Here is a 72,089-nt window from a genome sequence, read left to right as displayed (position 1 = left end):
TTTGAGCATAACATAACCATATTGTAATATAATTAGAGAGGACAGATGTGTTACATGTAAGAGCCTCATCATGGCTGAAGGATACCAAATAATAGCAGAGAATATTGGATCCATGTAATACTGTAAAAACTGACAGTTACTGCGTCCAAATAATCGTAAACACCTATGGCTCTCATACTATTCTGTATGTTGTGTAATTGTTCACAGATAGGCTACACATGCTGTATTTACAACGGTCAATATTCAAGCTAAGTATAACCCATTCATGTACGTATTGAGCCTATGGGGTAGATCTGAATTACACCTACACTACTTAAATTCACAGCCTATGGGGCAAACCTGATATTACCCCCTTTGTGGTTCCACACATGCACAAGGCAGCCAGATAGGCCTACAGTCATCCAAGCATACAGTTAGATAGCATCTCAAGAGTTAAATATCTAATGGGTTCCATTTGGTCCCCACCTGTCCATAATAGACCTATGTTACAGAAAAATCAGTTAGACAGTAAACCACCCCCCCCATAGAAAGCCATATAGACAGCCATACTATACTATATACTATACAGTCAGGTCCACATACAGTGGGGCATTTGGTTACCATACCACCAATAACATTGAACATTGAAAGCCTGAATTAGTCTAAAAAGTCTAAAGAATAGTCAATGCAGCTATAGACTTGCTACATTTACTAGCAAAACATAACTCATGACCCCTATACTGGCTACCCCTACATGCCTACTCATTACGCCTATAATCATAAAGCCTTAATTAAGAGCCCCTTTGTTTGCCTGCTCTCCATGATTTAGCGGACTGTGAACCACCTAACCCCTACTCTAGACCCAAAAATGAAATGAACTGAGATCCATGAAACCCCGTGCATGGGGGTGTAGTGGTGTTAACCGGTATTACACCGATGAAATGCACAGATCCTCTGTAGCAAAACCCTTGTAGGACCCATGAATGATTAACAATATATATATATATATATCAAAAATAAATAGATACTACTAGGAGGCTGAAACCTTATGCATGTATGTAGTGGTGATCAGCTGAATTACACCTACATTACTTAGATCCAAAGTCTATGTATGTAATCCACCACACTCACCAGAGATATACAGATATACATAGTCACCCAGGGTCCCACAGATGGATAGACAGTAAAAACATCCTGATAGCTACACATACGCACATATACATACGCACAATTAGCTCGAAATATAGACAGACAGACAGACAGACATGATACCATAGACATATAGTCCTATCCACCACATTACCCAATACACTGCCATTACAAAATACAAAGTCAATAGGAGCTTGAACACCCCCTACAGGACTATAGTGGTGCTAGATGGAATTGCATTATAAATAGGGAGTGGTGATCAGTGGAATTACAGCCTGTGTGGTAAAAAACTGGTATTACACCTATACAAAGCCAATAGGAACTTGAACACCCCCTACAGGATTGTAGTGGTGCTAGATGAAATTGCATTATAAATAGGTAGTGGTGATCAGTGGAATTACAGCCTGTGTGGTAAAAAAACTGGTATTACACCTTTGTAGGGTCACACACATACAAGAGACAACTATGAGGGCTGAAATCACATCAGGTCATAAGTGGTATTGCAGTGTAATCATCTCTATAGATATTGACCATTATGGGGTATCATTAACTTTCACTATAATTGAAAACATATACTTATATTTCCCACCCAAAGAGTCGAACTCGGGCCTCATGGTTGAAATCCATGAATCCTAAACCGCTAGACCATATGGGATATACTGTACTAACTATAACTATATACACCTTGGTCATATGCTGCATGAAAGTAATAATCACTACTTGAACTGGTCCCAATGATCATAACCATATTGTACAAATGTACAATCCGCAAATCTTGGACAAATACACAACTTCAAGGGTACATGTTAAGAGCATCAACACGTTTGGAGGGTAACAATAATAGCAGAAAATATTGGTCCCCTAATGTCACAGGTTCTGTATACATACACAGGTTAACTCAGAGCCTACACAACTCAATAGAATCTATACACCTAATATCTAGCCAACCATTGTACAAACCTTTTCCTATTTCTTTATTTTTTCATTATAAGTTTTGCTTAAATTCATTTTCTTTTTTAAATTTGCATAATTTATTCATACTTTTATTTTTCCATACCTGTACTCAATAGTGTACACCTACTGTACACCCAATACTCCAACGTATATATGCACCTGGAAATTGCAATGTTAGGGCTAAACCAACACACAAGCTGTGTGTTTTCCTGTCAGCTGTCAGCTGCTGTCATCTGTCACCTGTCACCTGTCACCTGGTACCTGTCACCTGTCAACTGTCACTTTCAAAGAGAAGGGGACCCCCACCCCCCTCTAATGAGGGGGGAGGGGGTTTACAACTGCACCTGGCACATCAAAAAGATAAGGGACCCCCCCACCCCCGGTTTTAACTACATCTAATTAACACATTACCACAACATCAATGTTTTGAGGGGGGGAGGGGGTTTACAACTGTCACCTGGCACTTCAAAGAGAATGGCCCCCACCCCCCGGTTACAACTGCCACCTGGCACTTCTAAAAGATAAGGGATCCCCCACCCCCACTCCCCCAGAGGTTCATCTAAACTTTCTATTGTTCTATTCACAGAGCCGGCATGTCTGTCTGCCTGAGGGACACCCCCCTTCCTGAAAACACGCAGGCAGGGGACAGAGAGAGAGAGAGGGAGGGGGAGATGGAGCAGACTTAAACATTTAATGATATAAAACACTTAAGCTCTTAATCCAGAGCGATTTATAATAAGCAATAACAAAAGCATGGCAATACATCACAACATAAACATTAAGGTATGCATGGAATTTAGGGAATGCGTGGAATTTTATAATTATTATTATGCTAATTATATTTTATGATTTTATGAGTTATGGGTTTATGAGTTATGGTTTTATGCTAATTATATTTATGAATAAATTAATATAAATTAACATAAATTACTCACTAGCGCCCCCAGTGGCCAAAATGTGTAAGGTACAGCCCTATATATAGACTACTCCCAGTGACGCTCTTGTGAAACGATTTTATCCTGGCCTAACAGTGTCCAGTGTATTTTTAAAAACACTCCGTATTTTCACTGGCAACCATTAACGTCGGCCCCCCAAAAAAATAAGGATCCGCTCGAGGGAGTTTCTTAAAATTAAAGAAGCATGCATGACGTGGTGAATCGCATTTAGAGGCTAAAATAAATACAATAACTGAATGCTAAATATACCTGCAACGCCCTGACGATGAGACCGTTAATGAGCCATTACGGCAGATTCTACAAATGCCTTCTAAATCGGTGTTCTCAAGCGTTTTTGACTCCCAAAATGTATACGTTTTTGGCTACGGAACCCCCTCGCACTGCCCCACCCCACCCGCCCACAACCAGATTTATGTTAAATTCAAAATAATTCACTTTCAAGATTTTTTTGTAATTCTTTAAAAAAATAGCAGGTGTACAAGCTGGAACGAAGTGACACGGTGTGAGCTTGTATACCTGCTACAAGCAGAGTCTACAGTCCAGGGGTCAGGGGTCAGGGGTCATCAACATGTCCTGCTACAAGCAGAGTCTACAGTCCAGGGGTCAACATGTTGTATACCTGCTACAAGCAGAGTCTACAGTCCAGGGGTCAGGGGTCAACATGTCCTGCTACAAGCAGAGTCTACAGTCCAGGGGTCAGGGGTCAACATGTCCTGCTACAAGCAGAGTCTACAGTCCAGGGGTCAGGGGTCAACATGTCCTGCTACAAGCAGTGTCTACAGTCCAGGGGCCAACATGTCCTGCTACAAGCAGTGTCTACAGTCCAGGGGTCATCAACATGTCCTGCTACAAGCAGTGTCTACAGTCCAGGGGTCAACATGTCCTGCTACAAGCAGTGTCTACAGTCCAGGGGTCAGGGGTCATCAACATGTCCTGCTACAAGCAGTGTCTACAGTCCAGGGGTCAACATGTCCTGCTACAAGCAGTGTCTACAGTCCAGGGGTCAGGGGTCATCAACATGTCCTGCTACAAGCAGTGTCTACAGTCCAGGGGTCAACATGTCCTGCTACAAGCAGTGTCTACAGTCCAGGGGTCATCAACATGTCCTGCTACAAGCAGTGTCTACAGTCCAGGGGTCAGGGGTCATCAACATGTCCTGCTACAAGCAGTGTCTACAGTCCAGGGGTCAACATGTCCTGCTACAAGCAGTGTCTACAGTCCAGGGGTCAGGGGTCATCAACATGTCCTGCTACAAGCAGAGTCTACAGTCCAGGGGTCAACATGTCCTGCTACAAGCAGTGTCTACAGTCCAGGGGTCATCAACATGTCCGTACACGGACAAATGTGTCTGTGGCAACGACTTGGTCTTTTTACACACCATACAGAATGTTCTGATTTTGATCAGTCTCCAGGTCTCCAGGTTTTCTTCAGAATATGTATGACACTTATTTACTACGACACTATGGCATATTAGGAGATCCAGCTAGTACTAGTGTTTCTCAAATATTGTATTTGCAAGGATTCCTTAACTCTGCGAGTGTACAAATCGAACCCGTAAAGGCCTATTCATAGTCTGGATTTTCGGTGGTGAGGTGACCACCGCTCCGGTGGTGAGCTGACCACCGGAGCTGAAATAACGTTGAGCGGTGGTGAGTAAAAACAGAGAGAAGGGCTGGAGCGGTGGCGGTGGTTTGCTCTTCACCGCGGCTCGTGACGTCATGTTGTAGTTCGGTGGTCACCTAACCACCGAAAATCTAGACTATGTATGAGCCTTTAGGGTCCATTTGTATACTATCAGAGTTACAGACCTGTTATGGTCATTCAGGGCTATCTTTTTATGTGCTTCTGGTAATATTATTGTCTGCTCATTTTGTATGTCCGTGGCAAACATGGCATTTTTACAAAAATGTCCACCCCAAGCCAGCATGGCAATGACCCCTACAGTCTACTCTAGACTCTAGACTAGAGTAGACTTCATGAGTCCTAGTCTACTCTAGACTCTAGACTAGAGTAGACTTCATGAGTCCTAGTCTACTCTAGACTCTAGACTAGAGTAGACTTCATGAGTCCTAGTCTACTCTAGACTCTAGACTAGAGTAGACTTCATGAGTCCTAGTCTACTCTAGACTAGAGTAGACTTCATGAGTCCTAGTCTACTCTAGACTCTAGACTAGAGTAGACTTCATGAGTCCTAGTCTACTCTATACTCTATACTAGAGTAGACTTCATGAGTCCTAGTCTACTCTAGACTAGAGTAGACTTCATGAGTCCTAGTCTACTCTAGACTCTAGACTAGAGTAGACTTCATGAGTCCTAGTCTACTCTAGACTCTAGACTAGAGTAGACTTCATGAGTCCTAGTCTACTCTAGACTAGAGTAGACTTCATGAGTCCTAGTCTACTCTAGACTCTAGACTAGAGTAGACTTCATGAGTCCTAGTCTACTCTAGACTAGAGTAGACTTCATGAGTCCTAGTCTACTCTAGACTCTAGACTAGAGTAGACTTCATGAGTCCTAGTCTACTCTAGACTCTAGACTAGAGTAGACTTCATGAGTCCTAGTCTACTCTAGACTCTAGACTAGAGTAGACTTCATGAGTCCTAGTCTACTCTAGACTCCAGACTAGAGTAGACTTCATGAGTCCTAGTCTACTCTAGACTCTAGACTAGAGTAGACTTCATGAGTCCTAGTCTACTCTAGACTCTAGACTAGAGTAGACTTCATGCGTCCTAGTCTACTCTAGACTCTAGACTAGAGTAGACTTCATGAGTCCTAGTCTACTCTAGACTCTAGACTAGAGTAGACTTCATGAGTCCTAGTCTAGACTAGAGTCTAGACTCGAGAGGACTCAGAATAATAACGTTGTCTTTCCCCCCTCCCCTTCTTCTCCTGATTCATACAACAGAAACCGATACAAGGAAAGCAGTCGTGGTTTTCCTGATGGGGGAAAAAGCGAGCCATCGGCCACGGCCAGCGTGTTATACCATCAGAAAATAAAACACACTGCTGCTGATTGCTGCCCGCAAGAACCTTCACATTGTTTTAAAGAAGCAAAACGTGTTATATTTAATTCTGAAAGTTCCCCCCCCTGGTCATTCAGAACGATATGCTGTGCACAGCAGTGGCTTTGCTTGACCATCGATCAATACTTTTATACTTCTACTCCACTACATCTCAGAGTACTTTTACTTAGTACATTATTTGAAGTTACCTACTTAGATACATTTAGATTATTACTTCAAATCAAACATTAACTAATAAATACCTATTTTATGTTTTGTTAAGCTTGACACATTTTCTTTTTTCTTCTTTCTTTTCTTTCTTTTTTTTTTTTTTTTTTTTTTACAAATTTCATTACTTTTACTTTGGTACTGTAAGTATATTTTGATGCTTTTGTACCATACTTGCTCGAGTAAAATTATAAATACAGAAAATGTACTTGTAAGGGATTAGTTATATACATTGTCTTAACCACTTAAATCCCAGCGCCCGTATTGTGGGGAAAGAAATAGCAGATCGACAAGCTCACAACGTATGGCGCTGCAACGCGTTGTGAGCTTGTGCATCTGCTGTTATTTTTAGTTTAAAGCTTTACCCACAATAATAGCAAAACAGAAAATACAGTGGCATAGAGCCCTGAGGGACTCCGTTCAACCATATGGGGTTCAACCCATTAAAACTGGGAAAGCGCCTGTGTCATTTTAGAGTTTTGCGTTGCCTATTTAAAAAAACAAAACAAAACAAAAAGCACATCACTTCGCACCATGGGGGACCGGGCCTTTTGCTCGGCAGCACCACGATATGGAACAGCCTCCCCATGGACTTGAGAGTGCCACAGACTGTGGAATGTTTTAAAACAGGCCTGAAAACCTTCCTGTTTCGGAAGGCTTTTTCGTGTTGAACTGTTATCGCTTTTTTTTTTATAACCCTGTTTTTAACTTTCTATGATTGATTATATGTTTTAACCATGTAGCACTCTGGGATTCCTTGTGAATGAAAAGTGCAATACAAATAAAATTCATTATTATTATTATTATTATTCGTGCTTGTATATCTGCTATTTTTTAACATATTTTTGAGCGCTGCCTAACTGCTCCAATGAACAGCAATGTGTGTCCCTATGTAGGTATGTCTCCATGTATACTGTATATCTCCATGTATGTCTGTATGAGTACAGAGACAGCTGCAATACTGCTGGGTGACCGTGTGTCTCTATACAGTATGTCCATATGTATGTATGTATGTATGTACAGTATGTCTGTTTAGCCACACACACACACACACACACACACACACACACACACACACACACACACACACACACACACACACACACACACACACACACACACACACACACACACACACACACACACACACACACACACACACACACACACACACACACACACACACACACACACACACACACACACACACAGCACCGAGAACCATGCAGTGATCTAGAAGGCATCGATCTAGAAGTGTGAGAACCATGCAGTGATCTAGAAGGCATTTGCAGAATGGTTCTGGAGTACTTCTTCCACCATGGTGGTTAGGAGACAGCCCTATAGAATGAATCACTCAGAACTGGCTGTCTGGAAGACTGATCCTGTAAGTGCTCCAAGACAGTGGCCCACATGTGTCTGAGAGAGAGAGAGAGAGCTTTGGCCTCCTGCCCACAACGCTATTCTGTCTGGAGGACAAAGATTCAGGAGGAAAAGGCTGTTAAGTGAGTGACGCACCATCCCGATACATGTTGTGTGTCGCGTGACGATCTACGAGCTCGCATTGCGGACGAGAGGTGTTGAGAGCTTGTAGATCGAGGCATGAGTGTGTGTGTGTGTGCGCGCGTGCGTGCGTGCGTGCGTGCGTGTGTGCACACGGGAGAGTTTCAAATGCACAACTGCAGACCTATGTTCCATCTCACATTTGTAACTGTGGTCGTTTTATTAATACCTTGGTGGAGGAAACCTACACGAAAGAGAAACGCATAGGTTTCAGTCATTATTAAAAGTAAACACAGGGAACAACCGCAAATTACTTCCAAAATAGCAAAAGTATGTTTTTCCACTGGGTAGCATACAGTACATACAGTATGGAAAGAGGAAAGATCTCCACCCTCCTAGTGGGAGAAGATTTGCATTTTATGAGTGTTTATATTATTATTGGTGCTATGAATTTAACATAGGGTCTGAGTCTGACTGAGGGTCAAAAAGGCAGATGCTAAATCTTTATGATGAACTCATTGGATGTCATTTCCTTGACTGTTTATTTAGCAGTTTAGTTAAGGTTAGTTTAGTCTAGATTAGGCAGTGGTGGAAAAAGTACTCACATTTGTAACTTAAGTAAAAGTTGATACTGCCATGCAGAAACACTTAAAAGTCCGGTAATCAAAATTTACTTGAGTAAAGTAAGTATTGGCATAAAAATATCCTTAAAGTAAAAAGTACTCATTATGCAGAATGTCCTGTTTCACAAGTTATCATATGTCTAAAATGTATAAAAAACCTTTTGAAGATAGCAGATCTACAAGCTCACAACGCGTCATGATGTGATGCGTTGAGCTTGTAGATCGGCTATTTTCAAAAAGCCAAAGTTTAAATACGGCTGAAGTGGTTAACTTAGGCCTATGATTTGTAAAAAGTGAATAATCAAAATCTGTAAAGTTAGTAAAGTTTTCAAATAATTGTAGTGGAGTAAAAGTACTATATTTTCCTCTGAGATGTAGTAGAGTAGTATTGAAAAACTGGAGAGAACTTAAGTACAGGACTTAAGTAAATTACACCACTGAGTTTACTTATACAAGGTAAATTGTTGTCTGCTGTTCCGGCAGTGCACATATAATTATGCAAAAAATAAATAGGCCTACTAATACAACAATAAGAGAAATACAATAGATTGCTCAATGTGATAATTAAGGTTGTCAGGTTGAAGATGTAATTGCATCCATTGTATGTAACTGTTCAGGGGCTTCAGTGTGGGTGAAGGGTGTGTGTGCATTCCGTTCATGAACACACGTTTAATTATAGCGCCCGTTGTAGACGAGTACAGTGACAGCTTCTCTATTGATTCACACACACATGCTAATGGTTTTGTTGTGGTGACGTACAGTACAGTATACAGTGTGAGAATGGAAAGCAGGAAGACGTCTGTTGATCAAAGGTGTGCCGAGGAACACCGATATAAAAACCTAGATACCTCTGCCTCATTCGCCGCTGCAATTCATTGGAGCAACCTGGGCGCACGTGAGGGCGGAAGTGCGCCGGACATGAGCGTCATGGCACATCCCCGGCGTCCAGTCACGTGACCCCCTTCCTTTCGTTACTTTACTCTATGGCACCAACGCGGATGCTTGCCCTCACTTGAGATACAGACGCCCCAGAGCCGAAGGAGGCTCTGTCTATGGAGGAACATGTCTATGTTCTGTCTATGGAGGAACATGTCTATGTTCTGTCTATGGAGGAACATGTCTATGTTCTGTCTATGGAGGAACAGAACATGTCTATGTTCTGTCTATGGAGGAACATGTCTGTTCTGTCTATGGAGGAACATGTCTGTTCTGTCTATGGAGGAACATGTCTGTTCTGTCTATGGAGGAACATGTCTGTTCTGTCTATGGAGGAACATGTATGTTATGTCTATGGAGGAACATGTCTGTGTTCTGTCTATGGAGGAACATGTCTGTTCTGTCTATGGAGGAACATGTCTGTTCTGTCTATGGAGGAACATGTCTATGTTCTGTCTATGGAGGAACATGTCTGTTCTGTCTATGGAGGAACATGTCTATGTTCTGTCTATGGAGGAACATGTCTATGTTCTGTCTATGGAGGAACATGTCTATGGAGGAACATGTCTATGTTCTGTCTATGGAGGAACATGTCTATGTTCTGTCTATGGAGGAACATGTCTGTTCTGTCTATGGAGGAACATGTCTGTGTTCTGTCTATGGAGGAACATGTCTGTGTTCTGTCTATGGAGGAACATGTCTATGTTCTGTCTATGGAGGAACATGTCTGTTCTGTCTATGGAGGAACATGTCTATGTTCTGTCTATGGAGGAACATGTCTGTTCTGTCTATGGAGGAACATGTCTGTTCTGTCTATGGAGGAACATGTCTATGTTCTGTCTATGGAGGAACATGTCTGTTCTGTCTATGGAGGAACATGTCTATGTTCTGTCTATGGAGGAACATGTCTGTTCTGTCTATGGAGGAACATGTCTGTTCTGTCTATGGAGGAACATGTCTATGTTCTGTCTATGGAGGAACATGTCTATGTTCAGTCTATGGAGGAACATGTCTATGTTCTGTCTATGGAGGAACATGTCTATGTTCTGTCTATGGAGGAACATGTCTATGTTCTGTCTATGGAGGAACATGTCTGTGTTCTGTCTATGGAGGAACATGTCTGTTCTGTCTATGGAGGAACATGTCTGTTCTGTCTATGGAGGAACATGTCTATGTTCTGTCTATGGAGGAACATGTCTATGTTCTGTCTATGGAGGAACATGTCTATGTTCTGTCTATGGAGGAACATGTCTATGTTCTGTCTATGGAGGAACATGTCTATGTTCTGTCTATGGAGGAACATGTCTGTTCTGTCTATGGAGGAACATGTCTATGTTCTGTCTATGGAGGAACATGTCTATATGTCTATGGAGGAACATGTCTATGTTCTGTCTATGGAGGAACATGTCTATATGTCTATGGAGGCACATGTATATGTTCTGTCTATGGAGGAACATGTCTATGTTCTGTCTATGGAGGAACATGTCTGTTCTGTCTATGGAGGAACATGTCTGTTCTGTCTATGGAGGAACATGTCTGTTCTGTCTATGGAGGAACATGTCTATGTTCTGTCTATGGAGGAACATGTCTATGTTCTGTCTATGGAGGAACATGTCTATGTTCTGTCTATGGAGGAACATGTCTATGTTCTGTCTATGGAGGAACATGTCTATGTTCTGTCTATGGAGGAACATGTCTATGTTCTGTCTATGGAGGAACATGTCTATGTTCTGTCTATGGAGGAACATGTCTATGTTCTGTCTATGGAGGAACATGTCTGTGTTCTGTCTATGGAGGAACATGTCTATGTTCTGTCTATGGAGGAACATGTCTGTGTTCTGTCTATGGAGGAACATGTCTATGTTCTGTCTATGGAGGAACATGTCTATGTTCTGTCTATGGAGGAACATGTCTATGTTCTGTCTATGGAGGAACATGTCTGTGTTCTGTCTATGGAGGAACATGTCTATGTTCTGTCTATGGAGGAACATGTCTATGTTCTGTCTATGGAGGAACATGTCTGTTCTGTCTATGGAGGAACATGTCTGTTCTGTATATGGAGGAACATGTCTATGTTCTGTCTATGGAGGAACATGTCTGTTCTGTCTATGGAGGAACATGTCTGTTCTGTCTATGGAGGAACATGTCTATGTTCTGTCTATGGAGGAACATGTCTATGTTCTGTCTATGGAGGAACATGTCTATGTTCTGTCTATGGAGGAACATGTCTATGTTCTGTCTATGGAGGAACATGTCTATGTTCTGTCTATGGAGGAACATGTCTGTTCTGTCTATGGAGGAACATGTCTGTTCTGTCTATGGAGGAACATGTCTATGTTCTGTCTATGGAGGAACATGTCTATGTTCTGTCTATGGAGGAACATGTCTATGTTCTGTCTATGGAGGAACATGTCTATGTTCTGTCTATGGAGGAACATGCAGTGTTTTCTTTTCCATAGCCACTGTTTACTTGATCCCCTCCTTTTTTCCCTCTACACTAAATCACTACACTGAAATAGTCAATCTGCTATTTTTTCTTCTTCTGAATGTTATTTTTGCGTAATGTTTGCCCAGAATATTGACGCTAGGGTGAGCGCTGACACCGCAGCAGGACATCATGTTGTAGTTTTTGGTGGTCACCTTATCGGTGCAGTGGTGACACACACAACCCATACTAAAATACACTGAGAATGGCAAATATTTGACTTACTATGCCCTGTGTTTGCTTTCCCACTATCAGTATGCAGCCAGTGTGAAATACTATATATATAATATATATATATAGTGTGTGTGTGTGTGTGTGTGTGTGTGTGTGTGTGTGTGTGTGTGTGTGTGAATCCAGATGTGAAGAGCCCCCAGTGTCTAACACTCTCAGATAATTGCCCTGTAGCAGTACTAGGGTTGCGGTGTAAAGTTGCGTGTAAATATTGGCAGTTGCTTATTGGGTTTGCTGTCTAATGTATATAATGCCGTTCTCAAATATTCAATTGTCAATATGTCAATTGAGTTCATAATTTAAATGTAAGCAGCACTATGTAACATTTTCTTAAAGGGACACTTCACCTTTAGAACACTTTCCTGGGGGTCTTTATGTGTGTAATATGTGGTTTTAGATATTGTGGCTAAATCAACTTTCCGAGGGCGACTGAACGATTGCGTTCCAGATGTCCTTCTGATGGATTTTTCTTGGTTATCAATATTTCTATCATCCAACAAATCGCTCTGAAAGTGATCCAAAGGATCGTACGCTATTACAACTCTATGGGGAAGACCATTTTCTTTAGCCCAGGCTAAAACCGGATGTGACGTTTGTGGGCATTCCTGTCTACCTTCGTGTCCATGTATAGGGGAGGGCTGTCTTACTGAGACAACATGTAGTCCAGGAAGTAAGTGAGCCCAGTGTCTATGACATCAGAGACACTGGGCTCACTGACTCATTAACATATATTTTTTTGCAAAAAGGGTGAAGTGTCCCTCTAATGAATAAAATGTAATTTTGTCCAATTTGTACGTAGAGTATGTAAATACAATATAACGTATTGTATTTTGTCTCTCTGCTCTTCTATACCATGTGTCATAGTTTAGCTTCTATAGGCCTTGTTTAAGTAGACCTGCGGCTGCTTGTTTCTCCCACAGAATCTGGCAACACTTGTCTCTAGCCTCCAAACCACACAGTGGTAAACTGTCAGGGAGTTGTACTACAGCAATGTGGAAAAGGAAATGTAGGACATAATATGGACTGGGTGTAATTATTGTTTAAAAGATGTAATAGCCTACTGTCTGTGTGCTGTTAACCACACAAGTTTAACTAACTTGGTTTAAGGTTTTTATTTGTATTTATTTCTTTTATACTTCTGTCTCACCTTGGTTTAAGTGTTAAACCAAGTCAGCTACCTGGGGTCCCCCAGGGCTTTATTGACGCCTTCTTTTTTCTAACCTACTGCACCTAAATCTCTGAGGCACAAAACAGCTCACAACGCATGGCGCTGCGACACGCGGCCGTGAGCTTGTAGATCGGCTATTTTCAGCGAATATATACAGTATACAGTAAGAGCAAAAACAGAAGATTCACTAGTATGGAGCCTTGAGGGACTCCGGGGGTTCAGGTGGTACAATTAAGGGATGTGCTCAAAAGTACTCAATTGTTTTACTTAAGTAAAAGTACTGCAATGTAGAACACTCTGTTAGAAGTAAAAGTCTGGAGTAAAAGTACAAAAGTATTGGCATCAAAATGTATTTAAAGTACCAAAAGTAGAAAGTACTCACCATCTATATAGGGCTGAAGTGTTTAATGTATGTTTTGAAATAAAGTAACTAGTAACTTTAAATTAATGGCAGATCTACAAGCTCATAGCGCGCCACCGAGTGGCGCGCTACGAGCTTGTAGGTCTGCCATTAATTTTCAAATAAATGTAGTGGAGTAAAAGTACAATATTTGCCTCTGAGATGTAGTGGAGTACGTAGAAGTTAAAGTATTGGAAATTGGAAGTACTCAAGTGCTAATACCTCAAAATTGTACTTAAGTAGGCTACAGTACTTACTGTAAGTACATGTCCTTAGTTACTTTCCATCACTGGTGATTGAACAGATATAGTGGTAGTTTGGAGAAAAGAAGAAAAGGTTTTATGACATACGACAACCTTTTAAATAAATACACAAACAGACTCATTCACTCTTACTGTTCATATTTAGAACTTGCTGTTTCATGTGGTTGTTTCAAGAGCTTTTTCAAAAGGGAAAAATAAAAATAGTTTTTAAGCTTTTGGACCTTATCCATGTGAGCACAACCGATATTTTAAGATTCTCCATGTTGGGCCTGCAAACTGTAAATTGTTTATTTTCAAAACACCGAAATGTTGAGTTTATGGCCCGCGCTATTAATATTCTCTAAAAACAACAAATTAGAGCGTAAACATTAGTTTGGAAATTATTCGCTTCAAGTGGTTTGCCTAAAGTCGTAGATTAATGGTTCAGTCCTGGCGCTGACATTTTAATTATGCAAAGGGGAAAACGCAACTTGTGTTGGCACCGAATGTGGAGAAATCCGTAAGTGACGCTCAGCAGGAAAATAAGATTCCCACAGTGTTCATTACTACATGATGATACCAGCGTAGAACACAGGAATTTATACTGAAAACCCACCTTGATACCAGCGTAGAACACAGGAATTTATACTGAAAACCCACCTTGATACCAGTGTAGAACACAGGAATTTATACAGTTTTGAAAAATGTCTAATACGGACATGACCGAGGGCAGGTTTGATATGTCCTTCCCTTACTGAACTGTCTTATGAATGGCCCACCACTACAGTCATGTGTGTAACCTGGGCATGCATACTATTTCTCTGTAGAATTTGTAAGGATTCCTAATTGCTTGTTCCTTGTGTGTTTCATTCTTAATGTGTGAAGGGTTATTTTATTATTTTAAGCACTTCAGTAGTCCCTCAGGGCTCGATACTAATGTATTTTCTGTTTTCTGTTATTGTAGAGAAAGCGTTCGCTGAAAATAGCAGATCAACAAGCTTGTCGATCTGCTATTTTCTGCAAAAGCTTCCCCCACAATAAGGATACTTGGGTTTAAGTGGTTCATTTGACACATTTTCACACCGACGCTTGACTACCTTGCTATTTTGAACAAAAGACAATTTAGTGATATTGCACTGTAGTTAAATTCAATTATTGTAATGTGATGCATTTGTATGTTTTTGTTATGTTCCAAACTCCAAAGGTATACAGTAGTGTGATGGGAGATGCAATTGCAGTCTGCCCTAAAGGTCAGTGCACACCAATGCAACACCTTGCAACATGCAACTACTTGCAACCAATGGGAGTGGCGTGGGCTGGCCTTAAGGTATTTTCATATTTTCTTTTCTTAGTAATTATGCCAGTTGATTCCTCCCCTGTCTGTGTGTTGTCACTGCTGTTGTAGGCCTATCCTACGGACTCACCTGCCTCCACCTAATAAATAGCAAAAACAGCAGATTTATTACAATCTCACGTGTGGTGTTTATATATGTCTAATCTATACTGCAGCGATACGACGCTGCAGTATTCAACTGCAGAATCATTTGTGGTCATTGTCGTCTATCAGAGTGAGCAGACATTGTACACAATGCTATATGATATCCTTATCTAAAGCTCACCCTAGACAGGAATGTCAGGTACGTACAGTAACCTGGGGTTGAGACATTTCATACCAGGCGGTTGAGACCAAAAGCCGCTGCGTTGGTGTGATTCAGCACTGTTTATCAGAGGAAGGGCACTATAACTGCTGTTTTATGGAGCCCCAGCGTTGTGTCAGGCTCGATATATGGCTTTCTCGCACATGTGGCCTCGCTATACACTCAACAGAGCAATCATTTCAAAAATAATTTTGATATACACACAATCAAATCAGGCACACTGTAAAATAAAAAGAGGAATGCTGTGGCGTTGTCTTTCGCCTCGTTAAATTCAGCACTGTACAACAACAACATAATCCCAGGCCCGGGCAGTTAGTGTAGCAGTCTGGGCAATAGGCTGCTAAGCCTGGCAGCGTGTAGCAGTCTGGGCAGTTAGTGTAGCAGTCTGGGCAGTTAGTGTAGCAGTCTGGGCAGTTAGTATAGCAGTCTGGGCAATAGGCTGCTAAGCCTGGCAGCGTGTAGCAGTCTGGGCAGTTAGTGTAGCAGTCTGGGCAATAGGCTGCTAAGCCTGGCAGCGTGTAGCAGTCTGGGCAGTTAGTGTAGCAGTCTGGGCAATAGGCTGCTAAGCCTGGCAGCGTTTAGTAGTCTGGGCAGTTAGTGTAGCAGTCTGGGCAATAGGCTGCTAAGCCTGGCAGCGTGTAGCAGTCTGGGCAGTTAGTGTAGCAGTCTGGCCAATAGGCTGCTAAGCCTGGCAGCGTGTAGCAGTCTGGGCAGTTAGTGTAGCAGTCTGGGCAATAGGCTGCTAAGCCTGGCAGCGTGTAGCAGTCTGGGCAGTTAGTGTAGCAGTCTGGGCAATAGGCTGCTAAGCCTGGCAGCGTGTAGCAGTCTGGGCAGTTAGTGTAGCAGTCTGGGCAATAGGCTGCTAAGCCTGGCAGCGTGTAGCAGTCTGGGCAGTTAGTGTAGCAGTCTGGGCAATAGGCTGCTAAGCCTGGCAGCGTGTAGCAGTCTGGGCAGTTAGTGTAGCAGTCTGGGCAATAGGCTGCTAAGCCTGGCAGCGTGTAGCAGTCTGGGCAGTTAGTGTAGCAGTCTGGGCAATAGGCTGCTAAGCCTGGCAGCGTGTAGCAGTCTGGGCAGTTAGTGTAGCAGTCTGGGCAATAGGCTGCTAAGCCTGGCAGCGTGTAGCAGTCTGGGCAGTTAGTGTAGCAGTCTGGGCAATAGGCTGCTAAGCCTGGCAGCGTGTAGCAGTCTGGGCAGTTAGTGTAGCAGTCTGGGCAATAGGCTGCTAAGCCTGGCAGCGTGTAGCAGTCTGGGCAGTTAGTGTAGCAGTCTGGGCAATAGGCTGCTAAGGGCAGTTAGTGTAGCAGTCTGGGCAGTTAGTGTAGCAGTCTGGGCAATAGGCTGCTAAGGGCAGTTAGTGTAGCAGTCTGGGCAGTTAGTGTAGCAATCTGGGCAATAGGCTGCTAAACCCAGGCCCGGGCAGTTAGTGTAGCAGTCTGGGCAATAGGCTGCTAAACCCAGGCCCGGGCAGTTAGTGTAGCAGTCTGGGCAGTTAGTGTAGCAGTCTGGGCAATAGGCTGCTAAGCCTGGCAGCGTGTCGCGGGTTGACTCCTGATCCCGACGATCTTTGCTGCTTGTCACTCCCCTTCTCTCTCTCTCCACATTTCCTGTCAGTCTACTGTTCATTATCATAAAGGCAGAAAAAGCAAACATCATCATGACGTAACATGTCGATTTACATTCTCTATTCATTGTCAATAGGAATTTAATGTTTGTGTAGGACAAAAATAGCCGATTTGCTCGTCCACATATGACGTAAATTCTCCATTCATTGTCAATGGGAATTTAATGTTTGTGTAAGACAAAAATCTACACTAATAGCTGAATATAGGAGGTGCTGGCGCACCTCAAAAATATCGAATATATATATAATAATCCCAATCATTTTTTACATACAGTCTTAAAAGTCCTTCAATTGTCAATTCACTATCATCTGGGGACATGCACCCCCCAAAACTAAATAATGTGCACAGGCTGAGAACCACTGATTTAGGGTACCACCTTTCCAAAATTACAGCATGTCTGTTACAGTGCAAATAAGTACATTGTATCATTAACCACGCTGCTTTCAGGTCTCGCCACCTGACTGATCTTCTTTATCATAATGGTGCTGTTATCAGTCTAGCCAGACTTATTACTACCACAAAGTTATTCTTCCGCAACTGTACGCCTTTAAAAGTCACTATCAGCAAGGCAATATACACACACACCTTTCTGTTGATCAACAGCCCATAGCTGACAGCCAATCAGGATGTAAAAATGAGGGAAATCGTCGAGGCGGCACAAGGTGGCCTAGGGGGAGGAGCCAGTAGAATTGAACCAATAGGAGCGTGCCATACTGTAGATGTTGGGTTACTTTAGTGCACCTGACCTAATGGGTGTCAACGGTCAACTGTACACCTAGTCGCTCCTACAGGTCCCTCATGCGAGGTCACTGTCCTGTGCCAGTGGAATGCACCTCGTAAAGTCATTATTGATTACTTAACTATGTCACAGGGTCCTTCATTTCTCTGTGGCAACATACTCCCATAAAATAATACATTCCTTTGATGTTGGCCACTTCGGCGGGCACATTGGCATTCCTGTTAAAAGTTTGGACGGACAAGCAGTTCTAGAGGTGCATTACATCCATTTCCCTGAACCTTGTTTCCTGTTATGACTCAAAAAGGGCATGATGTGCGTGATGGTAATTAGACTGCATTACTCAATAAGCTCTCCGTTACAGAATACCTTTGCTTAAACCAATTAATGTGCCTTAACAATGGCAAAGCCAGCCATTATGAGCCTCATAAAAAAACATTTTGTTTTCAACTAAAAAATACCCACTGGCCCGTGTCCCGAGTTAGAAACCCATAATGTAATTCTTTCAGGGCCGGAGTATAAGGTTACAGCGCTGGGTTTGTTTAATCCTCCTCGGCCATGGTCCGTGCATGCAGCCAGGTGATATGATCTGTGCACATGCATCCTGGGAGTTTGACAGACAGGGAATAATACTATATCGATATGGATCTGTGTGGAGTGAGGCCCCCGTGGATCAGAGGGCGGAGATGAGCCCGGACCGCAGCCCCACAAAGATGAAACCAATAATCCAGGGATCAAAGAGGCAACATTCCTGGGCTGACTAACCTGCTCTTTAGCCACTCATGTGAGGCTGCGAGGCCACTCAACCGCCCACTATATACACGATGACCATTATGCATAATGTCTTCCGTGTGCCTCTATGTACACACACACACACACACACACACACACACACACACACACACACACACACACACACACACACACACACATACACATACACATACACATACACACACATACACATACACATACACATACACATACACACACACGCGCGCGCGCTTTGACAAGGCCGGTAGTAAAAAAGCGATATCACCTGCCGTGGTACCATATTCATGCCACTGTGTACTGTACAGCAGTGCAGCAGGTATTGCCTGTGGCTTTGCAAAAAAGGATAGATATAATCTATGGTATCACAGCTAGGATACACACAGCCTGGAGTCACTGTGTTGACATTGCCATATGAGCGGATCGAGTGAATAGCCGGCGCTGCAATTAAAATGTTACTGTCAAAAGAAGATACAATCACTACTCGACACAGGTTTTGTTGTTCAAGTGTTCCGTTTATCACGATCGCTGATTGTGTTTGGTTGCTGTGTTACCTGTTCTTGAAGAATCACAAAAACTGATCATTTCAGATGTTAAATTCCTTTAACCCACTATGAAAGCATCTGTGTCATTGTAGATTTTAGCTATTTTATATAGCAACTATAGTAACAGCGAAAGAATTTAGATCAGTGGTTTAGAAAAGTGGTTCTCAAAAATAACAGACATACAAGCTCAGAGAGAGTCACTTTGTGCCACATTGCGAGCTTGTACATCTGCTATTTATTTTAAACATTTTCGAAAAATCTTGAAAGTGTTTGATTTTCAGGTAGCCTATATATAATTTTGGGGGTCCTGGGCACGAGGTAGTTTGAGAACTACTGATTTAGAAGGCATTTAGCCTCAGGTCTTAATGGGTAAACTAAAACAAACTAAAGATAACTGCTCAGATACAATCAGTCCTATTTGTTTTATGACAGTCACTCGTTAAATCCTCTCTGTAAGAATGCAATACGCAGCTAAATATTATCAAACTAGGGCAACATCATGGCATTGAGAGTGCAGAACTATGTAGATAGGTGTCAACTTTCTCATGAGTGGCTATAAAATCTAGTGTGCGCTTCAGACAACAGGTGCTACATGTTCTATAGACTTTTCTGGTTGCCTGTTGATTCAGATAAGCATTAAGCAAACAGTTAATCAACATATTCATCTCCTGAGCTTGCTGATAATAACTGATAATATATTTGGTCTTCTTCTTACAGTTCTCTAACTTTTGGCACGTTTTATTATTTCCCAGTTTCAGAAAAAAGAAAACCGCCAAACAGATGTTTTTCCTTTTAGGCATTTGGCATTATTTTAGGCAAATGATTAGGCTAGGCGGCTACACCCGAGTGTTTAAACATTAACAAAACTTTGTATGTTTTCCATGGGATAAAAGCACTTCGTGGTAAACGGACATTTCATATTTACATAGACAAACATGGAAAGTAAACAAATCATGCAAATGACTCCTTGCGTGTGTCAATACACTCCAAACGCAAGTAGCATGACCTTTAATGTGCAGGGGTGGCTTCCAGTTTGATTTAATCGCTGTGTGTGTGCAGTCAAAGAATTATGAGCTGGGTGCTGCATTAGTCATCGGAACTGATGTTCACTAGGTGTAATCGTTATTATCGGTTATCGTGATAAGAAGGAAGACTTTACTTCCAGTAATTCATTGTGAAATTGTCCTCCATTATACACTAGAATGAATTAGCTTTTTGTGAGCTGCAAATTCAGTACCACTTAAACCCTCTACTTAAAAACAGACCTGTAATGAGCACATTTGGTATGCTCTCTTATTTCACTCTACACATTCGCCAAGAATAGCAGATCTACAAGCTTGTGATCATCTGTTTTTGTTAGTATCGCCATGATATCGTTAATCGCAATTATCTTTGCCATAATAATCGTGACGTGTAATATTCACATCGTCCCGTCCCTAGTGCAGTGTGGCTTCCAGTTTGATTTAATCCCTGTGCAGTGTGCAGTCAAAGAATTATGAGCTGGGGTGCTGCATTAGCCATCGGAATGGATGTCCACTCCCCGCGGTCATCAATCCATCTAGTTGTACATGAGAAGTAGACCCTGGGGGGCAGCACGCCGGCTGCAAGGTGAAAGCAAACACTAGAACATTTTGAAAAGGATGAACCCCAAACCCACCCAACACCAATGCGGAGTGGAGCGCACCTCCCTGTCCCCCGGACCCTCGCTGTGGCCCTGCTGTCCTGTCTGTCCCTGCTGGCCAGTGATAGAAGAAGTACTCACATGTTACTTTACTTAAGTAAATGTGATCAATACCCTACTGTAGAAATACTTGTACGTCACTTTGTGCCACAGGTCTTGTTACAAGTACAAGTCCGTTGTTCATTTCACAACATACATAACATTTTACAAAAGTCCTTTGAAAATAGCAGATCTACAGTTTGTAGACCGGCCATTTTCAAATAGCCATAGGCTCAAGTGGTTAATGTATGTTTTGTAATAATAATCAAAATCTATAAAGTTTTCAAATAATTAGTAAGTGGAGTAAAAAGTACAATATTTGCCTTTGAGATGTAGTGGAGTAAAAGTAAAGTATTGAAAATTAGAAACACTCCAATAAAGTTAAAAGAAATCCTCTAGTCTAAATTGTACTTAAGTACAGTACTTGAGTAAATAACTCCCGCTGGTTCCTGGCCTTCTTCAACGCCATGGGATGATAAAAGCTATCAGGCCTCAAAACCTTATGATGTGAAAGCCATTCTTGGAGAGTAAAAAAAAAAGGAAAACTGAAAGACTGTCATACAGTTTTTTTATACGAACCCTTATTTTCAACCGGATGAAAAAGCCTCTCTGGCATGCTTGTGTTATTCTTACACATTTCTCTTTTCCCCAGCATGCATTGCTCCACCACAGTCTCTTCTGCTTGAGCGCTTTGCGACGCCGGGCGGCGATGAGCGCCTCGTTGCCTGAACTTTACCTGACCTGCCTTTTGTTCACACCTGTGTCTGCATGTAATAGACAGGTAGCATTATTAGACTTCACCACGACTTTGTTAAATAGTGAACTGATCAAATCCTAAATAGTTGCAATGTGTAACCGATTAGGTTGCATTTTGGCAGAGAGAATTGTGTTTAACTTCATGCTACTGGCCCGCGACATCATTGCAATCCATCTACGACACATTCTTCTCAGGGTAATCCTTAATATGTAAACTTATACAGTATCTGGCCTTCTATCGTAGTCTATTTGTCTTGGGCAAAAAGCATACTAATTGTGCACACACACATGTCACACACGCCCGCGCGTACACACACACACACACACACGCATGCACACAGGCACGCACAGACAGACACACACAAATTCATGCATAAACACAGCCTTGAGTGGCCTCTGTGCCAAGTCCGTGCAGCTGGCCCTCTCAGATTCATACAGACGAGCACAAAGCATGATGGGTCTTACAAATAAAGATAACACGCATGCATGCACACACACACACACACACACACACACACACACACACACACACACACACACACACACACACACACACACACACACACACACACACACACACACACACACACACACACACACACACACACACACACACACACACACGTACGCACACACACACACACACGTACGCACACAAACAAACAAACAGTAACACAGAGGGGCCTTTATATTCAATTGACACATTACAGCACATGCCATCTGAATCCAAAACAAAGCATTTGGTGATTTAAAGAGCCACTGCGGTTACTTGCTCATTCTACGTGCATTTCTAGCCTCAGCTCTAACTCTCACAGTGGCTTCCCTTATTAGTCAAATGTTGCCTGCATGGGTATAACAGGTGTGACTACATGGTCATATTTACATTCAAACTGTCCTAATAGCGGACTCCATTCTTAAAGTTTGCTCAACACAGTCAATAGGATGAAAGTCATAAGGATCATGCAGATAACAGAATGCACGCTTTTCAAGTCGCCTGTACAGTTATCTATTGACTTTGAAGTTGTGTCAGTCTTTATATTTATGGGGGCAGCATGCAAATTTTGTTTTTTAATGGAAGAAGGGGGATTCGGCATAGCTGAGCAAGCAGATCTAAAATACACACACACACACACACACACACACACACACACACACACACACACACACACACACACACACACACACACACACACACACACACACACACACACACACACACACACACACACACACACACACAAAGAGTGCTTTCATGGCTTCGGAATAGGCAAATTATTAGCTACAGTAGAATCTACCAAATGACCAACAGGCCAGCATGGATTAGTGTGATTATAATCACTTGACTGAAACTATTTTCATGCCGTAAAAATAGCTGTAATATTATTATATTAAGGCCTAATGCTATTGTGTAGTTGCTTGCGACCGCTGGCCACGGTGCCTTCCCCCGGTACCGCCCGTGTTGTTGTTAATCATGTGGCTTTCATTCTTGCATAAACTGATTTCTCTCATCAGTCTGCTTTGCCCACTCATTAAATCCTGAGCTGGATGTTTATACAAACACTGTGAGAAAACACATACGTGCACCCTGTGGGCCTTCTGGCTAAAAGGAGCCGGAGAGATGCAGTGAAAGGACTATTGAGTCAGACCCAATGTTGTTTTTTGATCTCGTCCCTCCTTCGCTGCCTCTCCCAATATTTGGATGGATCGACATGGCTGTTTACGCTGCGCGTTTCCCCTGAGCTTTTTGAAGTGCGCGGGGCTGCCGCCGCGCCATGCAGCCACACCAATGGAGCCGGTGCAACCATATAACAGAGTGGAGTCATTCGCAGGGCACGCGGGGCCAGCTCGTTCTGGGGGCCCCACACTCAGCACACACTGCTGACAAGCTGTGGCCCCTGGACATTTAGCTGTCACTCAGTGGTGGAAAGTAACTTGTAAGTACATGTACTCAAGTAGGCTATACTGACTGTACTTGAGTACAATTTTACGGTATTTTAAGGTATTTGTACTTCCAATTTCTGGACCCCGCCTTGTTCAAAAGGATTAGTATTTCTGCCAGGCATGTGGAACTCCATATTTGGGGAGGACTGACATCATATTTGATGATGCATTAAAGCAGACTTTTACGCTTTGTGTGATAAATAGTAGCATACCCATTGATCCATGCATGCAAGAGAGGTATCTATAGGAGAGGATCTAAATATGGAAGAAGAGCAGGAGACAGTGGACAAAGAGGCAATTAGCCTCCGAGAGGAGAACGGGCCGAAGAAATGACACACACATCCAGCGATGCAGCGAAAACCGCTGCATCGCTGGCTGATGCATGGGTCAGTGATGTTAGGCCGCGAGTTCTGCTATGCCATGGAAAGTGCTCTTGTAATTCCACTGCTGCTGCAAATAGGCCTTCCAGAGCAGTACCATAGTTTAACCTGGCTCCTCAGTCCTGTACTGGGTCTGATTTTAGGTCCTGTGATCGGCTCAGCCAGTGACCGCTGCACCTTACGATTGGGTAGGAGAAGACCCTTCATACTGGCCCTGTCTGTGGGGTTGCTTCTGGGAGTAGCACTGTTTCTAAATGGCTCGTTGATAGGTCTGTCTATTGGGGACACCCCCGGTAGCCAGCCAATCGGCATCGTCCTTACTGTGGTGGGCGTGGTGGTACTGGACTTCTGTGCCGATGCATCTGAGGGACCAATTATATCTTACCTTCTAGATGTTGCTGATACAGATGAGCAAGATATGGCTCTAAATATACACTCTTTCGCTGGTGGGATAGGTGGCGCTGTGGGCTATATGTTAGCTGGTCTAGAATGGACTGACACGGCTTTGGGTCGTGCATTTAAGTCCCAGGAGCAGGTCCTTTTCCTCTTTACTGCCACCATCTTCATCATCTCTGTTATACTGCATATGCTCAGTATTCCCGAGCGACCTTTCAAACCATCCCACCAGGCAGAGGCCACAGCAGATAGGGACCGCGGCAGCCAATCCTCTTTAAATCCCAATGTCCTTGACCCAATTGGAGACGACAACTATGCTGCGGAAGATAACCATGTCAATCTTGTGTTGGAGATGGACTTCCTTGATGTGAAGTGTGTTAACAGTAACAGTGACTTGGCCTTAGCCATAACAGACACAGCCATCCAATTACATCTTGATCTTAACTCACATAATCTCCCTGAGGTGCATTACTTTTCCGCAGAGTCACAGTATGAGATGGAGGAGGCCTCCTCTCCTCCTCGTTCTACCCATGTTGGCCACTTTGACTCAATTGAAATCGTCGAAGAGGTTGTGTCTATTTCTGCTCAATCCCACCCAGTGAGTGGCCACGGCTCTACTGAACAAGGTAACCTCCCCATCAGCACGTCAACCTCAGTCTCAACACACCCTCACAAGTACAACCGACAACATTCCACCATCCCCTCACACTCTGGACGAATGGGATCACAGGTGTGCCATACGAGAGGGCCAGCGTCTGGAGCTCCCCAGACAATCCTCCCCTCCTGCAGCCTTAATGACTCATGTGACGTCCAACAGCATGCAGAGAAGAGGAGTCTGTCGTCTGAGGGCTCGGAGGGGGGAACAGAGAGGGGCACCACTGTACGACTACTCTGGATCTCAATGCTGAAGATGCCAAGCCAACTGTGGAGGTTATGTGTGTGTCATCTCCTCACATGGTTCTCTATTATAGCTGCATCTGTGTTTTATACTGACTTCATGGGACAGGTTATCTACCACGGAGACCCCACGGCACCAGCTAATTCCATTGAGCTCCAGAACTACAACAAGGGCGTGCAGATGGGCTGTTGGGGCCTTGCTGTCAATTCTGCTACTGCTTCTGTCTGTTCTGCCCTCCTTCAGAAGTGTTTGGATAATTTTGACCTAAGCATCAAGGTCATCTACATCCTGGGAACCCTGGGATTCTCCATAGGAACTGCTGTCATGGCAATCTTCCCCAATGTCTACATTGCCATGGTGATGATCAGTAGCATGGGTCTCTTGGATGTGATCGTCTCCTACTGTCCTTATGCTCTACTGGGTCAATACCATGAAATAAAAGAGTATGTTCAGCATAGCCCAGGAAACACCAGAAGAGGCTTTGGTATAGACTGTGCCATCCTATCCTGCCAGGCCAATATCAGCCAGATCTTGGTAGCATTGGCCCTGGGCCCTGTGGTAGAAATGGACAGCGTGCGTGTCATCCCCATGGTGGCTTCTGGTGGATCGTTCCTGGCGTTTCTTGCTGCCTGTTTCCTAGTTATCTACCCAAACAGGCAGGCCAGAAGCTCAGTACACACTGAGGAGTATAAGACAGCAACCCATTTGTCAGAGGAAACGTAACGTATAGGTTCAGGATTTTCTTTATTTTTTTTCCCTCTGCTTTTTAAGGTTAGCGTTCTAAAGTGAATTCCCTGTATGCTAAGCAAATGACCAGCTCGCAGATGGTGCTGATACTTTGACCTGGTCACCGAAGTTGAAAATAAAATAAAATCACTTAGGCCTACTATTAAATCAAGTAAACTTGCAGCCCTAACCAAACATTTGGAATCCAGACAGCGGAGAAATAACTGATGAATTATGGGCTTTGGTGAAATATTATCTGAACACCTTTTGTACTAAAGGATTCACTGGGCCTCAACTATTATGTCAACTCTATACAAACTTTCTATGTTGAATTGCAGCAATTTTCATAGTTAAGTTCCATTACTTCTAAGAGAAAGTGAACGTCCTACGGAAAGTGGCAAAAGCAGGGTTGCACACCGGCATTCCGAAGTCCAAACATTTATTTCTGTTTATACTTTTTGTATGTAAATAGGCATACACAAATGCCCTAGGCTAGTCTGTATATAGTATAGTTTGATAGGCCCTGCCCTAGGCTAGTCTGTATATAGTATAGTTTATTTTGATAGGCCCTGCCCTAGGCTAGTCTGTATATAGTATAGTTTATTTTGATAGGCCTTGCCCTAGGCTAGTCTGTATATAGTATAGTTTATTTTGATAGGCCCTGCCCTAGGCTAGTCTGTATATAGTATAGTTTATTTTGATAGGCCCTGCCCTAGGCTAGTCTGTATATAGTATAGTTTATTTTGATAGGCCCTGCCCTAGGCTAGTCTGTATATAGTATAGTTTATTTTGATAGGCCCTGCCCTAGGCTAGTCTGTATATAGTATAGTTTATTTTGATAGGCCCTGCCCTATAGCTAGTCTGTATATAATATAGTTTATTTTCATAGGCCCTGCCCTAGGCTAGTCTGTATATAGTATAGTTTATTTTGATAGGCCCTGCCCTAGGCTAGTCTGTATATAGTATAATTTATTTTGATAGGCCCTGCCCTAGGCTAGTCTGTATATAGTATAGTTTATTTTGATAGGCCTTGCCCTAGACTAGTCTGTATATAGTATAGTTTGATAGGCCCTGCCCTAGGCTAGTCTGTATATAGTATAGTTTGATAGGCCCTGCCCTAGGCTAGTCTGTATATAGTATAGTTTGATAGGCCTTGCCCTAGACTAGTCTGTATATAGTATAGTTTGATAGGCCCTGCCCTAGGCTAGTCTGTATATAGTATAGTATAGTTTGATAGGCCCTGCCCTAGGCTAGTCTGTATATAGTATAGTTTGATAGGCCCTGCCCTAGGCTAGTCTGTATATAGTATAGTTTGATAGGCCCTGCCCTAGGCTAGTCTGTATATAGTATAGTTTGATAGGCCCTGCCCTAGACTAGTCTGTATATAGTATAGTTTGATAGGCCCTGCCCTAGGCTAGTCTGTATATAGTATAGTTTGATAGGCCCTGCCCTAGGCTAGTCTGTATATAGTATAGTTTGATAGGCCCTGCCCTAGGCTAGTCTGTATATAGTATAGTTTGATAGGCCCTGCCCTAGGCTAGTCTGTATATAGTATAGTTTGTAAAAGACAGGCATAACTAATAGCATGAGCAAGACTGATTAATACTACACCTTTTTGTACTTATAGGCTAATAATACAATCCTCCTATAGCCTATTATCTATGGCATATTCACTGCAATAATAACAGACAAAGTTGTTTTGTTTTAAGTTAAAGTTAGGCTATATTATGTTTACAATCTACTTAAGCATTGGTATGAAAGCCAGCAATCTTAATCCTGTATCGCATCGCATCGCATCATCCGTTGAGAACTCAGTTGTGTAGTGTCTATTTTTGTCCTACACAAATTTTACATCATAGTGTCTGAGCAAATTGGCTTAGTGTCTATTCTTGTGGTCAGACAGGGCCTTGTGACAGGGCCTTGTAACACGGCGGGCAGGACCTTCTCGGTCACATACTGGCATCGCTTCAGCCCCTCCTATATACCGCTTTTGTCCCCACACGTCTCAATATTTGCCATTGGCAATGAAAGGAGAAATTAGGTCAAATGTCCACCAAATATGACGTAAATTCGTACGATGACAAGAGCGCCCCTCACTTCACATGGGTGTGATTTTTGTCCTACACAAAGATTAAAATCCCATTGACAATGAATGGACAATTTCACATCATAGTGTCATGATGATGTACGATGATAAGAGCGCCCCTCACTTCACACAGGTGTGATTTCTCCCTGGTTGGACGTAGCGCGTAGACTTTTACTTTTGGTACTTTAACCCATTTAGGACTGAGGACGATTCTAAAAACACCTTCTAAATACTGAACTAAGGTTTCTGAAAAATTTCAAATATGAATTTAAAAATTACAAAAATGTTATGCTGCTACCCCAAAAGGGGTTCCCATCCTGAATGTTAAGTACATTTTGATGCCAGTACTTTTTGAATTATGTACTTATGGATACTAACAGAGTATTTCTACATTGCAGTATTGATACTTTTACTGAAGTAAAAAAACCAAAACTGTGAGTACTTCCACCACCACTGCTCAAACGGAGCCCGCGGGTCCTCCAGGCTGTACTCCTCAAATCAAGTCCAGTCCCGCAGGGCACACCTGCCGCGGCCCATGATGTCTTGAGCAGTCCTGTTTTTGTGTCAGGAGCTCACAGTGCTAACTCTGGAGCGAGAGCAGCAACAACACCCTTCGTGACACCCCCCCCCCACCCCCCAGCCCTGCCTGGGGTCGTAAATCTGGCCCAGTGAGAGTGTTTGCAGGGGGGGGATCGGCAGACAGACTGACTGAGGGCTGGCTGGGGTGCTGAGGGAGTATTTGTTAAGATGTTTGACTTTGCGGAGCTTTTTTTTTTCTTTAGCCGGATGGACTGGAACTGCAGACAAAATGACAAGTGTTTCACTGACTGATTGTCGCCTTGGGCTTTCTAATAATTAGGTGGTTAAGAGAGCGGCTCTCCGAGCGGAGGAGTTTATTACGTGTGCAGAAGGCAGCTAGAGTCATCAAATCACCACAGGCTTGTCCAATCCACAGGTTAGTGTTCACGACCCCAACTACATTACTACATCTTTTTGCAGGAGCCGTGATGAACGAAGGACAACATGAGGCAGTGGAGCCGTGATGAACGAAGGACAACATGAGGCAGTGGCTCTTTTAATTTCAAGGATACCTACTGTATAACTCTTGAGAGTGTACAAATGGAACCAAATAGATACAGAATACAGGGTGCATTTGGTTCCACTTGTACATTCTCGCGTTACAGACCTTTAAGGGTCCATTTGGAACCATCTCAAGGAACCCCGAGGGTCCCCGGACCCCACTGCGAGAATCACTGAACTAAGTTACAACGCTGACACAGAGAAGGAAGCGACTTTGCTACGTATATACCCACTCCGTGCTGATTTCAGTGGAAATGTATAACTTTTGGCCAAGCACTTCTCCACCAACTACTCCAAAGGAATTGATAGATTGGGGACTGCAGCACTCGACGGCCATGACAAATGGGGTCTTGACCGGAGGGCGTTAGGAATTACAACATACTTTGTTACTGTGTCCGTCACTGAATAATGTGAAAGATACAAGGCGCAGAACAGAGATTCAGTGTAGGCAGAATTATCAAGTACTACTGCTGTTTATTGCCCGCCTGTCACACCAGTTTACAGTCATAAATCTCACCGACCATGCCTGTCAACTGGCGTCCATCAGCCAGTGGTCAGCTACTGTACAGCCCGGCCATTATATACACTCACTTCTCAAACCCACAGAGGCCTGCTAAGTACACATTGTCGCGCAGTACAAACAACCATCTTCCTACAACTGCATCAGCGTGCCATGTCCGCTGATTTATACTCGTGGCATTTAGGATATTATGTAACTTTTACAAGGGCCTCTCCTGTAGCTTTTCGGCATGTTTTCACACCAATCATCTGTGGTTGTCACGGTGCATCACTGACCGCTGGCTTGAAGATCAGCAGGAGGAGACGGGACAAGTTCCACCAACAAATGTTCATAAGGGCCAAGCTCCAAAAGTGGTATTTGGCATACCACTCTACAAATGGTACCGTTTTTCAAAATGGTTTATATACCACTGTTAAAACGGTACACCTCCAAATGCTGGCGCTTTAACACAGCAATGCAATATAACAAAATAATACAAAAGTTATAATGAATAATAAATAAATTATACTATATAAACCCCCAAAACAAGCACAATCAACACAACAATAAAATGTGCGTGCGTGCGTGCGTGCGTGCGTGCGTGCGTGCGTGCGTGCGTGCGTGCGTGCGTCCAGGGCCATGGGGTACTGTAGATGCACTGTAAAGGCATCATAACCTGCAAAGACAAGGAAGACAACCTGTCTATTATCGCACAGTCTTTGCATGCCATGAAAGTGGTAAAACCTTAGGGTGTGGCTCTAATAGGCTATAATACTAGTAATATCATACATTACAACTCCTAAACAAAGTAGATAACCAAAGGGTCCATCTCAGCCCCCTCTTATAAGCAGTCCAACTGTCCCCAGTAACACACACAGCGACACACAGTCCAACTGTCCCCAGTAACACACACAGCGACACACAGTCCCAGAGTCCATCTCAGCCTCCTCCTATAAGCAGTCCAACTGTCCCCAGTAACACACACAGCGACACACAGTCCCAGCGGTGCCGGCCCCAGAGGCTTATGGGTGTTGTAGTGCGAAGGTCGTCCCGGTGTGGGTGAGTGTCTGTCTCTGTATCCCCCCGGGTTTCTTCTGTGCTGGTGAAGCGCTGATAAGGTGCCAGCCAAGGCCCGATATGGAGGATTCTATCATATACGGCCCCCAACCAGCTGCACCTGCGGTGATCCATGTCAGAGAGTTTGCAGCGGCTTCGAATGCTGTCATGAACTGAATGGGCTATTATTATCACGGTTAATCAGACTATTGATAGGTCTAAGTCAGTGGTTTTCAACCCTTTTCATATCACAGCCCATCATTTACTCAGTATTTGAGCCACAGCCAATTCCATGCTGTATTGATGTTGGTACCATTAGGAGAGAGAACAGGCAAACGTTGAACAAAATAACAATTCTTCTACATTCATTCTTCTTCATACATTCTTCTACTCTAATTGTGTAGACTTCTTGTAAATTAGAAAATGTTTAACTATAATTTAAAGCGTAAATGGTTTTCCACTCAAGAGTTAAGGACCACTGGTTGAAAACCACTGGTCTAAGTGGGTGAGATACTGACCTACCAGTAGGTGTTTTGTCATTATTCTGTGGGATGATTATGACTTTCTGGACAGTAGCAGTTGGGGTAAACTGCTGTCGCCCCAAAACATGATTTACAATTCTGTTCCATATAACTTTCTTCTTTTCAGCCTCTCAAGGTTAATGGCACAGGAGTTGCGAGAGGCTGGCTAAAAAGGTGGCCAGTGTGTTTTGCGAAAGCCAAACGTCATAACTTTGAATTGTCTTTGGGAGGTTCGATGTTGCTATACCATCTCTGCTCAGTGCTTTGCCTTTCCATTTTGGCTGAATTCAGTCATTGTGGGTTGGGCTGGTGGTGTCGGTATACTGGCGACTGGGTGGTTGTTGATGAAGTCAAACCCGGCTGTACTGACCCCTGTTGACTGGCGAAGCAATTCTTAATGGCTGGCTGGCCGGGCGTCTTGGTCCCCGCACTGACTGGTGTAGCACTCTGGGAAGATGGCTGAGATGAGGTAGCAGTGCCCTCTCTGGCTGAACAGTGGCACGGTTAACTCTCCCACCTCGGGGCTATGGTTTCTGAGCCCAGATAGAGCCCGGGCCTTAGGTACATATACACGATGGCTCCCCAGCGGCTGAGTATGTCCAAGCCCATGATGCACTGTGCTGGGCTCCGGAAATGCATGGTTTCCCATGAAGCAATCCTTTTATCCCCTCATTCTGGCAGACACTTGATTCCCGGTGTCCTCTTAGTAGGTAGGCTGCCCAAATCTCTGCTTAAGGCCAGCCACTAAGCACAGCTTAGCTGTTCCTCCAAGCAGAGATCTGAAGTGCATTGCACACCCTTCCAATGCCAGCGCGAGGTGGATGGCACTCTCTCCATCTAACCAGCCCTCAAGTCAAGTCACCATTACTTAGATACTGTAGTGTATGTCAACCCATTTCTGACACCGATGTCCTGACAGGCAGTGGTGTACTGTAAAGTAACTATGAGTACATTTACTCAAGTACTGTACAAGTACAATTTAGTTTTTTCAGTATTTACAATTTCAAATAGCTTACACTGTACTTCAACTATACATCTCAGAGGCAAATATTGCACTTTTTACTCCACTACAATTATTTGACAGCTTTAGTTACTGGTTACTTTGCAGATTTCGATAATTACGGTTAGGTACGTTATACATTTTTATACTGTACTTAAATTTGGAAGTAAGTCAATTTAGAATTCCAGAGTTTTACTTAACAGAGTATTGCCACATTGCAGTATTGATACTTTTACTTAAACTAAGTACTAACTACTTTTTCCACCACTGCTGAAAATAAATGGGAACAGACTTCTTGGAAACGTCTTGTTACAGGACATTTTGAAATTTTAGCAAAGCGGCTCCAACAAAGCAAAAAAAAACGTAGTCTTCAATATAGAAGCTGGGGGGGGGGGGGGGGGGGGGTCCCCACCACAACAACCATGCACCCATCATAATGGTTTCATTACCCAAAATCTATTGACAGGAAAACAAATGACCGAATGGAACTGCGAACAACATTAACCGACATCATCAATCACAATAAACCCTCTAATATAAACAAGTACAACTGACACATCAATAACACAACAAGTGTGTTAGAGGGATGCTGGGAAATCCTCCTTCCAAGACCAACTGGCACGCCCCGGGATGCTACGGTATTATTACATAAATCTAGCAGGCTTAGTTTGCAATCAGGCCTAGTTAACGTAGCCAGCAACGGTTCAGTCTCCCCACCTCCTGGCCCCGCCTCCTGGCCCCGCCTCCTGGCCCCGTTAATAAAGTGTCCTACTCAATTTCCTCTTCTACGGCTGTGTGTAAAACAGCACGTCCAAGGTAGTCTGTCTGTCTGTCTGTCTGTCTGTCTGTCTGCCTGCCTGCCTGCCTGCCTGCCTGCCTGCCTCCTGCTTGCCTGCCTGCCTGCCTGCCTGCCTGCCTGCCTGCCTGCCTGCCTGCCTGCCTCCTGCCTGCCTGCCTGCCTGCCTGCCTCCTGCCTGCGTCTGAAACCCCCATAACGTCTGCATGCATGTGTCCGTGCATGGTTGCACATGTCCAAGTTGTGCATAGTGTGTGCCTGCTTTGTGCACGGGTTCATATAGTACATATACGTCATACATACATCGTCTGTCAGGTGGAAACCTCATATGTCCAAAACTGTTTCAGGATTTAGATTTTTAGATTAGATTTTTTTGTGGATCTGCTACTTTTGATGCTTTTGTGTGACGCCGTATAGTGTGATCAAGAATAGGGCGTCAATTTACTCAGGAAAGAAAACGTACAAATATGCATGGAGGTAAGAGGTTTCTGGCTGACAGCAACCAACGATATATACATGTGCATGTTCCTGTGTGTGTGTTTGCTTGCCTCTGCATAAGTAAGTCCCGAGGCAGCTCACTCAAAAATGTTAAAGTGCGTGTGTGGTCCATTCCGTTGGTGTTTACCGTCTGGTCAGAGTTACAGCGGAGGATGTCAGTGGTCAAGAGTGTGGGGCATGATCGAGGCACTGGGTGTGGGCTAAGAACCATGCCAGTGCCACGGGCCAGCCAGGGTCTGTACTGTATGTGCCCTGAGGCATGCATTTTCTGCCCAACCGCAGGAGCTGCAGGAATCCATCATGTTCCCCACAAGCAAAAGTGTCCCGTTCAAATAATCACTGGACATTAATTAAGCCCAAATAATAATTATGTTTGTTTGTTTGTGCCCTTTCTGTTCCTCCACCTATGCACTGCTGTGTGTGTTGACTTGCTTATATCATTCCAACCGGAAAGATTATCGAATTGGTTATTAAAAAATAGCAGGTATACAAGCTCACAGCAGCGAGCTTGTACATCTTGCTATTTTCATTGTACAGATATTCTACTGTTAGATGGATGTTAGGTTCCTTGATGACTATTTCTATGTATTTGATGTTTTATGTTGTCTGCTAAATGCCTAAATTGTAAATTGTACATCAAACAAATCTCGAAAGGCATTTGTAGAATCACCCTCCGGCTATTAACGGGTTATCACGCACTTATCCGCAAGGATTACATGGTCCAATACTAGTCTCCAGACACATCATGCTGTGTAGAAGAGAAGGCCTTGGCTGAGGAGAGACAGTGAGACGACGGGATAGAAGGCTGTGAGGGGTTTCTGGCCTGTGTCCTTGTTCATGTCCAGAGCCGGTGTGGAGTGGGCAGCACCATCAGTCCCAGAGTGTATAGCGATGTGGCAGAACAGAACGTTAGCAGGCAAAGTACAGCCAATACACGGCCTCGACGTCAGGGAGAGAAGCAGAACCTGTTTGGACTGCAAATTATTACTGGCTGATCCTCTATTATTTTATCGGCTGTGTTGTTGGACTTTAAGGTAGTGGGCAAGCAGCACGCGTCCTTGCCAGAGAAGGAAGGAGGGGAGTCGACTACTCAAATAATCTTTGATAATTGCTGCAGTGACCACAGAGTCCTGACTAAGTATAGGAGGCCGTAATAGAACCATTTGGCCTGTTTTCATATTTAATAGGGAAAAAAAGTGGAGGGGAGGGGAGGGGAGGGGCGGGAGGCTCCAAGCAGTCATTTTCTCAGAATCAACACCTCTGTTTAAACATTGTGGAGCGGAGCATGGATCACTACCAAGGAAGTTGTCGACTTTTCAATCAAAAGGACATTTGTCTTCAGGTAACCTTGCATGTTACAAAAAAAACTCCTCTGCTGGAGAAACAGTGTTCGCACTGTTCATTCAAAAAAACAGATTAGTACAATGATAACGATATTCATAATAAAACAGTGTGACGTTTCCATGGCGAGGCCTGCTTTTAGAGCACCGTGTCGTATTCTAATGATTTATGACTGTAAACTGGTGTGACAGGCGGGCAATAAACAGCAGTAGTACTTGATAATTCTGCCTACACTGAATCTCTGTTCTGCACCTTGTATCTTTCACATTATTCAGTGACGGACACAGTAACAAAGTATGTTGTTGCTGTCTCCATAATTTAACCTTTTCTGGGTTATTTCCCCCCCTAAATTAAGGCCATACTATTTGATCATACTACACAGCATCACACAGAAAGCATCAAAAGTTGCAGATCCACAAGATCGAGACGTGGGCACAAAGCAACGCGTTTAGATCTTGTAGATCTGCTACTTTTGCTGTTTTTGATCCTAAAAGGTTATAGTTTTGGACATATAATGCATAATGAGAACTTTTTTTTAACTTTAAGTAGGCCTATATTTTGATGGCAATTGGCGTTACTCAAGCACATTTTGAACACCGACCCTTAACTTGTAAGAGAGAATTTCTTCATTGTGGTACCGTATTGATTATTTTTATTAAGTAAAAATGGAGTATAGGCCACCACTGCGGCCTACATAGTATAATGTGGCAGTGTGTGAACTGTTGCTCAATCTTAGTTTTGGGGACACAGAGCCCTGCTCCTCCAGAGGGGTTAATAAGTCCAATCGCTGGACGGGGAGAAGCTTGTTTTGCCACCTCCGTGAAATTGGTCGGGGATTTGGCTGTTTTTCCCAAGTCTCTCCGGCCGGTTCAATACGTTTGGGGAAACCTAAGCTTACTATTAGTGCTGCTTTACACATTGGTGTTACAAGTGATGTGGGCTGAATTAAATTGCAACATTATATCTCCAGCCCATGGGGTTATAGCCTCCTATGTTATAGAGGGGAGAGTCCGTTGCTGGAATTTCTGGAGTCCTCAATCAGGGTAATAAATTGGGTCTGATGGCTAATTTTAGCCCCGAAATCCAATCCTCGACAATAAGTTACAAGCCTTGCGGGAGCTTTTAGTCAAACTGTGTCTGGCACTGGCACAGTTGAAAAGAGGGCTTTTAAATAAATGACTTTACAAAAAAGTTGCGTGTTTTTCAAAGCGGGCGCTCGCTCCCAGATACAGGGGGGCATGCACGTAAAGTGAAGTTTACCATGTCTGACACCTTCTGTTGATTTGTGCATTTTTTATGCCCGTGCCACTCGCGGTCTAAAAGCCATTCATTTGCACACCGCAGTTTAGCGTTGCATTAACATTGCATTAAAAAAAATCTGTTATCGCTAGCTCGACTTTTTGAAGGTCCCTCTTGTCCCAAATAATCCCCCCCGCACACGAGCACACACACACACACACACACACACACACACACACACACACACACACACACACACACACACACACACACACACACACACACACACACACACACACACACACACACACACACACACACACACACACACACACACACACACACACACACACACACACACACACACCACCTCCCTTTGCAGGAGACAAGTCCAGTGGCAGGTCGGTGTGATTTCACTGTATGGCCCTCAGTCAGTGCATTAGCAGTGACGTGATCGTGATTAATGTTAATCACGCTGGATTTACTGTGTGTTTATTTTATGGCGCAGTTGGCAGCATGCAGAGCTACAGGCCGCCTCTATGAGAGCTCCCGCTGGCAGCGTGGAGGCACACAGGGCAGACTCTGGGGCTTCCACCGTGTTTGCGCTGGTGCTTTGCCGTAACGCTGCTTGGCCTCGTCTGGGTCGCTTCGCCCGCTGAACACAGAGCCCGTGTTGTCAGTCATGAGCGATTGCAAATGTTTCCCGTGAACGAAACCAACCAACCAACCGTACGTACGTACGCTCACCGGTTGCTTCTCTTCTCCCTCCCTTTTTCTTCTCCTCCCGTTCTCCTGAAAGCCGTCTGACTGACAATGATTTGATGTGACAGCTTTAGTAGTGGACAACTCCAGTACAAGAGTCCAGTGGTTCTCCAACCTTTTCAAGTCAAGGACCCCCACATTTATATATTTGGCCCCGGACCCCCATCTGAAAATGTTTTGTGCCAGGGACCCCCAGAAGCGCGCACACACACACACACACACACACACACACACACACACACACACACACACACACACACACACACACACACACACACACACACACACACACACACACACACACACACACACACACACACACACACACACACACACTATATACTGCTAAAGTGGTTAAAATGCTGTATTAACTACTTTTGCTAGGGACCCCCTGGGGCTCTATCAAATTTGTACTTTAGTAAAAATACTGGAGTACTAAAAAAAAAACTTAAGTATTCACAAGTATGCACACTACTGAATATTCAAAAGTACAAATTGGAAAATATATTTTGTTTGTTATATCTTAAACATTTTTAACTAATGTCCCCCAAAACATTCTACGATTTTTTTCAAATATCAATAATAGTGAAAATAACACAAAATCTACAAAATGTACAGTACTAGATCGGCTATGGCGGTTATAAATTAAGTGGTTATAATTCATGGTCATTTTTCTCTCCTATAGAAATGTAGTGGATATTTGTGGTCACAAGTATGCAAAAACACAAATACTCAAGCAAAGTACAGGTACTCAAAAAAGTTACTCAAGTAGGCTACAGCATAACTTAATATACTTAAGTTACTGTTCACCACTGGTCATCAAGTAGAAAATACTCTCACTGTGGCTTATTTGATACTTCCAGTGCAGGTTTTATTTGAAGCGGGCCGATAAACCGATCACATTGTTTTTTTTGTTTGATCAGCTTAATGTTTCACATACTTGCACAGTGAGTGGCCAGGAATGCTTTTCACTTGGCCTGCATGGCACTGATTGGCACACAGAGGGAGGTCTCTGGTGTCTGGCAGACAGTGCAACACTGCCACCATGTTGGCTCTACAGAGGGAGGTCTCTGGTGTCTGGCAGACAGTGCAACACTGCCACCATGTTGGCTCTTGTACTGCCATGACAACAACAACTCAACTGACTGCTCTAGTCTACAGCATACCTGCCTCCACTATAATCACTCTACAGCAGAGGTTCTACAGAGGCTCTACAGCATACCTGCCTCCACTATAATCACTCTACAGCAGAGGTTCTACAGAGGCTCTACAGCATACCTGCCTCCACTATAATCACTCTGCAGCAGAGGTTCTACTCTAGTCTACAGCATACCTGCCTCCACTATAATCACTCTACAGCAGAGGTTCTACAGAGGCTCTACAGCATACCTGCCTCCACTATAATCACTCTACAGCAGAGGTTCTACAGAGGCTCTACAGCATACCTGCCTCCACTAGAATCACTCTGCAGCAGAGGTTCTACAGAGGTTCTACAGCATACCTGCCTCCACTATAATCACTCTACAGCAGAGGTTCTACTCTAGTCTACAGCATACCTGCCTCCACTATAATCACTCTACAGCAGAGGTTCTACTCTAGTCTACAGCATACCTGCCTCCACTATAATCACTCTACAGCAGAGGTTCTACTCTAGTCTACAGCATACCTGCCTCCACTAGAATCACTCTACAGCAGAGGTTCTACAGAGGCTCTACACTACAGCATACCTGCCTCCACTAGAATCACTCTACAGCAGAGGTTCCCAACCACTGGCACTAGTACCACTGGTGGTACTTGAGCCCCTCTGGTGGTACACAGAGGAGTCACTCACAAAAAACGAGAAAAAAGACAAAAGTGGAATGAAATATTTATATTATACAGGTTCTTCTGACCAAGAAATGGTTTGAAATAGGCTCTCCAGCTGAAATGAGCATGACAGCACACCTAGCCCTTAAATAATAGAAGATCTGAGAACGGATGAATCACATTATAAATATCATCAGTTGTGCTGATTAGTGATTAGACAGAGTTTTGTCAGAGCAGCATCATTCTTGGCTTGGGAATGGACCAAAAAGGCAGGTATACGCTCCTGTATTTTAACATCAGTTATTATGGTGCATGTACTTTGAGAGCCAAATATTTTCTGAGGTGGTACTTCAGTATAAAAGCTTGGGAACCAATGCTCTACAGCATACCTGCAGCCTCCACTATAATACGGCAGTGGTTCTCAAACTGTTTTCATTTGAAAGGACCCCCATGAATCTGAGAGCGTACAAATGTAACAAAATGGACCCGCACTATAATGCATATCATTGTTGTTGGGTGGAAACCTTGTACGTATTATTTTTAATACAAATGTGAAAAAAGCAGATCTGCGATCCATTGTGAGCTTGGAAATCTGCTACTTTGTGCGGCACTCTTGTAGTCTTGTATGATGAAGTAGGGCATTTTGCATTATGGAAAACAAAAACATAAAACGTTGAAATATGAAGAAGATACAAGGTTTCTGCGAGAATATTGAATGATCGAATTATTGGAATTATTATGAACGCGCATGAATGGGCGTGCGTGCACGACAAACATGCACAATGATTTATGGGTCCCGGTTTGAGGGGCTGAATATACAGGTATGGTCATCCTAAACGCCGTGCTGTGGGCAACGTCTCGCCATGTTCGACACGCGGCACCGCCGTCGCGGCGGAGCACCAATTAGCCTCAACCGCCACAGCACCCGCGTGTCAAACGATCCGCACTTCATCTCCAGCCGGTTTCACCCTGCGAAGGACACATGTAACCTACATCCAATATTTGCTCCCGCCCTGCCCTTTAAAAAACACAGAATAACAGAAAAGCCCTCTGATAGAAATCCCAGTGTGCATTGTATCTAGCCTTGTTTACGCTGAGGGATTCCCTTACCACTTGTGTTAAATGTACCCCTCCGTGTTATTCCACCAAGCAAGAAAGAAAACAATTACCCAAAATGAGGGCTAGAAGCTGAGTGGAGGCCTGTATGTACAATAACAAAGACGTGTGACTGTTTGGATCTGATAAGCCCCCGTCGAGTGTTTCCTCTAATGCCTCTGAAAACAAACAGAGGGGTTGATGGGGTGAATGGAGGCTTGGTTTGGGCCCTGACCGCCGCCTCGGCCCGGGAGCTTGTTTTAGGGGCTGGACCGGCCTAGTAGCGGCAGCAGGGCCCCCGTCATCAGTGGCCCAGGCGCCGACTCACTTAAACAGGTTAGGTGTTGTGAGCTTTCTAAATCTGCTGTGACACGCGCACGCTACCATAGACATGAATGCATATGTGCACGTATGTGTACACACACACACACACACACACACACACACACACACACACACACACACACACACACACACACACACACACACACACACACACACACACACACACACACACACACACACACACACACACACACACACACACACACACACACACACACACACGCGCCTCTGAGAGTTGCAATATTATTCTGTCTGTCATCAGTGAGGAGATTATGAGCTCTCAGGTATGAATGAGAAATCCAGGACTGTCAGCTCCATCATAAAAAGAAGTTCAATCTTGCCAGAGATGCTGCTGGAATGCCACCCTAGAACACATCCATGCCACGTCTACTGGTTAACACACTGCTTCACAAACAGTGGGTCGGGACCCACATGTGGGTCCCGACCCAGATATTTATACGTAGTTGTTGTGCTGGGATGTACTGTATGTCGCGTACCAATCTACAAGCTCAAAATCAGGCTATAAGGAGGCTTCAGATCAAACTAGAAAAAGTGCCCCTCGGAGGTCTCCACCAGGTCAGGTCAGGTTGTGACCTCCTGGTGGCGCTATAATAAGCCAATGTGAAAAGGGTGCCATTTCTTCTTATGATGGCAATTGGATGATTTGAGGCATTTTGTTCCACCTGTTGGTGGCGCTATAACAGGCCAATGTGAAAAGGGTGGGGTATATTCCTCAGCCTAGTAGGAAAGTCTGTGAAAGATTTCACGTAAATTGTACGCTGCGTTCATGATTTGAGGCTTTTTGTTCAAAATGGGCCAATCCTGCAAACTTTGAAAGCCAATGTTAGCCAATTAGGATGGGATATGAAATATCGGACAGATCTGTCTTGAACACATGACTATAGAAATACTGTGTAACAATTTGCGGGATTCTTGGACAGAATCTGGAGGAGTAACAGCAACAAATGTGTTTTACGAAAGTCGGCCCCCTGGTGGCGCTATAACAGGCCGTTCTGGAACATTTGGGGGAGAGGTCCATCGTTGGCATCCAGGGAATGTGCATGCAAAATTTGGCATCGACCGGGTTAACGGTGCCGGAGATTAGCTGGTAAGAGACGGATAGACGGACACACACACACGCACACACATACACACACGGACGGAGTGCAAAACATATAGTACTCTCTCCCCATGCCTTCGGCCTGGTGGAGACAATTAGCTGTTGCCTGTCAAACATGTGGCCACATAGTTGCAGCTGACAGGTATGTTATGAGATCACTTTACAGACAGATTATTTTGCAGCCTACAGTGCCAAATTACCTTTTTGCCATAAGGTCATCATAAATGTCATGGATCGACGTAATTGGCGGAGATTAGATATCTAAAGTAAAAAAAACGTTTATTTAACCCAATAAACACAAAGCGAGAAAGCATCCGTGTCTTCTTAGGACAGTATAGTTCTCAAAAATAGCAAATATACAAGCTCACAGTACTTTCATTCGCGCCACAAGCTTGTACATGGGGTATTCCGGTAACATTCTTGAAAGTGTTTGAAAGTTCTTTTAATCATTTTGATTTTTTTTTAACACAAATCTTCTCTTCTGGGGGTACCTGGCACAAAACATTTTCAGATGCAGGTCCGCGACCAATTTACAATTACAATTTACAATTTAGGCATTTAGCAGACGCTCTTAATCCAGAGCGACTTACATTAAGCAAGAACAAAAAGCATGGGAATACATCACATATATAAACAGCATTTATCAAGAAACATGCGTAAGCTAAGAACGTAGCTAGAACATATCTATATATAATGACACTATACATATAAGCTAAACATATATATTATACTATGCTGTACTGTTATTGTGCTGTCTACATGACATGCTATAAGTCTATTTCAAATGCTATCTAAGTCTAAAAAAGTGCTGTCTAAGGGGGTAGGGTAAGTGCTATGGGCCATGGTAGAGTATGCATATATCTCAATCTGGGGGTCCTTGGCACGGCAAAGTTTGAGAACTACTGATTTAGAAGGCATTTTGGAGAATCGACCTCGCCGGGTCTATAATTGTCAATAAAACCGCAAACGAAAAAATGGGCAGAGCATGTCAGAGATGAATGAGCCTGCTACAGGCATGACGGTGGCTTTTCCAGTATTTCCGGATGCTCGTCTGGTTCTCTGCCTTAACGGCTGAAGCGATGATGACAGACTGGGCCGGGCCCTCGCAGGTCGCTGTGACTGGGTCACCACCCAGAGGTTTGTTTTGTCACGTTTAACACACACTGCTGCTGAAGGCAGCCTGACATCATCATGGCTTTTAATGGCTCTAAAAATAGAGCCTTTCAGTGCCGTGTCTGGCCACCCACGCCCACCTCCTCACCTCACCCACCTCCTCGCCCCCATGCATGCCCAGCTGGTGTCATACCTGTGTGTGTGTGTGTGTGTGTGTGTGTGTGTGTGTGTGTGTGTGTGTGTGTGTGTGTGTGTGTTCTCATAGGTCGATGTACGAACAGACTTCCGTTGATCGGTGTTGTGCGATAGCCGGGTTAAAGAAAGAAGTGTGTGGAAGAAATCAAATGTACACATGATGCCAGGACAGGTGTTTGAGCTGATCTTATATTTGATTACTATTTTATCCTGTAGTAATTTAACAGTCACTATGTAATACTGTACTAGTTGTTTTGGTCAAATACGCGTTAAGAACAGATTATAAAATGTTACTGTAATACTGTACTAGTTTAACACAGTCACGTAATGCCAATTGGACATTTGTCGGCCATTTGGAGAAAAGTATGTCCCACAATGCGTCATGTGAATGGTATTATTCTTGTATGCACAGCTGATTGGTTGAATACTTTATTAGTCAGAAATGTAAACAGCACGTGGTACAGTAATACATGAAACCATTTAGACCTGAGGCCGATTCTACAAATGCCTTCTAAATCAGTAGTTCTCACACTTTCAAGATTTCTTCAAAAATGCTGTCGCGATGTTGCAAGCTTGCAGATTGCCGATTCAGTGCGCAACGCGCGGCGCACATCCGAGTACAAATCCGGCACAAGCGGAGATGACCCGATATGCCATCTTCTTAGAAAAGGATGATCTAAACGCTTGTCCATGTGCCAACTTCCTTGACATTATCTTCACATCAGCGCGAGCGCTGTGAGCCAACCAGGGGGGAATGTGGGACTTCCACCGCCCAACAGGTACAGGCAGCGCCCGGGAACACAAAAATCATTCATAAAAACCCACAGAAAACAAAACATTGCTTTGCCATCCTCCAGACATGTCATATCTCTCAATCAAGCTCTGTTCTGAAGACGTGTTTATTATGGTGGTTTGTTTTTTTGTAGATACTTGTTTTATAACCGTACAAAAGAAGTGTTGACAAGATGAGTCAGGAGGGGTAGTATATACAGTACAATATGGTTGCTGTCGGGCCCTACTAGATCATATACTACAGCGTCACACAAAAACATCAAAGGCAGTGGATCCACAAGCCCACGTTGGTTCTCTCTTGTGTTACCTTTGAATTTGAATCCTGAAAAGTAACAGTTTTGGACAAATAGCGGTATGAGGTTTCTACCCAACAAAGACGATGTGCAAGTTGGAAATCCATGCCCCACCCAGTTATTATTGTCTGTGTCCCTTTTATGCCCATATATGGAGTTCTTTGTCAGGCATGCCCAAATATGGAGTCTATGCAGATGTCCGAACATCATTGTGATGTCAGAACAGGCCAGCTTCATATATGGAGACTGGGCAGGGGCCCTGTCCAGAGCCTGGGCAGAGGCCTTTTGTGGTGGTTCTGGACAACCGTGGGTCTGATCGAGGACCCAAGGCTGGGCACTGCACTCCCTGTGGTGGTGTGGAACACCTGTGTTGAATTTGAAGTCGGTGGGGCGAACGGTTCTCGAGTTACTGTACGTGGATTACAGACGTACACACGTGACAACTGATTAACAAGTTTGACAGGGTAGGCAGATTAAAACAGACAGACAGACAGACAGACAGACAGACAGACAGACAGACATGCAGTAGGGATGACGATCATGATAATGCAGGTTAACAATGGTCCAACGTCACTGCAGATGTGTGGACTGAAGCCAGGAGATGCCCAGTCCCAGTTTAGAAAGAAAAACTATGTATTTATTGGCCAAAAAATAAATAAAATGTATCTAGAAATACTGATATAACGCTACAGTCTAGACACTGTAGGCTATACTTTACTCAAAACAGTGGCCAAGAGGTATAATACCAAAAGTACCACAAGTTAGTGCATTTGTGGCTCAAGTTTAATTCCTCTGTAATTCCACCAAGTTTTTTGGAGAGTCGGGAAGTCCTTTTAACAATTTCACAAGTGTTTTGTGTCCGTCTACCCACGCCTGTGCTGCACAACGGCCTGCAAACTTTCACCGTTCAGTACCACCTGACGAGAGAGAAATGATGATAGTCAGTAACACTCTTCTTCGCTTCCAGCGACATGCTTTGGAGGAAGTTGGGAGCCTTGGCTTGGCTCTGATTGCTCCTCGGAATTCATGGGCTTAAATAAAGACGCTTAATCACAAGTGTTCATGCAGCAGCACTTTTTTCTTCTTCTTTTCCCCTGGACTGTGCCGAGCCTTTGCCAAGACCTCAGGCAGTCACATCTCTGGACTGTAGTAGGAATAATAATATTCCCCTCTGACTGGCCGTATGACTCACAAAAACAACTGCCTCCAGAGTAATGTGATACCCCCATCCTTTAACAGCAGAGGCAGATGAAGCAGGATGTCTCCCCGTTTATTACTTCATATTAGGCTGCTTGTAAGATTGCGAGAGTGAAGGTGTCCAGAAGTAGCCTCGCGTTACTCTGCCTGGGGCAATATGCAATATGCAATAGGCAGATGAAGGTCCAGAATTATACATGCAAATCATTGAAGTATAACAAGAGAGTGACACCACAGGACAGTCATCTTATATCGGATCGGTTTAACTACTTGAACCTTATAGCATCCCTGTTATGGGCATGTCAGCATGATGGGCAAATATTCCGCGAAAATAGAAGATCTACAAGCTGACGGCATGTTGTGAGCTTAGTAGAATATGTTTGGTGAGTAGATATTGTGTTGAGGGGGAAAAGGGGAGGAGGCGAAGGATATACAGTAGAGGCACTATCAAATAAAGGCATAAAAAAAACACATGTCACATAGTGGTGGGAATATTCAATATTTAAGATTTATTAAAAGTAACAATAACACAATGTAAAAAATACTCTGTGACAAGTAAAAGTCCTGTGTTAAAAACTGCACTTGAGGGCCTGGGCCATGGCTCAGTGGTCCAGGCCCCTTGGCTGGTAATCCAGTCTGGCAGTGTGCCGCGGGTTCGACTCCCGATCCCATTACTGCATGTCTTCCCCCCATCTCCTGCCAGCCTACTGTCTGTCCCTCCATAAAAAATATAAAATAAAGGCGAAAGCCACAAAAAAAAAAAACATTAAAAAAATTAAGTATTGGCATCAAAAGTAAAAGTGCTCATTATGCAGAATGTCCCATTTCACAAGTTTTCAAAAATGTATAAAAAAATCTGAAGATAGCAGATCTACAAGTTCACAACACATTTTGCACCGTGGTGAGTTTTAAGCTTGTAGATCGGGAATATTCAAGTAGCCGAAGTGTAACATAGGGCTGGTAAATGTATATTTTGTAAAATAAATAAAATGAAGTAACTTTTAACTACAGTTTTCAATTAGTTGTAGTACTGTACAAAGTACAATATTTACCTCTGAGATGTAGTGATGTAGTGGAGTGCAAGTAGGCCTATAATAACATGGAAATACTAATGTAATACCTCAAATTAAAGTACTTGTGGAAATGTACTTAGTTCCTTTCCACCACTGATGTCACAACATGCCAGTCACCTCCAGGAAGTGTGACAATGAGCTTTATAGTTCCACACAGATAACATCAGCTCAGGTGTGTTAATCAGTACGGTAGAAGATGCACTCTGATGTTTTAGTAGTAAAAGTAAAAATAGCAGTACCACAATGTACTGTAGGAATATAAATAAAGTGTTTAATACAATTTACTACTATGCGACTATACTAAAAAGTAGTAAAGTACACTGAGTTCACTCAAAGTATACCAAAAGTAAAAGTAGTCATTATTTATGCAGAATTTCCCATTTCACTTTTACATTTTTTACATTTTTCACTTAAAACATTTTCAAAATTTGGGAAAATCTTTCGAAAATAGCTGTTCAACAAGCTTGCAACGCGTCACAACTCGCACTGTTATTTTATTGTACTTAAGTAAATTAACTTAAAAATCAGCAGGGTTATTTCCAAAGAAGAACCCCAACAGGCAGCGCGCGCACATACGCACGCGCGCGCGCGCACTCTCACTCACACACACACACACACACACACACACATACACATACACACACACACACACACACACACACACACACACACACACACACACACACACACACACACACACACACACACACACACACACACACACACACACACACACACTCTTATACCCGAGTGTAAAAACGTCCATTTGGGTAAATTTTTACACTCTCACAATTAGCACCAAGGTCAATTAAGCCACGAGAACAGAATTGTGGTGGTCTCCACTTTTATGAAGCTCACACGTTCTACACAGCCGTTTACAGGGTGGGCAGGCCTGTCTGCCCGCACCATATTAAACTGGCTTAACACACCTGGAAAATAAAATGCCATGGAAAGCCCTTGTCTTACAGGGCAACGTGAAACCAGCCACCTCTACTCACGCTCTAATTGGCTGTTAACACTCTTTTAACGAACCTGCAGTTCTTGAGTTACACACCGATGGTGCAACCGAAGGAACAGGCGACAGGCGAGCGAGCGTGGCGTCAACCTGCCGCTTGCCAAATGGAAACCAGTAGTCACTCACACACCAGGTCAGGGATTGTTTATTGCATTCACTGAACATGACACTCGAAACTTGAAACCGCATTGACATCTAGGCCTACGGTAAGTTTCAAAATCCAATATTTTCTGTCGTTCAGCATCTGATGCCACGTGTCCACGCAAGAATCCATTTTGTTTGATTGTCACATCACAGGTTTGCAGGTGTAAATGAGTGGGTGGACTCGTTTTGTTTGCAAGTTCCATCCTTTGTTGTGTTCAGGAAAGAGGAAATAAAGGGTGGGGGCAGAGAGAGAGAGAGAGAGAGAGAGAGAGAGAGAGAGAGAGAGAGAGACTCAGCAAATAGAAAAACAGAGGAGCCATACTGTAAAACACAGGGGTCTTCAACAGGGACCCCCACTACATATAGAGGGGATGCGCGTGACATCATCATCATAAGTTATGCGGGAACGCCTACCGAGTGGCAAAAAAACGCCCATAAATCCAAACAGAAAAGCCCTATCTGATTGAATTAAACAAGGTTAAACTCACTTTGCCACTCAATTTGCCACTCACTTTATGCATGTGCTTAACCTCTATTGTATAAAATTGTGATGCAGATTAAACTTTTTCATAAATTTCATAGATACTGTAGCTTCATATACTTGTTTGACAGCACTATCATCAGTGCTGTGTTGGATTCATTACTGTGTATTTCTATCCACTTAAACCCTCAATACTTAGTAAACTTAAAGGGATATTTCACACACACACACACACACACACACACACACACACACACACACACACACACACACACACACACACACACACACACACACACACACACACACACACACACACACACACACACACACACACACACACACACACACACACACACACACACACACACACACACACACACACACACAACTTTGGTCTCCTCTTTTTACCCCTACAAGCTATTTAAGCCCTGTTGAAGACCCCCAGCTGTAAGACCTATACTCCAGCCACTACCTACTTTCTTTTTTTGGCATTGCTTTGGAAGATCCATGGGTGTTTCTATAGGCCGTCATCATATGTGGACTTGGATGCACATGGCCGGGTGCATGTAATGTCCAATGTAGTGTGTAATGGCGGTGGTACTGGTATAGGCCTGGAAGGAAACGGCTCTCCTGAGTGCTACATAGAGGCAGTGGGGTATAGGACGACTGCGGCTGTACGGCCCATTAGCCCATGGCTCGGCACCCCGCTAGTAGTGTCTGCTCCAGTCTAAATATCTGAGACCACTCCGCCTGTGGCCCACCGAACCTGCAACTTTCAATGTTGTGAAAAATTGAGCCAGGTCAAAGCCAAAAAAAAAGTTCTCTTTTTCTTCTTTTTTCCTCCCCTAGTTTATTTTTAGGAGCGCCGTGTGACGCACATTGTTCCTTACAGGTATTTCTCCCTGTCAGCATGACTGTCTTCCTGTTGAACCTGGTGACAAGACAAAGTTTCTTACGTAATTTTATACTTCGTCGGGCATGCGCGCGCGCCCGCGCCAGAAAACAGCAGACCTACAAGCTCACAACGCGCTGCATCCGTGTCACGTTGTGAGCTTGTAGGTCGATCAGTTTTCGGCACGTGACGCCGCCGTGCGTCCAAGTATAAATCGATGCTTTTATTCACCTGGAAGCCTGGCCCCAGACACAAGCTTCTTACTTTTCACAGAAGAGGCGTCTCGCAAAGTAGTCAAACTGGTGGCTGCAGCACGCTGTGCCTCAGGTGTTAGTTTACAGACACTAGTAATAATAGACGGTAATGATCCAAGTTGGCGAGAACATTTTCACATTTGCGCGAGTTATTACAGTATGTGATGTGAAAGACATGTATTCCATTCTCTCTGAGATGAGAACACGTGAGTCTGGGGTGGTTACAGGACTAATACAGGAGGGCGTGTGGCGCAATTCATAGCGAGGGCTTTTTTATGCATACTGTACTGTACAGTTGGGTGCCACCGATATTGTCCCTTATCATTTGACCCATTTAGGCCCGACCTCAAATTTTTTTAAAATCCTTCTAAATCCTCCAGTTTTCTGAAATCAATATTTTCACGATTTTTCAAAAATAGCAGACCTACAAGCTCGTAGCGCGCCACTCGGTGGCGCGCTATGAGCTTGTAGATCTGCTATTTTTCAATAGCTAAATTATAACAATGTTTAAAACACCAAAAGGGGTTCCCGCCCAAAATGGGTTAACTGTCCTTTTGCGCAGATCACGCAAACCTCAGCAAAAAGAAAAGGACAATATCGATGGCCTCCAACTGTATAACTTGAGATCAAACTCTCTGTGGAAATGACACGAGTGTCATGAAGTGGCAGAAGTTTGTAAAAAATGTGCTTTGGTAAATTAAAGTAAACAAATGCACAGTGTGAGCAGCTGCTTTAAAGTATGGTAGCATGGTGGCAATAAAACAATTAGGATTTTAACCACTTTAACCAATATTTTAAACTTGAAAAAAGCAAGTTCATAGCGTGTCAATTCATGCTGTGCTATGAGCTTGTGGATCTGCTATATTTTTTGATTTTTCCAAAATAGCAGATAAGAAAACATTATTAACTCAAATCCTTGATTCTGGGGGGCCCCTAGAACAAAACATTTTGAGATGGGGTCCGCAGCCAGTTCTGGGGGTCTTTGACCCCCAGAACCACAATGACATAGAAACATATGTTTATTTAGAAAACTGTTAGAATAGGTCTCAGGTCTTAATGGGTTCATTATACTTGTACTATACTATACATTAGCAGGTCAAGGTCCACTCCTATAAGTTGGGTGTAATAGAAAGGGGACACTGTTGCACCGTATGTCGAACACATCGGTTTCGCCTTTACCTCCCCAAGGGTGAATGCGAATGTAAATGTCACTTTGAATTGATGAAGTGCGTTCTGAGGAGCGCTGTCAAATAAAGATTCTCAGTTTCAGCTATAAGAACAAATGGTGCATGTGATTTGATTTGGTCCGCTAGTGCAGAATACAAAACGACTTTCTTTTCCTGTCATCGCTAGATCGATTTACATTTCATAATTGTTTTTAAACGATTTTTGATCTAACTCCACCAGCTCGTTTTGGTTTGTGCCAAGAAAAAACATTTTCCACGCAGCAGTGAAATAGTAGCCGTCAATTACACCCACCCACAGAACACACACACACACACGTGCACGCGCGCACGCACACACACACACACAAACACACACACATACACACACACTGAAGATTAGACACGAGATAAGTGCACTATATTGTGAAACTACTCCATATTCTTGTGACAAATACAGATCGACTCTTTGCAAACGTACCGGACCGACTAAAGCAGGTGCGAGCCTACAGAACGGAACGTGAGCTAACGAGCGTTTTTTGGGGGGTGAGACAAAGGGTTCTGTTTAGACATGCTAAGTGCAGGTGACCGGCTACTAGAGGACCACTACGGTGCACGGCTGTCAGCTTCCAGCTTGAGGCCTGGCTGATTGTTAACACCCCACAGCGAGACCTGTTGCCCCGGGCTATTAGTCATCCTGACAAGCCTGGCGTATGGTGCCACTCTCTCCGGTCGTGACACACTTGTTTCCACACATCTCCCCCGCCTCTCCGCGGGCCGGGCCGCCCGCCCCGGCTCTGATATATTCCTAACGCATAGTGGCAAGAGTGACACATGACCACTGAACCTCCACAAGAACCTATCAATTACTGATGAAAGAGGCCATTTAACTTGTTATATACATACAGTGTGTGTGTGTGTGTGTGTGTGTGTGTGTGTGTGTGTGTGTGTGTGTGTGTGTGTGATTATTCTATATTCTCAACAAGCTTGATTTGTTTTGCCAATGTCTGTGCTGCGCCAAAAATAGGCAATCTACAAACTCATATCACCTGGCAGCGTGACGCATTGTGAGTGTGTGAAAACATATCGACGCACACTTAACGGATTAGACCTGAGGCCGAGTCTACGAATGTCTTCTAAATCCTAACAGTCAGTGTGGTAATCAAACCTTTTTCATGTCAAGCCGGACCTCCACATTTATATGTATTTGGCCGCGGACCCCATCTCAAAATATACAAGCCGTGAAATATTTTTGAATAAGCGACGCTGAAATCTATGATGGGTTCAATGGGTTAAGGATCAAATCAGGCTTTAGTAAAATCCGTGGACGAGAGTGTGGCAACGTGAGAGAGAGCTGTCAGACACAGATCTCATCAGGAATGTGCTGGTGGCAATGGTTGTTCCATTCTGCATGAACCTGTACATTCAATGGTTGTTCCATTCTGCATGAACCTGTACATTCAATGGTTGTTCCATTCTGTATGAACCTGTACATTCAATGGTTGTTCCATTCTGCATGAACCTGTACATTCAATGGTTGTTCCATTCTGCATGAACCTGTACATTCAATGGTTGTTCCATTCTGCATGAACCTGTACATTCAATGGTTGTTCCATTCTGTATGAACCTGTACATTCAATGGTTGTTCCATTCTGTATGAACCTGTACATTCAATGGTTGTTCCATTCTGTATGAACCTGTACATTCAATGGTTGTTCCATTCTGCATGAACCTGTACATTCAATGGTTGTTCCATTCTGCATGAACCTGTACATTCAATGGTTGTTCCATTCTGCATGAACCTGTACATTCAATGGTTGTTCCATTCTGTATGAACCTGTACATTCAATGGTTGTTCCATTCTGTATGAACCTGTACATTCAATGGTTGTTCCATTCTGTATGAACCTGTACATTCAATGGTTGTTCCATTCTGTATGAACCTGTACATTCAATGGTTGTTCCATTCTGCATGAACCTGTACATTCAATGGTTGTTCCATTCTGCATGAACCTGTACATTCAATGGTTGTTCCATTCTGCATGAACCTGTACATTCAATGGTTGTTCCATTCTGTATGAACCTGTACATTCAATGGTTGTTCCATTCTGTATGAACCTGTACATTCAATGGTTGTTCCATTCTGTATGAACCTGTACATTCAATGGTTGTTCCATTCTGTATGAACCTGTACATTCAATGGTTGTTCCATTCTGTATGAACCTGTACATTCAATGGTTGTTCCATTCTGTATGAACCTGTACATTAAATGGTTGTTCCATTCTGTATGAACCTGTACATTAAATGGTTGTTCCATTCTGTATGAACCTGTACATTAAATGGTTGTTCCATTCTGTATGAACCTGTACATTAAATGGTTGTTCCATTCTGTATGAACCTGTACATTAAATGGTTGTTCCATTCTGTATGAACCTGTACATTAAATGGTTGTTCCATTCTGTATGAACCTGTACATTAAATGGTTGTTCCATTCTGTATGAACCTGTACATTAAATGGTTGTTCCATTCTGTATGAACCTGTACATTAAATGGTTGTTCCATTCTGTATGAACCTGTACATTCAATGGTTGTTCCATTCTGTATGAAGCTGTACATTCAATGGTTGTTCCATTCTGTATGAACCTGTACATTCAATGGTTGTTCCATTCTGCATGAACCTGTACATTCAATGGTTGTTCCATTCTGTATGAACCTGTACATTCAATGGTTGTTCCATTCTGCATGAACCTGTACATTCAATGGTTGTTCCATTCTGTATGAACCTGTACATTCAATGGTTGTTCCATTCTGCATGAACCTGTACATTCAATGGTTGTTCCATTCTGTATGAACCTGTACATTCAATGGTTGTTCCATTCTGTATGAAGCTGTACATTCTAGAAACACACTGATTAATGGAGCTATCTTACTGTCACATTAGTCTTTTTCCCCTTTGCACCTGATTTATGTTTTGACAAACAGAATTTGAGTTCAGTTTTATGTTGTATTTATTTTATATTATTAATACCTGAGGCTGATTCTACAGATGCCTTCTAAATCACTAGTTTTTCAAAAAAATAAATTAAAAAAATAGCAGATGTACAAGCTCGCAGTGTGGTATGAAGTGAAGCGCTGTGAGCTTGTATATCTGCTATTTTTTTTAATACCCAACACAAAAATACCGCAGATGCTTTGAATTGCTTTCCCACTTTTAATGGGTTATTAGCATAAAATAAATCCATCCATAAACAGATACGGTGCAGGAGAGGTTTGAAAGCCCAAGGGCTTTATGGGAGAACCTCCCCTATAATTATGCAATAGACAATAATAATATAAAAATCATGTGTGCACTTGTTTACAAAACACCTACGACGCTATCAAAAGGCATACCATAAACGATTCGGCGGTAATTCAGTCTGCGGAAGAAAAGAAAATTGATGTTGAAGAACATACTTCCTGAAACTAATCCAACTTTGTGAACTGTGAAAGCCTTTGTAAGTAGCAGGTTTATGATGTCACCTAATCTGATTAGTTGTCAGGAATGTACAGAATGTTATGTTGGTGTCATGTAGTGCAGACATACTGTATGCTAGGTGTGATGCTTACCTGATAGCCCAGTTTGTTTGCTCTCTGATCTCTGATCTGAGAAGTACTTGCGTGTAAAAGTATCAATACCCTATTGTAGAAATACTCTGTTACAAGTACAAGTCCGGTATTAGAAATGTACTTGGGGGGGGTTAATATCTGCATCAAAATAATCTTAAGGTACCGTAAGTAAATGTACTCATTGTGCAGAATGACCCGTTTCACAAGTCCTCAAAATGTATAAAACATGTTTTTGAAAACAGCCGATCTACAAGCTCACAACGTGTAGCGTTAATCAAAATCTAAAGTAAGTAAACTATATGTAACTTTATGTTTTCAAATAATAGTGGAGTAAAAACTAAAGTAAAATATTTGCCTCTGAGATATAGTGGAGTATAAGTAAAAGTACTGAAAATTACAGTATTTATGAGTATATGTACTTAGTTACTTTACATCACTGCTTACAACTGTGATCGTGCACTTGAAAGTCTGCTAAATGCCTAAATTCCAATAGTTAATGCCCAATTTGAAACAATGATCGTGCCCCACAAACTCCAACCGCGCTATACCGTCTCACTAAAATGCGATTATTTATTTATCTGACACAGTGAAATCATACGAACTGTACATATATTCCCTCCCTTTGGCTTATATAGCCACCCATGCACATGTGGATTAAATATGTCTGAGCAGAGTCTCCAGTGATTGATGTGGGATGAGTAATGCCTGACTAGGGCCTCTCTTACGAAATCACAGAAATGTGCTCTTCAAGACTTATGGGATAATGCAATACTTTAGCTGTCCTGTGCAGCCGTTTGTCTTGTCCCAGACATGTGCAGCTCACTGTAGTCCCGTGCTCAGATACAAAGTCTAACTGGACCATGTGGCTTCGTCTTTAACCTTGTGAGAAGAAGAGATACACATTAAAATTCAATCAATCTGATTTACGAGGCTATCGATACACTTCATTTGCAAATCCTAATTCTTAAAACAGGACTGCAGGACTTTCTTTTCTTCCCCCCCCCCCCCCTGTTCTAAGTACGTACTGTCATGCTTATAATACCACTAAAGCCCTATTCAAAGATATTCCAAAATAGCCGATCTACAAATGATATATTTTTGAAGATGTATGTATTTTTTTTGTAAATCCTTTTGAAGATTTCCGGCTATTATGAATGACAACAATAACATTCGCAAAATAGGGACGCCAGGTTGGAAGTAGTTAAAACTTGTCAACCTCAGAAAGGCCCTGACCTTCATGGCATCATGTGATATGTTCAAGTACAACTCCTCAGTGTAACTCACACCGACCGACTGTACGCATGCAACAAGTCAGGCCAGAGTGGTGACTTAAACGCAGAGAAACAATCCATATTTTGGTTAGGCACTGGTCTGTCTGTCCGTCCGTCCTGCCATTCAAAGCTTAGCCAGCTGTAAGAAATATACAGCAGTGATTTAATATTGGACCAGGCAGGGACTCAGACCCCTGCTAAAGGCATTAGGGCTCCTGCTTTCCTTCTCTTCTCTTTTGTCATTTCCAGGGTAGAGAGAAACCTCCTTCTACAAGGAGATGGTGATCATCAGCACAACAAATGTATAGGGCCACAGATAATATAGTGTGTGTGACTAATTTACAGCTGGGAGGCTTGCTTGCTGTAGCTTTTTTTTTAAAACATCATCCTGTGCTGTTCGCCAGAGGCGACTAGCAGAGTTGCGTTCAGCAAACGCGGAGGTGTAATCAGCAATCAGAAAAAGGAAGCCAGATGTCAGAATTTTATATTATGGCTTCCTCAGAGGAGCGTGATTTACTGTCCTCCCAACCAGCACAGTTGAACTTACGGTGCGGTGCAGTATGTGTGTGTGCGTGTGTGTGTGTGTGTGTGTGTGTGTGTTGCAAGCAGGGTGAGCACTGAATCACAATTAACATTAAAGCGGCAAAATGTTACTTTTATAATGAATAAAATGTCATTTTGTTTATTATGATTTATATATACAATTGGGTTGGTTGTATTTTTTCCTCCCTGCTTTTCTATTGAGATCGTGTCAAAGGCCACGTGTCACCTTGACACAAGGATCTGACACGAATTTGTACCTGATGGTAAAGATTCAATTTATCCCCTGAGCAAGCATGCAGGCTCTATTAGCTCAATGGTAAAAAAAAATGATCTGTGGATAAATACACATTAAATTGGGGGTCCTTGACATGAAAACGTTTGAGAACCACTGGTTTAAACAACATTGGGAACAAGCCCAAATAAGCACTTTACGAACAAGACCCAAAAAACGGCAACCTATATACCCTGTAACTACCAATAATTCACAAGAAAAACAAGCCCAAAGTCACTTATAATAAGCAGACATTGCAACACTGCAATAATATATCCATGTTGGTGAATTAATATTCAGGGTTTTTGGTCAGCATGAACGTTCAAGTTTCTGACCGATGACCGCTCTGCTCCCACGCGGCACTGTATCTATTGGTCACACATGTGAAACGGGAGACATTCATCTTGGGAGCTGAAGCTTGTAAAAACGTCAGAGTTGTATAACCACTCTCAACCGGGCGTCCCTATTTCGGGCATGTCATTATATGCGGAATAATTGTTTGTGATTTTGTGAAAATATGAGAAAACTATATAGACTATATAGTCGATCTACAAGCTCACAACGCCTTGCCATGCATGCATATTTTCACACGACATACGAGGAATTACGAGGTATAAAATAGGGCTTAAGTGGTTCAATGAATTTGAAATACATGCAATGCCACTTTGCCATTCAAAATGAAACATGTGTTGTTACAAATGTACGACCATATTCTTTTTCTATCATTTAAAGGAGCATTCAGTGATTTGGGTGATTTTGAAAACCACCCAGTCCGCCCCGGTAACAAAATGTGCACATGCACGCTCTACAGTGGGGGGAAGTGCAACAGGCCAACAGCATGTGCACCAAGGCCCGCCCCCACTCGATCATGATTGGAGGAAGGCCCCTCTCATCCTGATTGCATGAAGGCTTTGCCACCCGCCACCAAAACTGAAACTAGGGTTTTTTGACCCCAGGGGCTCACTGGGGACAGGGAGGAACTCCTTATATAGTCAGCACACTCTATAGTAGGGAGGATTATCCAGAAAAAAATAAAAAATAAGTGATATTTGAATTAAGTCAAATCACTGAATATACCTTTAAGTCTTAAGATTATATGTACTGCATTGTATTGTATTGTTGAGATTTTATTTTCTCCAAACTGGAGGTTGATTTTGCTAAACTTGCAGAAGACCACCACAAATTCACAAGTTTCCAAGTCCATTTCTAGACTTGCTATTGAAGTGTTGGATGTTGCTGGCCAAATATTTGAATATGTTCTGGAGACATTTGGCAACTCAGTAACACACATACAGTATAAGTATGTGTCCAATAATCTTCAGATGAATTGTTTTCATTATCATCATCATGGTTGCCATAAAGTTTTGTCCTAATATACGAGGAATTTATTTATTTATTATATATTTATTATTTCATCCCAATTCACCAATCAGTTGGCCACATTTAGTATACTCCTTTACACTTTCAAAAAAGTTTCAAAGATGAAAGAAAGTTTAAAAAAGAGGAAGATAATAGCAAAAGTAGCCAAGAATAGCAGATCTAAAAGCTTACAATGAGGCTAGGGCTTAAGTTATTAAAAGGATCATCTAAGAAAAGAAAGGAGTATATCAGCATAGGGAAGTCAGGTTACATGGGTAGTCATTCTACAGTTCCACTGCCTGCTCTGTCCATCGAGTGAAGAAAAGCCATTACTACCCCTCTCAGTCACTGTCTCGCTAAAAAGAGCAGGAAGACATTTTTTTCCTTATATATATAGAGAGCTTCTTTTGATTCTGGACGGCCCATGTCAGCCCCTGACCCATGCAAACCCTTCTTTATGGAGTTAATTGTGCCTAAAGTCAGGTATATAGGGGATTCAAGAGAGACTTCTGCCAAAACATAAGGACGACATGGATGAGTGTCTCACGCGAAATGGACCGTGACTCTGGGATTCAAAGTATCTATTTTATTGCCGTTTTAAAGAAAATAAAACCCTGGCTATTTGAAATTCTGGAAGACTACAAAATTAATGTGACAATAACTGAACTTTGTAGAGTCTTGAGTTTGGGGGGGGGGGGGGGGGGGGGGCAGCTTGACTCCAGCTGGTACTGCCCCCCCCCCCCCCCCACACGTGTCCCCAAGTGAGTCATATATTTTTATAATGGCACCTCCAACATAAACTGCAGAAAACAGTCTGCTATCATTTTTGCTACAGCTCATATCCAGTTTGTTCCGTTTTACTTTATGAAACCACCAGACTTCATAATAACTAGATGTGATGCCACCATTTCCCGAGATTGAAACACGAACAATCATTGGGGGTCTGTGGCGTGCCCCATGTCTAAAATAGCTGATCTACAAGATGTGAAGTTTTCTCCCACATTAGGTCATCATTGTATGGCGAGCAATTCCTGTAGGCACAATCAGTGTATAGACTTGTCAAATAGACCACATCATCTAGTGATGACTTCACATAGCAGTTTTCACCTACTGTACAGGCAATCATTCAGTCCCCCACCCTCTGAGCATGCATGTTTGGACGGCCATTTTAACAACATCACACATTATTAAGGACCTCGCCACTAAACAGCGATCGCCGAATATCTCTAAATCCAGGAGCACATTTGCGGGTAAGTTATTGGTCTGTGGATGACATGGTGTACGCATCCATCCTCATGTCCTCCCGCCGGGACCTTCAACAAAGTGGAAAGGAGGCACATCACTCATATTTATGGAAATGATTTGGGAAGAGCTTCCCCAAATAAATGGTTCTCAGCGTGTGCCATGCAAACGTTCAGACATGGGACTGATGTCTCCAGCAGCTGTCCCGAGCAGGCCAGTGAGCTGTGATTCCCATCAAAGGGCCACTGAGGGGTTTCCAAAACAGAAAGAGAGAAAAAGCTGCAGGCTTCATGCAACCGCGGCCCTCGGCTCCGAGGTCCTGTTGGGATCGGTGTTGAGGAAATGTGGCTTAATTGAGGTATAGAGCAGATGAGTTTTGTCTCTGCCGTGACTACTATAGGCCCTCAGAGGCTAAAGGAGGAGCGGGTGTGAACCGTTGAGTCGAAGTTCAACGCGGAGTCAAAGACACAATGAACTCCTGCCCCCTGTGTCTGTGTCTTGTGTTGCCTTGATTAAGTTATGGGCCTACTATAAACCTGTAATAACTTAGTGAGAACTTTCTGATGGCTTCAGGCCCCACCACTTAACCCTACTGAAACTTCACTGGCCGAAGGAGGTCCCCCAGGGAGCTCTTATAAGGCCTGCTACGTTTTCCTTCTACACCAAGTGTCCTATAATATCTTACAGGCCCTAGAAGCTCCAAGCTCACAACGTGTCGATGTAGATCGGCTAGTTGAGCCATTTTTAAATGTTTTTTCAAAATAGTTTTCCAAAGATTTGGCTAATATACATTTAGGCCTAAGGGGTAAGGCGGCGGCACGCAAGATAGGGCCCCAAATCTCTGACCGAAAATACTACATCTACTACTGTACTGATCGGCTATTTTCATTTTTTTTCAGTGTTCAGTGTGAACATGCCACCTATATTTTCAAATAGCCCCATATACTGTATGTCTCAAGTGGTTAAACTGATTTTGATGCTATATTAACACGTTTCGCCAGGGACCCTCCAGTCCCCGGACCCCACTTTGAGAAGCGCTACATTAAAGCATTGGAGAATCCTAATCCTGTGATTCCCACTGACAGTCTCCCGGCATTAACGGCACAATTGTAGTGACCCAATAACAGCTGGCAATCGGCACAGGCCTCTGACCCCTGAACCCGGCCAATATGGCTGACATCTTTCTCAATTATCGGCAATTGGGGAGGGTTGTTTTCTCAGGCTGAAATGGCTCATCTTTGAACAGAAAACACTGAGAAAAAGCTGGCAATACATGTAAACGCTTCCAATTGCTTATCAAAGGGGCAGCGTGATTCTCACAGGCTTTTGGTGCTTAATGCTTAACTGTTGCAGCCTGCTCCAAGTTCATTTAACCAGTGCAGTCATACACTTAAATTAACACACATTTTACCATGTTTCTGCCTTTCTTTGTTCCATAACCCTTTTCTTACTTTTTCTCCTCTTTAATTCATATTGTTCTGTTCTTTTTTTAACCTGTAGTATTAATATTTTTTGAATTAATCCTTTGTTAGGGTTATGCGCATTTTATGATATATTTTGTTTTTGTTTTCTTAAATACGTTCACTTTTAATTAGAACCTGTTTGTACTATTCCACTGTTTGAGGCTTGTTTACAGTATAAACATTACATGCAAGTCACTGTGACAAATTCACATCACCCTTGTTGTGCCTATAGAGTAATGAGTCACCCATGCCCAATTTATGTTCAGGGTAATTACGGTCATTTTTCTGACATTTTGTTTTGCATTAGCCCGGCATGGGTATGTAAACTAAAAGTGCTGCGGCATGCAACGTTAATCATATCAATATTATCAGGTGAAATTGTTAGAGACGTTGGATTTCCAGACGGAAACTAATTGCTGTCTGCAGCTGCCAAAATGCTGAACGACGGCACAGGTTTTTCAGGAAGTGACCCAGACTAAGATCCTGCGCCGGGTCATTAGAGGTACTGTATGTCAGAGCTGTCATGTCCCCAGACACGGCAGACACAGCTAATCATCTTTTAATTCTCAAGCGTGTCAGACTGATGCCATTTCATCTCCTGCAAATGAAAAATTATATATTTTTAAGCCCTATCTATACGTTCAGCGTATGACAAATAGCAAAGATAGCCCATCTACAAGATCACAACTCGCCACGTGACTCATTGGAGATAAAATACTGTATAAATAATATGTTTGAGAAATGTTCTAAATTTTCAACTAATGACGTGCCCAAAATAAGGATACTATACTGTTTTCTAGCCTGGTTGGTAAACCATCCCGGTTCATTTTCATTCAGCAGACTGCAGAAGACACATGGAAATGTGAACTCCGTGACCGGGATGGTTTATCAGGCTAACTGTTTTACACCTCTTACAGTAGTTAAGAAATATTGAAGATATCGTAATAATACCCAAACTTTCAAACATAGCCTGAAGCATCTTGCTTCAAATTGTGTGTGTGTGTACGTGCCGTGCACGCGTGCGTACATGTGCCTCTTTAACTTTATGCCCATTAAAACTGGGAAAGCATCTGTGTCAATTTAGATTTTAGCGTTGACTATTCAAAAGTACCAGATCTGCTATTTTTGAACGTTTTTTGGCCAATCGTGAAAGTTTGAGAACCACACTGATTGTAGAACGGGCCTTGATGGGTCTTAATGGGTTAGAGACAAGAGAGCTTTATAAAAGCCAGAAGTGGTGCTTTCCTGTGCGGCTGAATTGAATTAATGAAGCGAGGACGGCCCAGACTGGCCCGGCATGACCACGGCAGGCAGGTCACCCCTCACTCTGGAAAAGCCATACAGAGACACTACCTAAAGACAAGAGCCAAGAGGAATATTTACACAAAGCCAGTGAATCACCGTTTTGTGCAGGCTATGCCTCGGGTCCCGCCATCTCTTGTCGAAGCTTAAATCAAAAGCACACGTAATGAAATACGTATCCAAACTCATGACGTTTTAACTATCACCATTGAGTGAGCCAACTGCCAACATGTCACCAACCGTTGATTAGTTGTATTATTCTTCTCTGCCACGGTGGGGCAAACGCAAGTAATACATCATACCAGTATAAGCACGTACCGGCCGAAGAGCTAATGTTACTTGATAGATTTGTATACTGGTTGATTTCTGAGAGCAGCATCTGCTTTGACATCACAGAGTTCATGTTGCTGCTGAATCCCATCTATATGACACCTGATTGGCTGCGTTTGCAGATCTGCAAACTCAAAAGGTGTCGCAGCGCAGTGCGTTGTGATCTTGCAGGTTGGTTATTTTCGCTGCATGACAGCCATGTGCAAACACGTACAGTTGGCCTATAACTCAGGCTTCACGTGGAATGAACGCAGTGTCGAGCCGTCTCCTTTCCGGCCGTAGAAAACGTAGGACCATCATAACATTCCACGCGGTGTCGAGGTGGAACTCTCCGATATTTTTGATGGCCTCGTGTGTAAAGGTGCGTATATCAACCGTCTTCCACCTTTGTCAACCTTGGCCCGGACACTGTGGCGCCGATGGAAATGTGGAACGGGTGCCACTGACCACCATGCCATTGCACCCCGCCGGCCTCTCTCTCTCTCTCTCTCTCTCTCCTTTACTAGCTAAGCAGACAGGAAGGGGAAAAACTGGGCTGTCACCGGGTTCGGACAAACGCTGTTTCAGTTCGCGAAACCCGAGTGCCAAAGGAAAACGCTCTATGAATGACAGACATTTCATTACTGTGCCCATCTATTAATCACAACCTGAGTGCACTCTCGCTTCATTCGAGAGTCTTCTGCTATTTCTCCCGGAATATAAAAAAAGCATTCGTAAAAATCTGCCTAACAGGGATTTCTTAGGAAGTTAGGCAGTAATTTAAGAAAACTATCAAGCCAGGGGAAGGAGATCCGGCTTCCCTTGGCACTTTCCAGTGGCCCAGAAATTGCATGATGTTCTTGGCAGGTTGTTCTAGTTTGCTGTTTTCTTTTTTCTTTGGTTACAGGCGCCTACCAAATGATCAGATTCTGGCAACCACACGGCCTTCCCTGTGGACATCCCCAGGCTGCCCATGCAGGCCCAGGCTGCGTTCCACCCTCTCCTCTCCTCTCCTCTCCTCTCCGTCCATCAAACCTCAGCCCAGAACCAGAGTCCAGACCTGGCCAAGGACCACACCTGACTGACCAATAAAGCACACAAAATGATGTTGTTCCTTCAGGCCATTTGCTCATTGGAGGGGAAAGAAATATCTTTAAATGCATACTAAAATAAACACGGCAAAACATGATAATTCATGTGTGTGTAATGTACAATAATAGCTATAATACAGCCATACATATACTGTATACAAGCATGTTAACATGACAATGTATGGTGACAAATCCAGGAGCAATTCACTAAGGTAAACTGTTTTTAATTTATTATTAAATTGTAAAAGAAATATTGAATGATACATAAATTGTTTCAATATTATACTATATTTATCCTCTTGTTGTTTGCGCATTTTGTTTTTTCTTAAACGTATTAACTTTGAATTAGAATCAGAACTATGCCACAGTTTGATGTCCATTTAATCAGTGAGCCTGCATGTGACACATTCACATCAACCTTGTTATGGCCAATGCAATGACTCACCCATACTGAATCACAACTAAAATAAAATGAAATAGAAATATTGAATTCATGGAGTCTGAAGTAATGTCTTGCAATAAATACATGAAATATATATAACTAAAATGCTAAAGAAACAATATGTTGTAATTGTCCTGTAGTGTCCCCTATGGGGACACTCCCCCTAGTGGAGCAAGAAGTGCACGCCTGATTATTGTCAACTTTGGCTGTAAGTACCAGCTTGGAAGGCCACAGAAGTGGGTAAACATATCCGAAGGAATGCAAATGATCCATAAAGTTTATTTGAACATAAATTGCAAAATATTATGTTATTATAATATTATGGAGTCATGACATTTGGAGAGTTATATCCAATACAGCGATGGGATCTTAAATTACTGGGTTTTTTTAAACTTTCTTTCATTCAGCATATTAAACATGTAACAAAATAAATAATAGTTCAATTTTTTACACTGTGGTATTGCAAAAGTATTGAAAAAGCTGGAAACGCTGTGGCACATTGTGAGCTTGTACTGTAAGTATGCCATTTTCAAGAAATATGAATCCATTTTTGCTGAATGTTTACCAGTATCCAGAAGAGGGACGCTGGGGTTCATGTGGTTAAAAAAAGATGACAGAAGTAGAATGTGCTTAAATTCATATTCAGAAAATGTTTCAGATGTCAAAAAATTCTGAGATGATGGAATGATGATGGATGATGATAGTCATGGAAGGGGAACCTTCTGAAAGCTTCATGGGCAAAGATAATCAACTTCAGAATCTAAAAAGAAACGGTCAAAATGACCTCTCAGTCATGCTAGTGTTTTAAGACATGAGGCCGATTCGACGCAATGCCTTCTAAATCAGTAGTTCTCACACTTGTTCGTGCCAAGGAACCCCAAATTGATATGTATTTGGCTGCGGACCCCCATCTGAAAACGTTTTGCCAGTTTTGTGCCAGGGCGTGGGACCCGCCCAGAGAAGAAGATTTGTGTTTTGAAAAAAGTCACAATTAAAAAAGATTTTTCAAAAATGTAAAAAGATGTAAGAGTTTACATCTGATATTTTTGAATATCTAAAATGACACTGATTCTTTCCCGGTTTAAAAAAAAGGGTTTTAAGAGAGGGGCGATGTGATCTGTGGATATGCTGCATCCATTCATTGGATATATTAGACAGTGATTATAATAGTCTAGTGATTAATTACAGACAAGTCACAGAGTGCATCTGCAACGCAAATGTAACTGCTCTCTTTCTGAGGGCTCTGGCAGCATTATGCTGCCACAAAGCGTGTGTGTGTGTGTGTGTGTGGGTGTGTGTGTGTCTGTGGGTGTGTTCACGCGTATGTACGTGAGTAATGAAAACAGGCAAAGGCAGGATAACACCGTCTGAGGCCTATTAAGCTAATTTCAATTTAATTGTAGCACCTGGGGAATCATTAATTAGTCAATCAATCGCCCCAATGCTGTGACAAGGCGCCCAGTAGGGCTGTGTATGAGGGAGGGTGCATGGTGGAATGGAAACCATGGCTGGGCATATGTAAATGGGAATTAATTAGCGGGGCTTACGTTTCAGCGCTTGTATTTGGACTGAAAACAATCTCCAGAGAGTCCGTACCAGGCCCAGGGTTGTAGGAGAGCCTCTACGTCGACTCGGACCACTGTTTGTGGTCACATCCCATCTCTGTGCTTGGACAGAATAATTTCACCTCATTACCTCTGGTCGTGTATAAATAGAAACTCTTTCCAGCCGAGCGGGCCCTTTAACGACGTATGCTCTTTAAACGCCTACAATTAACCCCTTGTGAGTAGGTGCCTTGTGTCCACCCTCCAGTGCGTGGTGGTTGGTACGTGTTCTCCAAAGTGTTGCCCGTAACCTTTTCGGCTAGATTACACCGACGACCCCCCTCCCCCACTCTGGTTGTGACCCCCAACCTGAATCCCCTTCCAGCTGACGTTGACCCGCTACGCTACAGCACCACCTCTGCTCACGTTCATTAAACAGCCATATATCATGTGTTGTGTGTTTTCCCTCCAGCGGGATTTATTGGGTGGCTGATAGAGTTTAGTATGTGTCCAGTGAGCGGCACGGAACACGTCATGACAATCCAGTGCACGCACCGCCGCGCACTGCCTTTTCGAATAGCAGTGTTGCCGAGTTGTTCGACACAAACAAGCAACCCTGCAGGCTACGAAAACAAGCGACTATAGGCTAACATGAGACCTTTAAACCTATATGCATTGGCCGTTTGACAATAGCCGTTGTACAAGCTCACAAAGCGTACCGTTGCGATATGACGCTACCAGTTTTGCGACAGAAACAAGCAAGGTAGATCTATGAAAACAAGCCAAAAAGAAGTGACCAGGCTACATGAGACCTTAAACCTTCTTAAACCTTTTAAACCTTTAAACCTATACAGCCTGCATCAGCTATTTGAAAATAGCCAATCTTCAAGCTCACAAATCACAATGCCTCGTAGACCTGATATTTTATACATCATTTGAGGGTCCTTGACACGAAAATGTTTGAGAACGACCGGTTTAAACAATGGGCGTTTATGCAAACACAATTGGCCCGTGCTCGCCCGTGTTACACACCAGGGCCAAATAGGGCCAAAGGGCCAACTGGCAAGATAATAAGCAAAACTACCAATATTTACAACCGACTTTACCGAAGATAATAAGCAAAACTACCAATATTTACAAGCGACTTTACCGAAGAACGACGAGCCAAAAGTCGCTATAATAAGCAGACATGGCAACAACAGTTTTCTACAACCCCCTCCCACCTCCCCCAGTGGAGCCCTATACGTTGCACGCATGTGGTGCTCACCTCTCACACAACACCTCCGCCACCAGAAAGAAGAGAAGCTACTGTACATGTCAGCTCGTATTGGCTTTCACCTCCTTCGAGTGAAGCAGCATGTCATGAGGGAGAGACCTCTTCTCTGCTCGTGTCATAAGGCCAGCTCTGTTCCGATGCGAGAGCGGAAAAATAACATCAAACGTTTATGATACGGCTCCCCCGAGTCCTCCCATCAGGACGGACGTTATACGTTGTGGCAAGTGTACAGCTGATGGAGCCGTAACCTTCCTCCACATAATGGCTCTTCAGATAGCGTCCATGTCGGGCCAGAAACCTCCTATCTCCGTATTCTAACTTTTGTGTTAGCCATTTTTCAATCAAAAGTATCCATTCCATCAGTGCAAAAATGTGTGAGAAAATGAAAGTGCTCACAGTGAGAAACAGCACAAAAAACTGTACGGTAGGAGTGTCATTTTTAATCATACTACAGCGTCACACTAAAGTAGCAGATCCACAAGCTCGAAAACACGGCGCTACGCTTGCAGATCTGCTACTTTTGCCGTTTTTGAATTTGAATCCTGAAACGCAACAGTTTTGGAACATATGAGGTTTTCACCCGACAGCGACGATAGGGAAAGATAGAGTGCTTTCCAAGCCCGCTGGTCTTTCTCCACGTCTCCTCTTCGCCCGTCATCGCATGGAGCCTCACACACACATGCGCGGATCGGGTCTCTCTCCGCTGCCTGGTACACACATGATGTCAGGACTGCCAAACATACAATGGCTCTATTTGAAGGGGAGAGAGGTTATGGCTTCTTTCCCCTCGCACCCGCAGATCTCTGGGGAGCAGGGCGGTGTGGGTGAGGAGGGGGTGCGCCTGCATGGCCTGTCGATAACGCTGCTAGTTCTCATCGCAAATAACATATATCTAGCAGACTATAAAAAAGGGTCCTTAGCTGCCACTATAGTGAATACAAGAACGCTTGTGCCAAAACACCAGGTCAGGAACTCCAGGTCAAATCCGGCGACCTTGGAGCGGTCGCAACCTCAGTAAAATTATGCCTTAACATTAACCTCAGTTAAACTATGCCTAAACCTAACCTTATTCCTAAACGTAACCTAAGTCAAACTATGCCTAAACCTAACCTTATTCCTAAACTTAACCTCAGTAAAACAAATGCCAGAGTTACAGACCTGTATAGGGTCAATGTAGAACCCCCCAGCCTAAAGGAACCCTGAGAGTCCCTGGACCCCACATTGAGAACCACTGGATTGGATTACCGGTATGAGAAATGTGCATGCAAAACGGGCATGTTGGCCTGAGGGTGGCACTAGAGGAAAGGTCATAAGGTCACTCAAAATGTTAAGAGTTCATCTTCCGTTCCGTGGCAATCTGCCCTTCTGAGTTTGAGACATGTTACTGTATGTGCAAGTGGACATTTTGGCCTAATGCTGGGCCTAGAAGAGGAAAGGCCATCCCCCCCAGGGGTCCTTGGGGGGGATTCATGGGGTTCCCCAGCTAAATTAGGTACAATGTAACTACTTTAGCACTATTTAATTTCAAATATATTCTGATATAACGGATCGACCATGCATTATAGATTGGTTATTAAAAAAAAAAAAAACATTTATAAACTTTAAAACGTTTGTAGAGTGGCATATTTTGGGGGACAAATCTAGAAAATTGTGGGATTTGTTGTGGGGGGCAGAAATCATCTCTTATTGGTGTCCCTGGCACACAATATTTTGAGTTGGGGGTCCGCGAGCAAATACATATCAATTTGGGGGTCCCTCACATGACAATGTTTGAGAAGCACTAACGTAGTGACCTCAGTGAGTGTTCAGTCCTCTCTCCGTTGTAGCACGGCTGAGATATGACTCCTGGGGACTTAACTCACTTCCTCCCCACGGCAAATAATTCAGTCAAGTTGCTACCTCCTGAAAAGGTGAAACTCACAATGGATTTCTCAGATATTCTGCACGGTAAACCACAGCTTTCCTCACCCGGAGAACCACCTATAATCACTGTGTCAGACTCCGACTCTCCAACGACCTCAGACAAGTTGTTCTTGGACAGGTACCACCGGCAGTGGCAGGAGTCGCCTGCACTGAAACCAACGGCTACGTTTTTTACACCAGACTGATGTTTTAAAAAAAGAAAGAAAAATACAGTGACTGGTAATAATGACCGCTACGGTGACTGCTCAGTGCCCTCGTACATCTCGCTACGTCCATCCCAATGACATGCAAGGTGACTGGCTGGCTGACAACTTACACAGTAACCTGTCCAGGGAGAGAAAAAACATCCAGTGAGTCTGAGATGAAGGTACTTGACCTTTTGCTGATTAGATACACAAGTTGGGTTTATACAAAATATAATAAAAGTAGCATAGGAAATAGGAAAAAACAAAAGATTTAGGTTGCATTTGGTGTGTGACTGGAAAATACACCTGAAGATGACATGAAGTTCATTTAAAAAAATAAATTGCAGCTACTGTACTCCAACTGAACTCCCTTTTCCGCATGACAAAGTCTACGTATGTTTGTAAAGTGTCAAATGCCGCACGTATCATAGGCGAGGATTCGTTTTTAACATTACATGTTAATCCTTCCCTGTCTGCGGCCGTTTTCCTCCGTTTAAATCCTGGTGAATGTGTGCGCTCATAATGACATTACCATGTCTATTGCGGTATTCTGCATGACTAGAATTGTTTGCTTGAACTTGTGCTTTAGGGCAGGAATGATTGAGAGAGGAGCTAAGTGGTGAAATATTTCACACTGTTGTCAGACTTGCCATAAAGAAAAATCGGAGCCATGAACCTATTATTTATTTTCGTAGATGACCCGCATTTTACATATTATAAGCCTACGAACTGTAGCTGATTATAATATAATAAGTTATTTTGTCTTGATTTATCTGCCTTAAAGGTACCATATTAAAAATATGTGCAATTTGTTCACAAACAGCACAAATAGCACACACGAATTACTGAAGTATTGTAACACTGTATGCAACTGTCTTTGTGCTCCCATGAACAGAGGGCCCGTTTTTTTTTCTTCTAAATTTGCTGCGATTGCCCCAGTAACCGTGATTTACTTAACATTACCAGCAACCGAATTTAGCTGAAGGTTCGCAAAAGAACAAAGCCACACATTCCACTTTTAATTGGTTCCTAGACTCTGGTTTCGGCAAAAAAGTATCATCTAATTATATACTGTAAACATCAACTGCGTAAATGCCTTCTTGGTTGTTTTCAGAGATTCCCTCTGTCTTTTCGGCGTCTTCGGGTCCACCTTCAGCGTCCATGTGATGTGGCTTACATGGCAGCTCATGCTGTGGGGGGGGGGGGTGCTCCTTTATTTATGGTGATGTTCTACATGCCATCCAATTTGCTATGACAAGCCCTGCACTCTATAGGACAAGCACTCCCAGCCGGAAAAGCCATGTTCACGCGAGGCATGTGCAGAATATTTTACAGCATAATTACCATTGCATGCGACATGTGATGCAACCAAGGAAATCACTTTGGCCTGTGTTAATTGGACCCTAACTGCCCTCCAGACCTGTGGCTGCTTCAGCATAATTGGGCCACAGCAGCCTGAGCAATGTCAGCCCAACTGCTGCCTCTCTGCCTGCACTAATCACCACCACACAAGAAAAACACTACTTGGATATTACCCCTTTTTCTTTACTTAAGTAAAAGTATAGCAATACCACAAGTAAAAGGCCCATATTCAAAATTGCAGTAGGCCTACTTTATTTTGGTAATTTGAAGCACAAAAGTATTGGCATCAACATACATTTACAGTACCAAGTCCGACGTCAAAGTAGGCTATTCAAAACATTATTCAGACTTTATTTATTTTTATTTTTTATCTACAATCTACAAACTCACAACACGAGTATAACATGTATGGTTTGTAATAATAATCAACATGCAAAGTAACTAAAGTTCTCTAATAATTGTAGTGGAGCTAAAGCACAATATTTGCCTCCAATAGTATTGAGTAAAAGCACTTAGTTACTTTCCCCACTCTGCCTTTCCTAATCACCACCAGAGAAGAAAAACATGGAGGGCTCAGCCAGAGTCTTGCACACAATCGGCCCAGTGACTCTCCATGAGGCGGACTACATTATCATGCACTGAGTTACATTTGATTGGGCCCAGTCAGTGTTTTGTATTGATAAGGTTTGATTTCACTCAGGGTTCGTTGTTTGAAACTAACGTCACGGTTAGCGTTAGAGAAAACGCTTCTCTAGTCGACTTGTTTGACAGTTATGTTGCTCCTTATAAAGATCTCACACAGAGATGATTCAGTGGTGTTAGTTTGCCTTTAAAGCCATTAAGACATGAGTTTGATTCTACAAATGTCTTCTAAATCCTAGCAGTTTTGTGAAAAACGTATGTTGCTATATCAGTGGTGCTCAAACCTTTTCATGTCAAGGACCCCCAAAATGATATGTATTAGGTCGCTGACCCCATCACAAAATATGTTGTTCCAGGCACCCCCAGAAGCAAAGTTAAAAAGGTTAGTTTTAAGATGTGCACAGATTTTCACGACACATACAGTATATCTGCTTTTTTTTTAAACAAAATATAAGTTCTTAAAATCTAAAATGGCAAGGGTATACATATACAGTGCGTGCACGCACAGTAGTCGCACACACTCTAAAATGACATGGGTATACATATACAGCGCACGCACGCACGCACGCACGCACGCACGCACGCACGCACACACGCACACACACACACACACACACACACACACACACACACACACACACACACACACACACTTTTGCCTGTCATGACATAGTATAATGAATATCATATGAAGAAAGGCTAATCTCTAAAATAGTGTCAAATACTGTATGTTATAACGAGTTGGATACAATTTGTCAACCTCGGAGCTAAAGGCCAATTGTTATTGCACACTTTTCATAGCCTTTATTCCCTAACAAACTGTACATTACCTCTCACTTTTCTGAGCTCAGACATGCCGGGGGCTATGGAGATATTAGCTTAATGTCTCCACTCCCCCAAGATGTGGTTGATTTAGAACATTTTGAGGAAGCACGTAAGCATTGCAAAGGATCTGGCCTTGCCCTGAGTAAATAGAAGGATATGGTTTCTGGAGTAGTGACAGTCTCTCACATTATATGTACTGTAAATGTGTCATCGTGCCTCGCCGTTCGCCCCTGAGTGATAGCTAACGTGGACAGGCGTAAATCATCGGTGACGTGGCCCCGCACTATTCCAGGCTGAACCTTCAGTTTATATATTTTGACTTCTGATTATGGCCTGCATAATCAAAACGTTTTTTTTCCTGCTCTCCCTACCGTAGCACGCGTTCATGTTGACTTTGTGGTTTACAAAATTGGCTCCTGGCTCCCTCCAGGTGGCTGCAGTTTCCATAGCGACATTTGGCCTTATCTTCTGTCGGTTGAAGCCCAAAACAATAAAGTCTTTCAATGTATCGACTCTTTCTTTCTTGAACTCCCTCCCCTGAAGCCACGACTTTAGGTGAAAAGGCTGCTTGTATGGTTGGTTATTCTGGGATTAACAAACACTATTAACTATTAACCCATTGGACACGGAAAGCATCCGTGTCATTTTAGATTTTAAAATAGCAGATATACAGGCTCAGTGTAGATTTGCTATTTTTGAAAAATCGTGTACATTTTTGCTAATTTTTTAATATATATATAATTTTAATGCGGACATTTTTAACTAAAATATTTGCTTCTGGAGGTCCCTGGAACAGAACATTTTGAGATGGGGGTCGGTGGCCAAATACATACAGAATACAGTAATTATGGTTCTTTGAGATTGATATAGTAACATAAGTTTTTTCAGAAAACGGTTTGAACTGATACCGATTTGTAGAATTGCGTGGGTGCGTGCGTGCGTGCGTGCGTGCGTGCGTGCGTGCGTGCGTGCGTGCGCGTATGTGCTTTTATTAATAAATAAGTAAATAGTATTTTATTTACTGCATAAGTATGTAAGCATTTATAAGTATTTGGCCTCAAGTATAAAGTGTTGAAGTCATTGGCCATTAATCAACTACACAGTGGACCTACTTGACACCGTCTTTATTTAGATTTGGATGACTTGTCTCTAAAATGAAAATAATAAAAATAGAAAAATACATACAATATGTTTTTATTCTCTCCAGTGAGTTGACTCTAAATTGAGGAGAAGATGTCACTCAAATGTTCTGTGATTGCTTGAGTAGCTCTCCGTTAAGTCTGAAAATAGCTACCGAGCTTGTAGATCGGCTACTTTTGACGCACAACAAGGTCGTACAAAGCATAAATCGGGCCTTACTCGGATGGACGGATATTCATGGCTTTTATCGTACAGGTCTAGTATCTATAAAACAGGGATCTTCAACAGGGGGTCTGATGGGGGAACGTTAGCCAAAAAGAATTGTCCTCCATCCCAATTAAAACTGTGACAATTAAAAACAACTAGACCGGTGCCCGACTGTAGAGCACCGAGTCGGTAACGATGGAAGTTGGAGATCCATGCCCCACCCGGC

At 43.0% G+C, this 72,089-nt stretch overlaps 1 protein-coding gene across 1 annotated transcript; it reads left to right on the top strand.

Moving 5' to 3' along the window:
- Window positions 1–23,950: 23,950 nt before the first annotated feature.
- LOC306937143 (solute carrier family 45 member 4-like) lies at window positions 23,951–36,777 on the top strand (the record flags this gene model as incomplete). The annotated part of the gene is made up of 2 exons (XM_079520809.1): window positions 23,951–25,995; window positions 36,627–36,777. 2 exons carry the CDS (start codon window positions 23,951–23,953, stop codon window positions 36,775–36,777), a joined length of 2,196 nt encoding a protein of 731 aa, XP_079376935.1.
- Window positions 36,778–72,089: the final 35,312 nt, after the last annotated feature.

The sequence above is a fragment of the Electrona antarctica genome (assembly GCF_951216825.1).
Source record: "Electrona antarctica genome assembly, chromosome: 14".
Classification (NCBI taxonomy): Eukaryota; Metazoa; Chordata; class Actinopteri; order Myctophiformes; family Myctophidae; genus Electrona; species Electrona antarctica.
Note: the sequence above shows the minus strand (reverse complement) of the source record. Positions and strands in the feature narration are given on the sequence as shown.